Source organism: Dipteris shenzhenensis, chromosome 28 (genome assembly GCF_047967505.1).
Source record: "Dipteris shenzhenensis isolate YYH24624 ecotype China chromosome 28, Dip_SZ_1.0, whole genome shotgun sequence".
Taxonomy (NCBI): domain Eukaryota; kingdom Viridiplantae; phylum Streptophyta; class Polypodiopsida; order Gleicheniales; family Dipteridaceae; genus Dipteris; species Dipteris shenzhenensis.
Window position 1 is genome coordinate 29,503,611 of NC_141623.1, and position 72,089 is coordinate 29,575,699.

General features: G+C 38.9%; 1 protein-coding gene and 1 pseudogene across 2 annotated transcripts; one reads left to right on the forward strand and one right to left on the reverse strand.

Annotated features, from left to right (window-relative positions):
• Positions 1–6,057: 6,057 nt before the first annotated feature.
• On the forward strand, positions 6,058–6,700 carry LOC147883429 (uncharacterized). The gene is made up of 2 exons (XM_087399349.1): positions 6,058–6,479; positions 6,574–6,700. Exons 1-2 carry the CDS (start codon positions 6,058–6,060, stop codon positions 6,698–6,700), a joined length of 549 nt encoding a protein of 182 aa, XP_087255475.1.
• A 17,823-nt stretch (positions 6,701–24,523) lies between these two features.
• Positions 24,524–30,584, reverse strand: LOC147883430 (cell division cycle 5-like protein; annotated as a pseudogene). Its single transcript, XR_015543780.1, has 4 exons — positions 30,350–30,584; positions 28,730–30,262; positions 25,359–25,627; positions 24,524–24,583 (listed from the first exon to the last, which is right to left on the reverse strand). The product of XR_015543780.1 is annotated as a cell division cycle 5-like protein (transcript).
• Between the last annotated feature and the right edge of the window lie 41,505 nt (positions 30,585–72,089).

The window sequence follows — 72,089 nt, forward strand, 5'->3', positions numbered from 1 at the left end:
CGTCGGTCTGCAGGGGCCCTAATCTCCGATACTTCTGAGCCACAGGCTTTTCATCAGGCTTCAGCTCTATCTTGTGCTCTATGGCAGTCACATGGCGAAGGTGGTGGTAGCTAGTTGCAAAGAGGTCAGGGAAATCTTTGAACATTTCAAGAAACTCATCTTTCTCACCTGGAGTGAGGTCTGGAGAAAGCATTGATTCGAGCTGTTGAGGACTAGCTGTTATCTTTTCTACAGGTGGTAGGGTCGAAGACACTCCCATCATGTAAACTTCCTCCTCTGAGAATTCCTCCCCCCCGTCTGATTCTTCCATGGACTCAGACATGGACTCAGACACTGAGGATGAGAGAGTATCACTGTCATGCTCCTCTTCTTCTTCTGGTTCCATGGCACCAGGTTGCACCGGGATTTTCTCCTTGGAAGCACCAAAAGACATGTGCCCTATCTTCTAATAGCTAACTGCATCACTTTTTCTCAACCATGGTCTCCCGAGTATGGCTGGGTAACTTCTGCCTGTATCTTCAATGTCCACTACATAGAAATTGACAGTGGTGGTCAACCCGTTGACAGTGATGGGTAAATCCTCAATGACTCCCATGGTGGTGAGTCGTCGACCATCTCTGCTACCTTGATTCGAGTGGAGGAACGCCTTGTACATTTCAAATTCAATTTCTTCATGATGTGGGGCACCATGATATTACATGCAGCTCCCCCATCAACACACACATTTTTGACATGGCAATTATCTATGATGACATCTACTATGTGTGGGTGCCGATCAATTTCTTCAGAGATAGAAGATACCTCTCGTACCTTTCCCTTTTTCTTGCTCTTCCTTGTTGAGATACCTTGCTGTAGCTCACGTCTCACCTTAGGGCTTAATGCTATTAGTTGAGGGAGTGTGATGCTCAAAGACCGATGAGGAAGGTCTTGCATGACCGAATAGTCCTCTTGCCCTGAGCCGATGGGAAAATCCGAGGGTGACCACTTACTCCTGCGAGATCTTTTAGTCTTCTCTGTTGGTGGGTCAGCCATCAGAATCCTCAGTGCCCGACTCAATTAGAAGATTCACCCTTGGAATATTGGGGCATTCTGTGCGATAATGACCCTTCTGGTGGCACTCGTAGCATACAACATTAGCACAATCTCTTGGAGGGCGGTTGGCTTGATTTCTGATGCCCACCATCTCAAGCCGAAGATCATTCAGGGCCTTGGCTAGGTCATTGACTCCAGGTTCTGTTGCAGGGGGGGCCTCTTTAGTTGGAGGGGCCACGGGAGTAGAGAGGAGGGGGGCTCGTGGGCGAGGCTGGGGAAATCTTCGAGGCGCAGGATGAGGATATCCACCTTGTTGAGGGTAAGCATCTAAGGGAGGACCATACATTTGAGGTGGAGGCGGTGGATACATCCCTGATGAGGGGTGGGGGTATGCCCTTGAGTTAGACCCCCCAAGTTGTTGTTGCAGGAATGGAGGGGGATGCGAAGGGACAATCGTCTTCTTTAAAGCGGGGTCAGACTGAACTTTATCAAACTTTTGAGCAATCTCATGTGCTAGCACCATAGTTTTTGGATTCTCCCATTTAAACTTGAGGTGGAATTCATCACTCGCTCCTGCTACAAGGTAGCCCCAGCACATGCTGAGTCATTCCAGCTCGAAACCCGACATTGTCCTCCTGTGTGGCAATCAAACGGTCCAGGAGCACGGCCGCTCGATCCACATATCGACGCGCCGTCTCACCTTCTGACTGCTTCAAATTTGCCACCTGTAGGTACACATTCTCCGGCTCCTCTTCTTTGCCGAAATACTCAATCATTGCTGCTGTCAACCTTGGCCAGCTTTGGCGAACATCTTCGGCTTGCTTCTCATACCACACTTGATCCAAACCTTCTAGAAATGTGGGAAGAACCAATAGCCATCTGTCTTCAGTAAGAAAGTTGAGAGAAACACAACGGTGCTTGAAAGCCACAAGATACTCATTTGGATTTTCTTCTACCCCCGTCCACAAAACACGGGAATGTCAGCCATGCTTGGAGGATGGAAAAGAGGGGCTTATCTATGGACGAACAATAGTAAGAGGAAGTTTGAACTGAAAATCGGGTGAAGATACATCCAAAAAGCACACATAGGCAGGGTAGGGTGTGACTGGAGTAGTGTGAAATATTACACGAGAAGAATCTTCAGCATAGAATAGCACATAGACAATCTTAAAAGGACCAACCCTCATGATATCACATCGATCATTACAAGCGAGGGTTAGAGGCGCGGCGTTGCATGAGGTTGTTCATCAAGGCAAACAAGAATGCCATGACAAATGTCAACAGTTGGAGAGCTCGCACATCACTTCAGCTTCTTCCAGTTCTTGTAGTCGCCATTCTATTTCTTCAAGGGGTGTGCGGTCTGGCATCCTTCTTTTGAGCAATGTCCTTGAGAACCCTCCTGATGATCTGCCGAAGTCGGTGAACTTGTATCAAGTATGCCCAACACTTAGTTTCATGATGACCACAACCTTTGCATTCCTTACAAATGATTACCCTCCTTCGTGGCTTGCGGCTTTGTTGGGGTGGCACTTCCACTCGCGTCATGCGTGATTGAAGTACAAGCTTCATGTGCCAAGAAATCAGCAACAAGATTTCAAGCTCGAGGGATATGCTGAATTTTTACCTCTTCAAATTGGTTGCAAAGTTCCAAGGCTTGTTGATGTCGTGGAACCAAGCCTTTGCTCCGCACCTTCCACCTTCCACTAACTTGTTCACACACTAGTTGAGAATCTCCTTGCACCTCCAATTTCTTGGCATGATGTTCTTGTGCCTTTTGTAGCCCAAAAATGAGCGCCGAGTACTTAGCTTGATTGCAAGTACTTGCGGGTGAAGACTTGCTGTAACAATACTCCTCACCACCCGGTGAAGTGAGCTTCACACCCACGCCAGCCGCCTTGGTCGAAGGTTTGTAAGCTCCATCAAATTGAAGAATCCAAGATGTCATCACACCAGGACTAAAATTCAGACATCCCAAGTTTCTCGGTAGTCCAAGATAGGTAGGAGGAGAGGGTGGGGAGAATTCAACACTTGAGCCAAACGTTCAGCACCAAATAAACTTGCAATTCTTTGTTGATAGTTTATCTTAAGCCCAAAAAGAATTACAATTTGAAGCTCGAAATGAGGCACAAAAGGCTGATTAGGTACAAATGGATTCCTTGGTCGAAACATTACCAACCATAGCCGAGGCCTAGAAACCTTTGTAATGAGATTGTGAATAAACCATTCAGGACGAGCTTTTCCACAGGAATCAACAGGCAGATGCGCCAAATCTCTCCCCAAGCTTGGGGGACATCCCACCCTTCGATGAAGGACACCGTTTTAATTTTCCTCCCAGCGTATCAGTAGTTCTTCACCATGAATCATCCACGGTGTATCATTCCACCCGTCATCTCCATCAATAATGCACTGGCCGTTGAAGGTCGACATGAAGATCAAGGAAGACATCTCGTGCATTGGTAGCCGTAAGGTGCGGAGGAACAGGCACCAATTCCTTAAACGCGTCGAGAAGTGACATAAATGTCCACCCTTCTCGTGAGGCGTGCATCCGTGAAGTGAGCTTGGAGAAGTTCTAAATTGGCGATCTAGCAAGAGATGTGGATAGAGCACATAAAATGAAATATTTTTTCTTTTTACAGCAAGAGCAAACTCCTTACGGTTAGAGAGTTACAGCTCCCGCAATTTCAATATATGAACAAAAATCATTACATTTTTACCACTTCCAACTTATTGGCCCAATGATAAGACTTTCTTTTGTGAAGGGGGAGGTCTTGGGTTCCAATCCTACTCTTTAATAAAAAGAGAGGAGAGGAGAGGAGAAGGAGAAGAGAAAGAGAAGAAGAAGAAGAAGAATAGAAGAGAAGAGATAGGGGGGCCGCGAGATCTGCTGTTACTCTTTTGCAGGGGCTCAGAAAACAGTCCGCGACCAGAGGCCGCAGCAGTCCACAGAACTGTCACGCAGAAAACTGTCTGCAACCAGAAGTCGTAGCATTCCAGAGAACTGTCCGCAACCAGAAGTCGCATCAGTCCAGAGAACTGTCGCGCAGAGAACTGTCCGCAACCAGAAGTCGCAGCAGTCCAGAGAACTGTCGCACGGGAGACGCACGAATCGAATGCACGTGCAGTAGCTTAGAAAGAGCACGAATGGTATAGTTTTGTTGATGTAACCCGTATGAATAGAAGATTCACCACCAGCCGTGGAGATTCGGATCCAAGCAGCTACACCAGAACTTTTAGCTGGAAAAGTTATCGAGACCAGAGGCTAGAGGCTAAGTATGGCAACGCTCAAAGGCCATAGAGAAAAGGAGATCATGAGGGTGAAGGGGTGTCATAGGAGTGAAAAAGGAATTAGAAGTGGAGGGAAGGAAAAGGGAGACTATGACACAAGGGGAAAGGGAGAGGGGGAAGAGAAGCATGTACATGATAGGAGGAGGAATGTGGAGATGTAGACATCAAGGGAAGAGAACCATACTTTATTGGAAAGAAGGGATGAGAGGGAAATATCAGAATACTAGCTAGGTGGCTTTACAAGAATGAGCATGTCTCATCAAGGAATATCCCCTTCCTTTTATAGCCAAAAGAGGGGGTCTCTCCACATTAATGTATCCTCCCACATGCATGGTGTGTGTGGAAAAGTCTCCCATGTGGGCTAGGTGGTTACGCACTCTCAATTGTGTGCGACAACCCTTTGCCTCAATTTTCCACATAAATCAAGCCCCATATCTCAAGTCTATGATACTCCCTTGGTCTCTTTCCAATTTTATAATATGTTCAAACCTCTAGGAGGACAAGTGGAGGGTTGGCACAAGGAATCTTGCCACCTCATCCTACTTTCCCCATTATTTAACTAGCTCTCTTTGTCCTTCTATACCTCCCCCACATGGGCCTATCCCATATGAAGGGAATAACTCAATATAATATCTATCTCCACCTATTTTATATTGCTTCTCCCATGGACTTTGAGCCATATCTCACTTAATGTAGCCTAGGTGGAGGGGTGGCACATGGAGGAGCCATGCCACCTTGCATTTTATAATATTACTATCATGGATTATGTACAACACACCTTATGGGTCCTCTTACCTAGAAGGGTGGCACATGGTCATGCCCTGCCACCTCAACCTTGGGCCCTATGCACACCATATTTTATTATACTATTGCCACATATACAAACACACATACATATTAATGCCTTTTTCCTTAGACAAATTTTATCCATAACAGTACTAATAGTGGTAAGCTCTCTTGGTCTTTTTTCAAGCTGTTATTTGTTTGTGTAACATATGTTGTTATCACTTTATGTCTTTGCATATATGGTATGGATACAGATGTGCAGGTACTGCAGTCTACACCCATTTTGAAAGGATGTAAATGGAAAGATAGATCTATCTGCTTTTTGTACATTCCATTGACCTTTCTAACTTTGAATCGAAGTGGCACATGTGATGCTTCACATTGCAAGGTTTGGTGCTATGATTATGTCGAGTTTAGGAAGCAATTGTCTGTATCAAGCTTCACACAAGCCTATATAGACATGAAGGAATACTTTGTGGGTCTTTGAGGTGAAAGAAAAACAAGAAATGGTAAGAGTGTTGCTTGGGCTACAGATTTTGTCATTCTTGATCTGCCTACATAGCTAGAAGCTCTTGGAATAGAGGACTCCACATCTCCATCTTGGAATTTATTAACAAAGGCCATGTACGCTACTCCTTGCTAGTAGGGGCCACAATTGTTTTAGATTCTAGCTGGATCCTAGTTGTGTGCTCCTCATGTTCTTCATTTGGTTCAGCATTATGCTAGGATCAGTAGATTCGAGTTTGCATGTCGAATGCACATGCAATGCTTGGATGCATATTGTACAATCAAAGTTGGTGGTATTGATCATAAGGTGAGACAATTGTCTTACAATAACCTGTTGAAAGAATTTATGCTCTTATATAATGAAATGGCTTGTACTAAGCATAAGTTTAATTCTTTTCTTGTCTTTAGGTGGATGTTGTGGTTTTATGCCTTCTTCATCGGCCTGGTATGTCTTGTGTTTGTAATCGTGGAAATGCTTCTGTGGTTGGTACCAAATTGGGTATTGCTTTTGGAAGTAGTTTGTTTCATCATTATTTACCAACAAATGAGCAGACTATAAAACATGGAGAGAGTATTCCATGGAGAAGTGCATTGGAGAAGGCTCCATGCATGATGTTGTACTTCTTGGAGTTGTTGTGTCCAATTTCTGGACATGTGGTGGACTTAGGTGCTAGGACTGGTTCTATGCAAAAAGCATGCATGGATTCTAGGAGAGCATGCTTATTTATTGAGAATGATCCTGACATTTGCAATTCTATATTGCAAACATTTTTGGATGGACAGAAAGGAAAGGGAAATGTGTTAAGTAACTATGGGACTCTAAATGATTCCGAAGATGTGGAAATGGTTGTTAATCTTCCAGATGACTAGTAAGTATATTACTCTTGTCTTTTATCTTTTTAAACCTATTTGTTGGAGAATATTATTATCAATGAGGCATTGATATTGATTGATCTATTTTAGCTTTTTGCCTTCTTATGTAGGTTCTATGGCTGAGATGATGTGTAATGACATTGCATTCAATGCCCCCATCAAAGAGATAAGGCATCATCGCAATATCTATGTTGATGACATCAGTAAAGAAGATTGAGTCTAGTGATTTGACATGAGTTTTTACCTTCAAGCAATTCATTTTACTTGTGATGCCCTAGTATTGAACATGCATGACTTTTGTGGTGCCTTGCACCTAATGTAGTAATCATATTGAAGAACTATTAGTACATCATGTGAGTACCCATGAATATTAATCTCAATATCACATATGCAATTTTGAGCATGTTGATTTCATAAAACTTTTTCTATTTGCTAGAGTACAATCATGTCATATCTTAGTTAAGGTTTGTATGTCAAAACTATGAGTTCTGTACAAATGATCATCATGGTGAATTGAATCTTAAAGTATCTCCTTGATGCAACTAATAAATGTTTCGGCATATATGCATGCAAATTTGCACCCTAAATTCTTCACCATGTGACTTGCAATCATTTCATCAATAAATCACTATCTAGTATGAATGATGGATGGGTGTTGAAATGAAGTAGACATGAAAAGTAGTTTTGTGAATAAAGGGATCTTATAAGCCATAAATACTATTGGAAAGAAATGTAATTAAATGTATATAGCATCTTTATGGGGTAGTTTTATGACTAAAGGGTGTGTGATGTTAGCGGCATCTTTGTGGGGTAGAAATGTATATAGTATCTTCTTGGGGTAGTTTTATGACTAAATGGTGTATGGTGTTATGATAAAATTATCTACAAAATCACAATATAGGCCCCCCTCTAAACCTTGCCTTGCTCCTAGCATGTAGGCCTAGTGTGTGCACCTAGGGACTTCTAGGAAGTGTCGCTTCCGAAAAATGTGGTCAGACCAAGATGCTCAGAGAAAAGACGTACCCCCGATGCATTAACAAGGCCCATGTGTAGCCTTAGGCTTATCACACTATGGTTCCACTACGTAATGATGTTGAGGTCGATGCAAATGAGGTGAATGGATATGACACTATTATGTATGAAGGCCACTATGATGTTATAAGTAGCACTTTGTGTGTTGTTCACACTTTTGCAATAAATCCTGATGCAACAACCAATACTCAGGATGCAGATTTTTATCTTATCAAGTGCATTGTAGTAAAGCAGTAGAAAAGGGGTGCATTGATGCATGGAATAAGGTGACCAATAAAGGTTCCTATGTTGTGAAAGGGTGTACTACAGGCGATTGGATTCCTACTCCTTTAAAGTAGATAACAAGAAGTACATACTTTCAAATCTTGTACATTGCATCAAGATACCCATGAGGCAAATGTACACAATCACCCCAGAAAGTTACAAAGGAATCTATAATAGCATGCCCTTAGGGATTTTATATGAATCTTGCTACCTAATGATGCTGAGGTCAATGCAAATGAGGTCAATGGATATGACACTATTATGTATAAAAGCCACTATGATGTTATAAGTAGCACTTTGTGTGTTGTTGACACTTTTGCAGTAAATTTTGATGCAACAACCAATACTTAGGATGCATATTTTTATCTTATCAAGTGCACTGCAGTAAAGCACTGCAGTAAAGCACTAGAAAAGGGGTACATTAATGAATGGAAGAATGTGACCAATAAAGGTCCCTATGTTGTGAATGGGTGTACTACAAGCAATTGGATTCCTACTCCTTTAAAGTAGATAACAAGAAGTACATACTTTCAAATGTTGTACATTGCATAAAGATATCCATGAGGCAAATGTACACAATCACCCCAGAAAGTTACAAAGGAATCTATAATAGCATGCCCTTAAGGATTTTATATGAATCTTGCTACCTAATGATGCTGAGGTCGATGCAAATGAGGTGAATGGATATGACACTATTACGTATGAAGGCCACTATGATGTTATAAGTAGCACTTTGTGTGTTGTTGACACTTTTGCAGTAAATTTTGATGCAACAACCAATACTCAAGATGCAGATATTTATATTATCAGGTGCATTGCAGTAAAGCAATAGAAAAGGGGTACATTGATGAATGGAATAATGTGACCAATAAAGGTTCCTATGTTGTGAATGGGTGTACTATAGGCAATTGGATTCCTACTTTTTTAAAGTAGATAACAAGAAGTACATACTTTGAAATCTTGTACATTGCATCAAGATACCCATGAGGCAAATGTACACAATCACCCCAGAAAGTTACAAAGGAATCTATAATAGCATGCCCTTAGGAATTTTATATGAATCTTGCTACCTAATGATGCTGAGGTCAATGCAAATGAGGTCAATGGATATGACACTATTACGTATGAAGGCCACTATGATGTTATAAGTAGCACTTTATGTGTTGTTGACACTTTTGCAGTAAATTTGGATGCAACAACCAATACTCAGGATGTAGATTTTTATCTTATCAAGTGCACTACAGTAAAGCACTGCAGTAAAGCAGTAGAAAAGGGGTACATTGATGAATGGAAGAATGTGACCAATAAAGGCTCCTATGTTGTGAATGGGTGTACTATAAGCTAGTGGATTCCTACTCCTTTAAAGTAGATAACAAGAAGTAGATACTTTCAAATGTTGTACATTGCATCAAGATATCCATGAGGCAAATGTACGCAATCACCCCAGAAAGTTACAAAGGAATATATAATAGCATGCCCTTAAGGATTTTATATGAATCTTGCTACCTAATGATGCTGAGGTCGATGCAAATGAGGTGAATGGATATGACATTGTTACGTATGAAGGCCACTATGATGTTATAAGTAGCACTTTATGTGTTGTTGACACTTTTGCAATAAATTTTGATGCAACAACCAATACTCAGGATGCAAATATTTATCTTATTAGGTGCATTTTGCAATAAAGCTTTGCAATAAAGCAGTAGAAAAGGGGTACATTGATGAATGGAATAATGTGACCAATAAAGGTTCCTATGTTGTGAATGATTCCTACTCTTTTAAAGTAGATAACAAGAAGTACATACTTTGAAATCTTGTACATTGCATCAAGATACCCATGAGGCAAATGTACACAATCACCCTAGAAAGTTACAAAGGAATCTATAATAGCATGCCCTTAGGTATTTTATATGAATCTTGCTAGTGTTGAAACTGCTTTTGATGCCTTGTTTGCGAGTTATCTAGTTAGCAAGGTGCTAGTTAGCAAGGTGCTAGTTAGCAGTGGATCTTTTATGTTAATTTACTTTTTAACAATATGCTAGTGATCTGTATGACATTGTTAGAAGTTAACAGTGTATGGAAGTGTTAGAAGTATTCTAGTTAACAATGTATGACAATGTTTGATGTGTGTTAGTTTATAGTGTTATCAGACGTAAATTCTAGTGCATGATAGTCTTGGATGTGCGAGTTAGCAGGTGTGACAATGTTTGATGTATGGTAGTTCGCAGTGCTACATGGGTAGTTAACAGTGCTAACAGACTTAAATGAATCTTTTATGTTAATTTCTTTAACAATATGCTAGAGATCCATATGCTAACAATGTGCTAGTGAGTAGTTTTATGAAGGTTAGCAACATTTGTGACAGTTGAAGATCTTAGTAACTAGAAAGCAAATCGCCACAACTACATATCAGTATTACATGTTAACATAGTGCTAATTAATATAATATGGAAGTTGAAGTCTTGTGATAGATAAAGACTTGTCACAGTTTTTCAATATGGCCCTTGAGGGAGCAATGTGAGTATGTTGTCTAATGTGGCCTTTGCCCCTAAAGGGACCCCTTAAGGGCCATATTGACAAACATATTGAAAACATTTATCTCCAGAGAGAGCATAGCCTTTATCTCTATTCTGGTGACTTAGCTCTATATTTTTGAGCCTTGTGTAAAGTTGCATAGTTTTGTGGGAGTGAAATAATGGTGAAAACTACTTTTTAATAGAAAAGTAGGTGTGTGTGCTTGCAAATAAAACACTAGCATTTCTTTGACTGACCAAGGAATACTCTTCATGATAGTCACCCTATCGATGGTTATTCTTTGTAGGTGAAGGGATAAATACTGGTAAATACATGATCACTAATATTACTTGCACTCACAACAATACAAGGAAGCTATGGACATCAATTGCATATAAGCAAATGTCATTGTTTGGATGCAACAGTTTGCAAGAACTTTTCAAATAAAAATTCATTTCTTTCCCAAATGTCCCCCAGGGATGTCTTATCATACAAGAGCACATAGACCACAAACTGGTTTTGAATTACAAGCTATCCATTTTCAGAAAACATATTGATTTATAGGGCACTACATTGGTGCTATGGGTTTGACTAATAAGACCAATAAGAGCCAGCCAAAAATTGTCCATGTAAATAGTGTTTTAGCATATACTCCAAAACTTCGATGAGTATTTTGCATTTTCTACATTATCTTTGGGTGGGCAAACCACGAGCAAACCACAAAGGTATCTCCCACAACTACAAAATTAGCAAGCGCGGTGATTCATGGAACACATCAAAGATCTCTATCGTGTAGTAGCCAGATTTGTAGGCCTAATCACAGCCACCATTGGTATACATTTCTTGAGTTGCTGAGAACTAGTATGGCACAAGTTGTTGCATTGGTCCCAGTCCTCATCAATGCAAAATGGAAAAAACTATGAAAGGGATTTGAATAGAACCTATGCTAGTTATTTCTTGCAAAATCCATAACTAAGTGAAAGTTACATGCATCTTTTATGGGATTGTAGTACCAATCATTATTCTTGTTCAAATCACCAATATGAACCTCATTTTTGCATTAAAAGTGTCAAGTTGGGTACTAGCTAACCAGTCAATGACATTTTCTATAGTTTGCAGCTTTTCAGTCCCATCTTGCTTTAGTTGATCAACCATGAGTGCACACTTCACCTCTAACTATCTCTCCAAACAAGGGGGTAAACTTGGCTGAGTCAATATTTTGTATCCCTATACCATCCAGGGGTGGCAATAGCTTTTAGCTAATCAACTCTGTATTACAATCTAATACGATGAAGGATGCATTAGGGTTTTCTTCTATGTAATGTATATAACCCCTATGAGGAAAGCTTTCTTGTTGGGAGAGAAGGGGGGAAAGACATCAAACTACACCATGATGTCTAACATAACATTTTTTGGAAACAAGAAGGAGAGAAAGAGAGGATTGTCAAGGATACCCCAAATTCTAAGGATGCATAGCACATAGTATTCTAATAACCACATGAAATATGGCTTTGTAATGATACCCAAGATGGCCTTTTTCCAATAGCCAGCTTGATCAGTACCCTCTCATTTGGATTGGTGATCCTTAAAATGAAGTAAAGGGTTTATGGGGCCATGCATCCATGAATTTGGTAATGATGGTCATGTTCATCTAAATATTTCATCTATTCAAGGATATTGAATTTTGCCCCATGTGCACAATTAACTTGAGCTAAACAATTGGGGCCATTTCCAACATTAGCTTCAAGCACCTGAATAATACATCACACTACATAGACCAAATCGGTGGCACCTTATTGATATGTTCATTGAGCAAAGCCACCATAGTGGCCAAGCATCTAGCTATGCCACCATGCTTGACCTAGGGATTGGACTAACTATTTGCTATTGATTGAAGATTTCACCTTACAGATGGGTGCCACTTTAGTTGGATCCATGGAAATGCCTTCTTTTGAGATCATGTGCTAAAACATCATTTTGCTTTCCACAACATAGGCACATTTGCATGGATTAAAACTTAGTCAAGCTTCATTGCATTTTGTTAAGAATAATACTAGATTAAGCAAATTCAAGCATTGCTGACGAAATAGATTGAAATCATCCAAGAAGTTCCTCATAAACAAATTCAAGTATTTAGGAAAAACGCCTTGGATCATCGGTTGGCATGCAACCGGAGCGTTCTTCAAACCAAACATCATAACATTGAAAGTGAATACTTCCCATTTTATGATAAATGTAGTTTTTTCCCAATCCCCAAAGGTCATCTTGACTTGATTATACCCTTTGATTCTCTTAAGAAAGGATTGCATTTCATGCCTAAAAACTACATCCAATATTGAATTCATAACCGATTCCTTTCCCTTGCCTTTTGAATTCATAAAATGCAAGGGAAAAAGATTGGTTACTATTGTTGCACTAAGGATTGTGTAATCCACAAAGACTCAGAGCTTCTTGTTTTTCTTTGGAATAATAACTATTGGAGATATCCTTGTAGCTAGATCAATTGGGTAGATGAACATGACCCCGATCTTCTTTGACACTCTTGCCATAACTAAATGGTTCTTCTTATTAAAAGTGTTATCAACCATGAAAGAAGTGAATGTTTAAAAATAGTTCACCCGTATGTTGAAAAACCCGTGTCATTTATGACATTCAAAATTGTTCTTGCAACCATCCTGTAGTTCCTAGAGATTTTGCCCATACTTCCAACCCCTTCCCTTCAACCACTAAGAGGTATCTAATAGTTTTATAGAACACTTGAGATATCATCACCTCCTAATATAAAACCATTATTACTATTTGTAGAACACTTGAGATATCATCACCTGTTAATACAAGACCATTCTTACTATTTGTAGAACACTTGAGATATCATCACTCCTTCCCTTCAGCCACTAAGAGGTACCTAATACTTTTGTAGAACACTTGAACCATTCTTACTATTTGTAGAACACTTGAGATATCATCACCTTTTAATACAAAACCATTGTTACGATTTGTATAACACTTGAGATATCATCACCTCTTAATATAAGACCATTCTTAGTATTTGTAGATCACTTTAGATATCATCGCCTCTTAATACAAGACCATTCTTACTATTTGAGAGATTAATGGATTAAAGGTTTGAAGCTCATAGGAGATGAAGGAAGAGAAAGTCAGTTTCAACATGAGGACAATAAAAATAATTGGAATATTTTGACTTATGTATTATACCTTTTTGAAGACTATGACTTTAAGTCAGTTTCAACATTAGGATGATAAAACTAATTAGAATATTTTGACTTATGTATTATATATTTTTGAAGACTATGAATTTTAATGAGGAGAGGCACGCACACTACTTAGTAAATACACTAGTACTACTACTAGCCTATGAGTATTCAGCCTAGTAGCACCAGTGTGATTTTGAGCCTTGTACCAGCCTTTTGATAATTTTCTTTCATTATTAGTGCAATAGAAATTATTCCTTCTATCAGAAGAATCTTGCCAAATTTATTCAAAGTGATGATTTTGTAGTTTACAGCCACTATCCTTTGACTCTCAAAAATATATTAAATGTGAGCACCCATTTATCTTGTATGATCAACCCTAGACTATGCTACAATAGGACATTACTAGAACAAAAAAGTATGAATTGATATGGCGATTTTCGGTGTGAAATAACCAAATTAAGGATTTAATAAGAAAGAAAACAATCAGAATCAATAGGCTATTCAATGGCTCAAATCTGCACAGAAATTATAATGTGCCTCCCAACTCTTATGCATTCCAGCTCCTCATGTTTGATAAGAATGTAAACAATAATGAAATCACATCATCTTTAGTTTCAAAGTAAGCAAAGCACCAAAAATAAATGCAAACGTATTGGATGAGGAATAAATAGGTATAGATATAGGTAGACCTATATATATGCATTCATAGATATAATGATGATTAAAGTTGGACGGTCATAATAATATTATGTGTACTATCATTGGGATTAGGACTACTATTGGTAATATTGTATGTAGTAGTAGGAGAACTACCATTAAGGAACACTCTAATAAAATTACTAATGGTGGTGACAAAACTACCACTAGTAGTTTGGTAATTACCCCTAACATCTACAACAAATATTTGATGGGTAACTAGTATTAGGTCAAAAGGCCCCAATTGTGCCATAATAATGGACCAAAAAAGGGAGTGCTATAGCATCACCTAAGGGTCACTTTTTATCCATGAAAGAAACAAGTCAGTGCGACCTAGGTCATACAGATCTAGGTCATGTGGAGTGGTTCGTGTCTCTTTCCTTGACAAAAAAGTTAGACTACCTTTGATAGTAAGTACAAAGATTGCTGCCATAGTGCCGTAGAGTAGCCCCCCAGTAGCCCCTAGGTTGCACCGTCATCCTTTTTTGCTTTTGAGCCATTAAGTTTGATCCACTAATTTTATGTAGAATTATTCTACTATATGTTCACATGTCCTTAATAGGATCTTGATATAATCCCTTCCATTGTAAGTACTTTTACTATAAGTTTCACATATCCTTAACAAACCACAAGGCTTCAACACAGATTCATTCTTATGTTTCAAGCCTCAAACTCAAACACCCTTAATATAAAAGGGATAATGTATTAATGCTACATTCAATCCATCAAATCTTTTGAACGATAGTTCTATTGAAAATTCATGTATCATCAATAGGATTTCATCCATTATATGTTCATTTGTCTTTAAGAGTATGTCTAAAAATTCATGTATCTTCAATATTATTTCTCTCATGTGTTCCAATATCTTCAAAAGGATACCTTTATTTATGTCCAAACTTGAGCATTGATTTGTATTTATCAAACACAATGTCACTCCACCTATTCTTTAGAATGAAATTTTTTCACCAAAAGTGGGCCAAACGTAAGGTCTTTCCACATATTCTTAAGAATGAAAATTTTGGCCTTACGTTGGCAAGTCTATGGAATGAGGGTAAGGCCAAAGTCTCTCGTACGGTGCATTAGGTCTTGACTAATTCTTCTTTAGGCTTGAATATTTAATGCATTATCTTCACGACTATTATTTATGCTTGAACTTGTAATGTATTAATTTCATGACTTAGGATTTTATGAAGTTATATCTAACATGTCCCAAATTTAATGGAAATTAATATCCTACATAACATAACAAAGTATCATCATATCCCTTCCCAAAATCAATGCTACCTAGCAACTCTCCTAGCATTTTCACTGCCTTGCATTTGAGTTAGCTATGATGAAGAATGTTGCCTGCCTTTGGAACCTCTTAGAGTTACCGTTAGCATGATCTAATTTCATGTACCCCAAAACTTGAGACTTGGAGACTCCCATATAACACTAGCGGTAGCTGTCTTGTCCACTCTCAATGCTAGTAAGAGCTGGGCCCCGTAGACTGGTAAAAGAAGTCTTTTTGGAGGTTCAATTTTTTCCCTCCGTCTTCTGCAAGCCCCATGATGAAATAGGATATATTTATCACCCTACATTTAATGCAAGAATTGACACAACTTTTTTTGGACCTGACTATGCAGTTTACATCCCAAAATTGGTGTTAGAATTGCAGACTGGGAGATTCCCATATCACACCAATGGTAGCTGTCTTGTCCACTCTCAACACTAGTAAGAGCCCGTCCCCATAGATCGATAAAAGAAGTCTTTTTGGAGGTTCAATTTTTTGCCTCCGTCTTCTCCGGCCCCATGACGGAATAGGATATATTCACCACCCTACATTTAATGCAAGAATTGATAACTTTTTTTGGACATGACTATGCAGCTTACATCCCAAAATTAATGCTAAAATTGCATACCGAGCATCTCCATTTGCTGAGGGGTGTCCCTAGCGACCCCTTGGACTTGCTCTATTTGTCTAGTTGTGTCTCTTCACAAAAATCGGAGTGGGGCCTATTTTCCCCATCTAGTAAAACTATATGCATCAATATGTATGTATGTATGTATGTATGCATGCATGTATGCATCCATGTATGTATTTACACACACACACACATATGTATGTATGTATGTGTACTAAAACTACTAAAACTATATGCATTAAATAATGTTGTTGATCAATTTTTGGCATACCCCACCAAAATCAAGACCCCCATTGCAAAGAAAGGTAAGGAACACAAGTGCCTATTCTTATGCTCATGAGACAACAAAATGCATGACATAGGCAACCAATGGGGTCTTACTTTTTATGTTTGTATGTATGTATGTATGTATATATGTATGTACATACATACATACATACATATATATATATGTGTATATATATATATATATATACATATATATATATATATATATGTATGTATGTATGTATGTATGTATGTATGTATGTATGTATATATATATATGTATGTATGTATATATGTATGTATGTATGTATGTATGTATGTATATGTATATGTATATGTTGATGCATATATGTATATATTGATGCATACAATTTTGATATATGGAGAAAATGGACATGAAAACCATCTAAATTGGCTCTTGTCATTCGATTTGATATATGACATGATCCCATTTGGATTTGTAAGTCCAAAGATACGGGGTACTACTTTTAGGGCCTGAATGCCTAAAATAGGCAGCGCGTTAACGCGCTACCTATTTCATGCATTTAGGCCTCAAAAGTAGGACCCCATTGGCAACCCAATGGGGTCCTACTTTTGAGGCCTAAATGCATGAAATAGGTGTTGCCAATGGGGTTCTACTTTTGAGGCCTAAATGCATGAAATAGGTAGCGCGTTAATGCACTGCCTATTTTAAGCATTCAGGCCCTAAAAGTAGTACCCCGTATCTTTGGACTTGCATATCCAAATGGGGTCGTGTCATATATCAAATCGAACGGCAAGATCCAATTTAGATGGTTTTCATGTCCATTTTCTCCATCAACTAAAACTATATTCATCAAATAATGTTGTTGATCAATTTTCGGCATACCCTCCCAAAATCAAGACCCCCATTGCAAAGAAAGGTAAAGAACACAAATGCTTGTTCTTATGCTCATGAGACAACAAAATGCATGACATGGGAAACCAATGGGGTCTTACTTTTGATGTTTGTATGTATGTATGTATGTATATATATGCATGTACATACATACATACATACATATATATATATATATTATATATATATATATGTATGTATGTATGTATGTATGTATGTATGTATGTATGTATGTATATGTTGATGCATATATGTATATATTGATGCATACAATTTTGATATATGGAGAAAATGGACATGAAAATCATCTAAATTGTCTCTTGCCGTTTGATTTGTTATATGACATGACCCCAATTGGATTTGTAAGTCCAAAGATACGGGGTCCTACTTTTAGGGCCTGAATGCCTGAAATAGGCAGCGCGTTAACGCGCTGCCTATTTCAGGCATTCAGGCCCTAAAAGTAGGACCCCGTATTAACGCGCTGCCTATTTCAGGCGTTCAGGCCCTAAAAGTAGGACCCCGTATCTTTGGACTTACAAATCCAATTGGGGTCATGTCATATAACAAATTGTGTTGCCAATGGGGTCCTACTTTTGAGGCCTAAATGCATGAAATAGGGAGCGCGTTAACGTGCTCCCTATTTTAGGCATTCAGACCCTAAAAAAAGCACCCCGTATCTTTGGACTTGCATATCCGAATGGGGTCATGTCATATATCAAATCGAATGGCAAGATCCAATTTAGATGGTTTTCAGGTCCATTTTCTCCATCAACTAAAACTATATTCATCAAATAATGTTGTTTATCAATTTTTGGCATACCCCCCCCAAAAATCAAGACCCCCATTGCAAAGAAAGGTAAGGAACAAAAGTGCTTGTTCTTATGCTCATGAGACAACAAAATGCATGAAATAGGCAACCAATGGGGTCCTAATTTTGATGTATGTATGTAAGTATGTATATATGTATGTATATACATATATATATATCTATATGTGTATATATGTGTGTGTGTGTGTGTGTGTGTGTGTGTGTGTGTGTGTGTGTGTGTGTGTGTGTGTGTGTGTATGTATGTATGTATGTATGTATATATATATATATATATATGTACATGTTGATGCATATATGTATATATTGATGCATACAATTTTGATATATGGAGAAAATGGACATGAAAACCATCTAAATTGGCTCTTGTCGTTCGATTTGATATATGACATGATCCCATTTGGATTTGTAAGTCCAAAGATATGGGGTCCTACTTTTAGGGCCTGAATGCCTAAAATAGGCAGCGCATTAACACGCTGTCTATTTCATGCATTTAGGCCTCAAAACTAGGACCCCATTGGCAGCATAATGGGGTCCTAGTTTTGAGGCCTAAATGCATGAAATAGACAGTGCATTAACGCGCTGCCTATTTTAGGCATTCAGGCCCTAAAAGTAGTACCCCGTATCTTTGGGACTTGCATATCCAAATGGGGTCATGTCATATATCATATCGAACGGCAAGATCCAATTTAGATGGTTTTCTTGTCCATTTTCTCCATCAACTAAAACTATATTCATCAAATAATGTTGTTGATCAATTTTTGGCATACCCCCCCAAAATCAAGACCCCCATTGAAAAGAAGGGTAAAGAACACAAGTGCTTGTTCTTATGCTCATGAGACAACAAAATGCATAACATGGGAAACCAATGGGTCTTACTTTTGATGTTTATATGTATGTATGTATGTATATACATACATACATACATACATACATACATACATATATACATACATACATACATACATATATATATATATATATATATGCATGTATGTATATGTTGATGCATATATGTATATATTGATGCATACAATTTTGATATATGGAGAAAATGGACATGAAAATCATCTAAATTGGCTCTTGCTGTTTGATTTGATATATGACATGACCCCATTTGGATTTGTAAGTCCAAAGATAGAGGGTCCTACTTTTAGGGCCTGAATGCTTGAAATAGGCAGCGCGTTATTTCATGCATTTAGGCCTCAAAAGTAGGACCCCATTGTGTTGCCAATGGGGTCTTACTTTTGAGGCCTAAATGCATGAAATAGGCAGCGTGTTAACACGCTGCCTATTTTAGGCATTCAGACCCTAAAAGTAGCACCCCGTATCTTTGGACTTGCATATCGAATGGGATCATGTCATATATCAAATCGAATGGCAAGATCCAATTTAGATGGTTTTCATGTCCATTTTCTCCATCAACTAAAACTATATTCATCAAATAATGTTGTTTATCAATTTTTGGCATACCCCCCCAAAATCAAGATCCCCATTGCAAAGAAAGGTAAGGATAACAAGTGCTTGTTCTTATGCTCATGAGACAACAAAATGCATGAAATAAGCAACCAATGGGGTCCTAATTTTGTTGTATGTATGTAAGTATGTATATATGTATGTATATACATACATATATATCTATATGTGTGTGTATATATATATATGTATGTATATGTGTGTGTGTGTGTGTGTGTGTGTGTCACACACACACATATATGTATGTATGTATCTATTATATATATATATACACATACATACATACATACATACATATGTATATATTGATGCATATCTTGATGTATATATTCATGCATACAGTTTTGATTGATGGAGAAAATAGGCATGAAAACCATCTAAATTGGCTCTTGCCATTCGATTTGATATAGGACATGATCCCATTGGGATTTGTAAGTCCAAAGATACGGGGTCCTACTTTTAGGGCTTGAATTTTTGAAATAGGTAGCTTGTTAATGTGCTGCCTATTTCAGGCATTTAGGCCTCAAAAGTAGAACCTCATTTGGTCCTACATGGGGTCCTACTTTTGAGGCCTAAATGTATGAAATAGGCAGTGCATTAACGCACTGCCTATTTCAGGCATTCAAGCCCTAAAAGTAAGACCCCGTATCTTTGGAATTACAAATCCAAATGGAGTCATCTCATACATCAAATCAAATGGCAAGAGCCAATTTAGATGTTTTCATGCCTATTTTATCTATTTAATAAAACTATATGCATCAAATAATGTTGTTTATCAATTTTTGGCATACACCCCCAAAATCAAGACCCCCATTGGAAAGAAAGGTAAGGAACACAAGTGCTTGTTCTTATGTTCAGGAGACATTAAAAAAGAGGCCTGGTAGCCCAAAAATGGCAGCGCATCAATGCGCTATTATTTTTGGGTTGCCAGGTCTCTTTTTTGTTGTCTCACGAGCATACATATGGAGGTTATTATACAATATAACTAAGAAGTAGTATTGAAGTAGTTCTACAATTTGGATGTATTAAGAGCATTCATATAGCAAGGAAGAATATAATAATTGAATATGTTTTTTTCAATACATATGACTAGTGAGACTACCAAAAAGAGGCTCTACCCTTCATGATGTCTCTGGATACAGAATATGAGATTGCTTGATGTTTTGGCACCTTAAAATTTTGGGGCATTGAGTGGGAATGTCTCCAGTAGTAGCAAAAAATGGCATTTCTGTTGCATTGGCATTGAGTAGGAACGTGCTCTAAAACCACACCCACCCTCTTCTCTAATATTAAATGCATAATATTAAATGTATTATGGCCTATGACCCATGGGGTAGCTATGCCATATGTGGCCCTTTTATTGCCACTCACCCACAATAAATCATGGTCGATCATCATGTAGTTATTCCCTTTCTCACATTCTAACATGTGAAGATTTAATGTACATGCATTATGGGCACATAATATTGCAGTTTATGACTAACTTTTTTAATGAATGCATGATACTTGTATATGGTCAAAGAAGGTATATTATCATTTTTGAATGACAACATTACTCTATGCTCCATTTTATCCTATATTAGACTATGATCACTAGATATTACATAAATGTATTGATCCATTATATCCTATACTAGAAACTATTTTGGCCCAAATACATAATGCCAATTGAGGTTAGTACTTATGACAAGTGATGAAAACAATCTAATGGTATGAATGAGATCTTGTAAATTTTGGATATATAATATGGGTACTATGTTGATTGAGCTATTTTTCTAAGGGAATATTTTCAACTTAATTACTAAATACATACTTACAATGGTGACCTGATTCCCATCTATATGTATAATCAAGTTTTACTTTGTGTTAAAAAAAAAGCTTTTGCATAAGGTTAAAATTCGAATAGTATTTATATTTGTTTAAGACTACCCATTGAGCTGGCTCCTATCCTTATATTGAACATGATAATGTTCATAAAGATTTTATGAATACAAATAGATAGCATTGGCTCTCTTTTTAGTGTTTGGGAATGAACCCTAAAAGTACCCTAAAACGACTATGTATTCCCTTATTTGTAGCATGGAAGTGATCATGGTAGAATGGCATAATCCCTATTTTGCTTTTTTCATAGGTTCTTTTGCTACTCAATGGTTGGCGGATACACCACGGCATAGATCCGAATAGATATTTGGTTTTTTGCTTCAACTTGCTTGACTAGACTTTCCTTGATGATTGTTCGATTGTGCATGATGAGTAGTCGCTGGCTTAATTGATGCATTAAGTGCAATGTTTTCCTTAAAGTTTTTCATACTACAGGATACGAGTTTGCTTATAGGGGTGGAAATAGAAGCTTGTTAACACCTGGTGCATATTTTCCATTAGATGCAGCAGGATACTAGTTATAGAGTGTCTTTGCCAATTATTTCACTTGAATCATGCTCCTGAGTCCTCTTATGCTTGAGTTTGTGGTCACGTATTGAGTTTAACATAATAGTCTACAGGATACTGGGCACTCAACATAGTGGTTAGATGCATTCATTTCTAGTTCTGATGGAACTATCATTCAGACATTGGTCATAATAGAAGTATGGAGGGCTAAAATCCTTTTTTGGCTCCCTAAGTTTTTTAAAGCATGGTATTTTCCAGATTACATAGGTATTTTCACTAAGCAAAATTAATCCTTATGATGAAAATGTGTTTTTTTTCATTTGACATAGTTAGTTCTGTTTCCATGTTTTTGGATCGAATGTATGGATGATCTTCTGCAAGCATAAAAGACATGATATGTATATGTAGCACATGATCATGTTTACATATTTTCAGTCATATATTCTACCTTGTGATCTATCATTATCTTGCTGTGTGGATGTTCAATCTGAGTAGTGTTTACTTTTTTTATCGCAAATTTTATGTATTGTTGTGTCTCTACCTCTCCACAATGACTCAAATGTGATAGTATGGGGATGAAAGAGAAGTTAATTGTGAGTTTCAAGCATGCCTTCATTGTTGGAATATGTTTAATTTGCTTATGATCACATCAATTGTTCCAATGATATTGAGAGGAATAAGATGCTGGATGAGGTTCTCGCTCGCTTGAAACCTATTTAATCTTGCTCGCTTATTTGGGGCTGCTCGCTTTTCTCCGCTCACTTTTTGGTTATCCTCAACAATGTGTAGTCATTGAAAAAGCAAGGACAAGGGATTCAAAAGGGAAAAAACAATGGTACCCTTTGACAAGAGGATATCTTGCACGTTTGGTGTTTCAGGTATGCTCATTTTTATTGTATTCACATTTCTCATTGTATTCATTCTTTTCATTTAGCAAGATTAGCATTTTTAATTGTATCCATCCACTATTTCTCAAGGGTCTTAATTTCGTAGGTTGAATACACTAGAGACCTTACGCAAGCAATAGAACATGTGGAAAAGACAATTTCTAAAGAGAGGAGAGCAGAGACTGAGCGCAAAGAGCGTACAAGAATTCACAAAAAGTACTCGGATAAAATGGGAATGGTATGTGACCATCTTTTTCTTGAATGCTATTGATGGCTTTTAATGTGAAGTAACTTATCTTTTTGCTTATGCTGAATCATCCTAGGTGCTCAACATCCTTGATCCTAAACTTGGTGATGTGGAAGAAAAAGGTTTTTTCATTGCGCTTTGAAAGTCATGATTCTATTGTTACCTTATCCAAGCTAAAGTATCTTGCTAATGTGGAGTTGAGAAATGAGAAGAGACTCATGTTGCTATCACTTCTCCATGCCAACAAGAGGATGAGGGAGATGTATTTTATGCATATAGGAGATAATGAGTATAGAGGGTAAGTGTTTCATGCCTATCCTATATTTTCCCAAGATGGTATGTGCTTAGTTGGATTTCTTTCTTTGATGTGCTAGTTTGATTTCTTTCCAAGTAGGTGGTTAACAAAGGAGACATATCTATAATATACTAAGCACGCTAATTGGATAGGATCATTTAGAGAATGTGGGACCTTGGATTTAATGTGATGAATGTAGTCAATTGTCATATGCTAAGTCAATTGTCATATCTATAATATACTAAGCATGCTAATTGGATAGGATCATTTAGAGAATGTGGGACCTTGGATTTAATGTGATGAATGTAAACCGCTAGATCAATTCAATTAGAGTGGTATCAATTGATATCATGAGGTGCGCCTGATTCTTGCATTGGGTTGTGAATCCTCAAACTACCTACAAGCTTCGAGATCACGCGGATAGCATAGTTCGTGATCAATCTTTCTAGGTTTTTTCTTATCTTCAATTTGTTTCATGGAGTTCCATCACCATGCTTGAAGGGCAGAAGTCAACATCCAAATAATGTTCTATAATCCATCCTTTTTTCCTCTTGTATAAATTGGATAGAAAAATTTTGAAGGGTGAATGGCTGCAATTGTAAATACTATATGGCCACTACGAATGTAAAAATGATGCTCATATGGCCACTATGAATGTAAAAATGATGCTCGGTGGAACGAAATGGATATAGCCTATTTCAACTTTAAACCTTTGTTTCATAGAGGTACAATAAGATCGTTCATGCAAATTTTTTGGGTGGATTGTCTTCCTAAATAGTTTTAAGATGGAGGGGAATGTTGGGATCCCTCCATGGAACAAAGTCATAAAGGAACACTTGGGGTACAATATAGCCACATGGGGCTGGTGATGATGGGACTATCATTTTCCCATTTGCAAGAAGGCAAATGCTTGCTTTATTTTATTATTTTTTCCTTTTTGCATGACTTCACATACAACATCACTACTTATCTTAATGTCCTTCCAGTCAAAACATTTAGTGTTTAATTTGTTAATGGACCATGTATTTCTTAGATGGACCATGTTAAATGTGTTACTTCATAGGATAGGCATGCAACATCATGTTTTCAATTGCATGTTGGAATCATGACTTTAACTATGTGTACTCTCTTGGTTTTCGCTGCTCGCTTTTCTTACCTTGCTCGGTGTTTGTCGCTTGCTTTATCGACTACCTCCCAAAAAGACAAAGTGATCTGATAAAATAGTTCAACAAACGAGAAAAGATGACATCAAGTTTCATGGGCGGAAAGCTGCTAAAGGTTTATTGCAGAGCACCCTAGGGACCTTCCACGGGACACACAAATAAATAATATCATTTTTTTCTTTCTGAAATCCTTTCAAAAGCATGCTTCAACTCCAGATAACGCAGTTTTTAACCTCATGACTGACATTTGCAGGGATACAAACCATCAAATCTCCATTAATGCATGGCGAGACTAGCTATTAGACATCGTCCAAGACTTCAGCGGCATACAGCCATGGGTATCAGTCATTCTATGAACATAGCCTTTTTCACATATAGAAGATTCATTGAAGCTGTGAAGACAATAATATTTCATTGACAGGCTGACTGGCCAGGGAGTTGGTGTTTGTTGGATTGAAGTATGAACACTCAGTAGCAAAGAATTACCCTTCACTGATTACAAACAGGAATGAGCACAAAGGAAGAAGAGTCATAGAAAGTTAAATGAGTCACACATTAGCTTGTAAAGGTAAGTCGGCTGACTGTGTGAGTAATCGCATTCTCAACTAGTCTTTAAAGTGTCCGATGCTTGTTGTCATTACCCTTATAACTGATACATTTACTATAGAAAGTGAATAAAGTGCTTGCATGACAATCTTTTTGTTTAAGATGTTTTCTTGCGTCTGATTGATTGCGAGGCAGTAGGGCAGTGACTGCTGAAATGAGTTCAAAGAACGTTTCTTTATAGTCTGAAAAATAAGCATGGTCAAGGAAAAGAAGAATACCTGATAGCCCTGGGTAAGGACCTTCAACTTTTGATGCTTTATGTTTCCTCTTCCATTCCTTTTTCACAACTTCAAAATCACTTTGCAGGGTAGATAATCTATCATTGCTGCTTGCAACACTTGCAAGACCATAGCTATGAGGAGTAGGAAAGTACATCATGTCCTCTGCACAAACCATCCCTAGCTTCTGCATAACCATCAATGCTTCCACCATCATGACCCATTGCCAATCTCAAGAAACCCGACTTCTCTTGTATTGATTTGGAAGACTGAGCAGGGTCAAAAAGAAATTTAACCTCAATCAAAGAACACCAAACCACTTAAATTACAAAAGCAAGCAAGGCATCCTTATAATTTGGGAACAAAACCTATCGGATCAATATATGACTACTCAGTATGTGACTACTTACATCCTGCAATTCTCTCTCTCTCTCTCTCTCTCTCTCTCTCTCTCTCTCTCTCTCTCTCCATCAGCCCGTTAGCTCTCCGCTCGTTCGTCCATTCGTCAACTTCTCTGTCGTCCGTTCGTCAACTTCTCCGATCGTCCGTTCATCCTCCGCTCGTCCGTTCGTCGCTGCTTCCTACTTCTTGCTCGTCTTGCTCATCGTCCGTCGCTGCTTCTTGCCCATTGCCTCTGCACTAATCTCTCTCTCTCTCTCTCTCTCTCTGCACCTGCGTAGCCCTCTCACTGTGTAGCCTTCTCCGCTAGTAGCTAGTTCGTAGCTAGAGTCGCCACTTGTAGTCAGACCGTCAACTTCTCCATCAGAGACTCTCTCTCCGTCCCCTAACCCCGAGCTGGGTTGAACCCCCAGCCCAGTCCAGGGGTTAGTTTCAGCCAGGGGGTGACTTTTAGATATGGCTCAAATTGAATGGCCTGACCTATCTTTGAAATCTCCCTCTGCTGTAACCCTACGAGGAAACCTCTTTATTCCTCAATCGCCAGGACACCCTCTCCCTATGCAAAGACATACTATCCAGGTGGTCTTCACCGACCTATCCTTGGACAGTATGATCAGATTTATTTTCTACAACACCACGTGAGAGAGCAACAGTGACAAATAGATGCTCTCACAGCTCAAGCACAGGCTCTCCAAGGATCTGGTAAACAGAACGTGGCTGATGAGGCAATGCAGACATACAAGGATTCCCCTCCTAACCCTCAACTACTTTCTTACAGTGAAGGATCTTGTACAAGCTGAAGTACAAAATAGTAAAAAAGAAGTGATTGTAGAGGTAGACACAAAGGCAAGCAAGACTGATATCCAAGCAGAAATCAAGGAACAAGAAGCTAAACAAGAGAATGCATTGAAGATCAGGATTGGGGGGCTTCCGGAAGGTTGGTTCAAGGTTGAGGACTAATACAATGAGACTTTAGCAAACATCAAAGCAGCTACTCCTAGCATTGAATGGGCGGGAGATGATGACGAGGATTCCGTGACAAATATTCATAATTCCAATGGGCATGCTGTACTCACAGTTAGTTCAAGGGGTATACGACTAAAGCTTCTACGCCAATCATACAAGCTGAAAGGTACTAAGATTTGGATAGCCGAAGAACTCACACAAGCCCAACTAGCTCAAAAGGCAACGGAACTAGCCAAGGTCAGGGCTGCTAGGAAGGAAGGAAAATGGGCAGTATATCGTGAGGGTATAGCCCTCATCAAGGAGTTTAAATCAAAATCAAAAGGCTCTCCATTATTTCAGTCCACAATGTAGGTAATCTAAAATAACTTGGAGTTGCTCTTTGCACTCCTTGGGAGCTGCCTTGTGCCCTCCTAAATCAGTATAGACCTATGATCTCCCGTGGACATTAATAAAATCTCTCTCTCTCTCTCTCCATGAGTGCATGCATTTTTCGGGAGGGGGCTCAAAAGCGCACTAGGATGTCATGGACATGCTCCTAAGACATATTTTGCATTGCATTCAGGACGCGTAAGGTCCATTTTGAGATACCCATCTTCACCAAAAGCGAAAAGGGAGATTTAGGAAACGAAAAAAGAACACGCTCATGCACGTGCACACAATCAAAGAGAATGACAGAGAAGAAAAGGGCACGAAACACAACTAGGGAGGGGAAACCCAAGGTCAGCTGCCATCAGAGTTTCAAATAACCCCAACACGCACTAAAATATACAAAGGGGCATGTGCCAAAATACCTGCATTGGAAAAAACGAAATAGATGAGCAAAAGTATGAAGAAGAGATCAAGACAAAAAGCAAACCAAAAGTGATGGCATATATTGGCAATCAAACATTGCCAAGCTCCCATGGAACTAAAGTCCTTCGCTATGACCTTCACAAAACACAAATCTTTACGTTAATGGTGCTTTTTTGTGATCTCACGACAATATGCAATCTATCACCAAGAACCTGCTTTGGTACCAATGACCACACAAGAAGTTCTTGATAAATTGATCCTAGAAGAACGTTTCTAAAAGTAATATCTACAAAAGAAGACAAAAACTGTTTTAAAAACATAGAAGCTAGAAGAACGTAAAGAAAAGAAGCAACGGCAACATGCAAAAGAGGAAGAAGAAAAGAGGTCTAGTGAGAAAAGAGAGAGAGAGAGAGAGAGAGAGAGGGGGGGGGGGGGGGGGGGGGCGGAGGCTGTCACCAAAAATACAGCTAAAAGAAAGGAAGAAGGGGGGAAAAGTGTGGGTGGGTGGGTGGGGGGGGGAAATCGAATCAGACTCATATGCAATATACTAGCAAAGATTTTTTAAAAGCAAAAGTGGCATGGAAAATCAGACAACCCAATTCAAGGTCCTTGCTAAAGGACTACCCTCTCAAGGTTATACACCTTCAGCCTTTCAGCATGAAATAAAAGAGAAAAGTGCTGAATACACAAATAAAGAAAGCTCAAACAAAAAAGTACAACAAAGTTATGACTAATTTGAATCAACAAAACCCCACAAAACTATAAACCTCTAGTCTATGCCAAAGCTCAAGATTTCCAAAATGTTATCAGATTTTATATGTAAAACTCAAATACTCCTAGAAATGGGGATATTGTCCATCCTTGGATCTCACTAGTCAAAACTCTTTTAATGAAAGGACAAGCGAGCTTTTTCCTAAAAACTACTCTGTTCCCATCATTTCATCAGCTTCTGCTGGGAGAATTGAAAACCTTATGACTAAGTATCAAAATAGAACATGCAGTGATACAACTCCGCTTACAAAGGTGCTTTTTTGTGCAGAATACAGATACTGCAAAGGTCTACCGCAAAGCCATTCTAAGGATTCGAAAATTAAGAATTCAAAAATAAAGACGACACATACGAAGACAAGTGAAGATTTATCTTGGATCATAAGACACACGACACTTTATGATGCTTTGAATCAGATACCAAGACAAAGGGAGAAGGCTGCAACCTCTTTTATCCGTTCTTCCTCTATGTCTTCACTTTCCCATTAGGAATAATCTTGCTACCCTTCTTCTCTTTTCAAGACCGCACTTCCATCGGGTATTTTGCATTGTCATGCTCTAGAAGGACGACCAACTTGTTTCTCAGTAATTCATCCGCTTGTTCTATCACGGTAGTGGGCCTTTGCCATCTTCACCATAGACTAAAGAGCTCCTCAACCATTCCAAAGAGGCTTGTGGAACTCTTGGAATGTCTCTTTGGAGGACTTTGGACCAAGAGCAGCTTGTTTTGCTGCTTCCTCTGCTCGTTCCCTTCCAAGTTTGTCTAGCATGTCTTCTTCCATTTCTTCCATAGCATCTAGTTCCTCTGGAAGCAAATCAGGAACCACAATCTGATACTCATTCTTTGGAGCAGGAAGATCACCCAACCCTGCCCTTAGATCTCTCCTAATCTCCGCTTGCCTTGCCTTATTTGCTTTTATACTATCGAATGGCGTTTCCATTTCTTCGTCGATATTGCGTTCATCACGTATGGGTGTGCCTGAACAATCAGACGGATGCAGTTCTGGATCCGCACCTCCTAGAAGAGGGGTTTGCGTTTCCCTCAACAGGGCAATTTGCTCAGCTTCCGTCATAATGGCATCCCCCTTCCCTCCAGGCCTCTTCTGAGGAGTTCGATGCGGGGTCATACCGAACCTAGGAGTTTGGCCATAGTTTGCGATCAATGCACGATTAGTCCCACTACCCTTCCCACCATCTTCCCCCAGGAGTAAGTCGCTTGCATAACCCATCTTCGCTATCTCTTCTAGCTCGCGATCTAAAATCTCAGGAGGAGGAAGCATTAGTTTAGCTTTTTTGCGAACAGCTTCAGGATCGTTCAACTTGTTGACTTGCATGACATCCCGACGTTGAGCGATTTTGTTCCGTGCAAGATCCTGTTTTCTTAACTGTGCCTCTATGTCCACTCGCCTTTTCCCCTCCAACTCTTCAATTGTTGTCCGAAACTGAGGTTCCTCGATAGGCCAGCTTTCCTCGTGTGAAACCTCAAAAAAGCCTGGAGGCGGCTTTCTCTCGAAAGGAATTTCAGCATTGTAGTCAATCCCTTTCTGTTTTCTCCTCCTATGCCTGACCTCAATGCCAGCAGTTTTGAGCTCCCGCCGTTTGTGCAGAGATGCAAGCCTCCTTGCTTCTTCCAGCTGCTTTTCCCGGGCTTTCCTATGTGCTTTCTTCCCACGTGTATTTGCCAACCTTGCCCTGGCTTCTGATAGCATTTCTTTCTCATCTTCATCCATATCAACAGGATCCGGGCAGGCGGGCTTGGATTCTGGGTTTGGATCGATTTCTCCAGGTCGAAGCTTCCTAGGATCATCTGAGGGTTCATAGTTCTCGTCCTTGGCACAGGCCGCATCGAGTAACGTCTCATAACGCTCTAGACATTGCGCAGCTGTGCGGCCGACGATGGGAGCGATAGTTCTCCACTGTGCGGGCATCAACGTTGCAAGATGCAATCGCTTCTGGTCCTCCGCGGGAGTCCATTCCGTCTGCAGATAGACGCGAATACGTAAAGCGAAAAACGCAACGGATTCAATGTTATAGCTACGCAAGATGCGGGAAAAAAGGCGTCGTACCTTTGAGATGGAAGGATGCAACCATTGATACCAACGAGCCTTGCACTGCGAAGCTGCGCGGCGGGTGAGAAGGGAAGAAATCCGAGGCCACTGATTGGTGCCATACTTGGTCGCAGAGACCTTGAGAATCTGATCGTGTGTGTTGTTCCAGACGCCTCCCTGGCTCATGATTCTGATGTTGCAGGATGAGGAAAAGCATGCAGAGATGGAACAAATTTCTGCACTCAACAGAGGCTCAACAAAGAAGAAGAAGAAGAAGAAATACAAGAAGAACTTAAGAAGCTCAAATTACAAGTCAGAATGAGATTGCTGTTTATAGTTTGCTTTTTGGCCTGCCCCCAAGGTTAGAAGCTCATTGCCTCATGTAGCTTAGGGCTTAGTGAACATTTGTCTTTGAAAGAGAAAAATGGTCAATTTTCAAGAAATTTTTATTGTCGGATTCATGCAAGGCCACTGTTTATGGATGTTGTGGCGGTCTCTCTCTGACTTGTAGGTGCGCCCTCCGCAAAGGTTTTGCTATTTATTCATCATCATCATATCGTTTGCCTTTGTTCTTGCTTGCCTCTCAAGAACTTTGCTTAGCTCTCCCATTGCTCCTCATTACATGAGCTCTATCGCTGCTCCAACTACATCTCCCCCCTCGTTGTGCAATGGGTTACATTCGGGTAGCATAGCTAAATACAGCTAGTTACAGGAATCGTTAGCAGAAATCATTTCGATTCCCTTTTTCTGAAAGCATCGCATCAAACCTCACAATCGGGATAGCCCAAAGCGAATCCTACCAAGAATTAAGTTTGCCATGATTTCATGAGAGATCGCAGAAGGATGAAGCGTCAGTATTACGAGTTCAAGGTATGAATCAACGGGCTGCTGGAGTCTATTCAGTGAAGGTCGGATGCATGTAATGCGTAGGAGCAAATTCGAACAAAGAGGACACAGATGGAGAGGGGAGGCGAAATGGCCGAGGCAATAAAGATCGTCAAGGGGACGTGGATGGCAAATGGGAAACATACTGTACGAGGGTGTGGGCTACGTAAGTGGTGGATCATGCATGAGGCGACCATGCAACGATCATTAGGTGATCTTTAGCAGTAGAGTAGAAATTTCCTTCAAAATACGAGGTTTGATACATGATTTGTAGTGATTGTTCTACTTCCTGCGACTCTGGGTTGGTTCTTCTTTGCCATTGCGTAGTTGCTTCTAGGAAAACTTTGTTCTCATTTAAGGTGACATGCATATTTCATAGCTATTTTGCTGATTGAAATGGTTTGCTTCATCAGTTCAAATTCTTTTGGTTTCTGTGGTCGTCGCTTGAGTGTTGTTGATAGAGCCGTGATTATTGATTTGTGGTGGCGATTGCTCTCCTTCCGACGAATATAATTAGATTAACAGGGTTCTTCTTTGCCATTGCATGGTTAATTCTCAAGCAAATTTGTTCTTGTTTAAAGCACAACAGATTTCACAGCCATTAGGGGTAGGGAGGGGATGCAATAGGAGGGTAGGGGAGCGTTGCATGCAACACTGAATGCGTTAGGGAGGGGTGAGGGTGGCAATAGGGAGGGAGCTACAAGGTGAAAGGGAAGTCGCCAACTCATTCGCTAAGGGGGTTGTTCTCGCAAGTGAGGTGGAAAGGTCAGGCAAATAGGAATCTGCAATAGGGAGGGAGCTATAAGGCGAAAGGGGAGTCACCAACTTGTCACCAAGGGGGTTGTTCTCACAGGTGAGATGGAAAGCCGCAAGGCGAATAGGAATCTGCAAGCAAGGGGAGGGTAAGGGGCACACGGAGACTGCGGGAGGTGCAAGTAGGTGCAAGGGGGAAGAGTTGATTGCCAAGGGAAAGAACATCGTCACACAAGGGGAGATAGCTACTAGCTATTTGGACCTGCTAAGAACATGTAGGGGCCTTGGCCTTGTTTTGAAACTCAATCCGATTGTTCTACATTACATCCAAACCAGGCCAAATGCATTACGTGAGCTTGAGAGGCTATGGACGCGGGCACTAATGGATTACCTCTGCGAGCTTACATTTGCTACGGATGCGTAAATAAGAGTTAACAAAGGAAGATTTACATAGCCACATTGCAAATAGTAAATGCTTTTAAAATCTCGCGCTTTAAACAATCTCACCTTGCTACTTGTACTCAATGCTTGCAAAACACACACCTAATTCTTCAATCATTGAACACAAGATCTTTACCTTCACACTACAAAGACATCAGTTATTACGATCCCAACTTACAAGCATCAGATATGCTTTGCCTAAATGAAACAAGAACCTATGATGCATCACTCTACATTGATCAATCATGTTATGACACAATATCATAAACAACTGCATGGGCACTACCATTTTGTGTGATAAAACATTGACAATCCACACCACCGAAATAAATACAACCAATGAAAATGAATTCATTACAATACACATCAATCCTTGCACAATAAATTCTATATTATGTATTGCTCCTCAAGAAAAAACATTGAAACGTATCTACATGAACTACAAGTTTTGATACTCTCATCAACATGCCCAACCATCATACTTGGTGACTTCAACATAGACACGCTAAACTCCAACCCACAACAGTCACAATTACAAGTACTCATGGACAACTTCAATTTGAAAAACACATTCAAACAATCTACAACTCACAACTACATCATACATGGACAAATGCTTCTTTACAAGATAGTGTATCAGGAATCATAGCAGCATATTGGACCAATCATGTTCCAATATACCTTGTCTATTCACATGCCAACACATATTCCATAATTTGTCTCTTCATGAGTTCCAATGTACAGATTCAAGCACTCAAAACAATAACAAACATGAAATACAAATCTCCCTCAGGATACAAAAACTGTACAAGTACAAAGCAAGTAGCTACTAAAGCTACAATTCAGTCTTTATTAACGAGTTCTGATGAAGCTTCTAATCCAACAGTAAAGCTTACTTATTTCTACTAGTAATTTGTTTAATGAATGATCAGAGCCAACTCAACTTTCTTTGACTTTTCTTTTAAAGGAGAAACCATGACTTTACAAAAACGTTCTCCAACATTGTGCCTCTCAATTTACCATACAAAATAAGTATTAAAGCCTATAGTGAAAGTTACAATGAATTTTCATCATGAAACTGCAGCAAAAGTCCAAGGAATAAATAATGGTTCGAGCAAGTGTAAGAGCTCTTCATCCAAAACCCTATACAAACACTATTGCAATTTCTTTTTTACTTTCCTGCCTTATACGCTTTTGCATTCACATAACAATGCTTTATCTATTCACAATACTCAGTCATGTTTACCATTACATCTAATTTCTTAAGAAAAATGTCTTATGCGGATATTTAGAAACAAGCTACAGCTTCTCCAAAAGTCTCTACACCTATAAAAAGAAGGTAACTGTTGTGCACAGGCTACGTATTCAACATGCTATGAATGATGCTTTTGGATGGTTGTTGTAATTTTGCTTCTCTTAGAGGCACAACTCTTTTGCTACTATGAATATTGGAAAGACAAATAGATTCAACTGGCTACTTGTATACATTTTTGAGTGATTGCATAGTTTCACAACACATTCTTGCTGAAATATAAAATCTCAACGAGCATTTCTTCGTAATATTTTACAATAATATGAGCTCTTTGCTCTTTCTCGTTCCATTTTATGCTATTGTTGGCACAAGTTATTTGCACGTTACATGTGAACTTGTCTCGAGCTTCTTTTATTTGTAACTTATATCTTTTAAAAGTATCATGCCACGTTTTATTTTGTTTTTTTATATTGTATTCCTTTTTACGAAAAGGTATGTACAGAAGTATTTGTTCCCTGTAGTTATTTGTTGGATCACCTAGTTTGTTATAATGCACATATAGAATGATCTGTGGCTTCTTTCTTTTTTTAAAATGTTTGTTCATGTTGTAACATGATGTTACTTTCAAATAGAGACAAGTTCTCAATGAAGGCTAGCCGACAAATGTATCTATCAATTATAGATGGACAAATGATATCAGTGGAATCATTTGGTAAGGTTTGTAGCACCGTAGGTGGTCCATTAGGAAAAAAGGGAGCTCATTTTGGGGCCCTAAGAGAAATCCACAATTTCTTCTTTATTCGTGAGTTCGAAATATGGGAAGTAATAAAATACTCCTTAAAATATTCATAAGTAATGTAAACATGTCAGAGGATGACAAAGGATGAAAGAATAAAGATATTCTTCTATATTCACCACTCCCGTATCTCATGAACATTATTATTCAATGCTCCTACAAGCCACGTCTTTCTCTCAATCATTAGCTAGCTCCATGATCGTTAACTTCTCTGTCACAGAACACCATAACTAATCTTGCCATATGCTTGTTTTCCAAAGTTTACCGCCTTCAAGAGTCTTTGCCTTATGAAAGAGTAATGAAATCGTGAAGCAATGGAAAAACACTGCACTCAAAATGGCAACACCAAACTCTAACTCTATAGAACAAGCCAATCAGAAATGGCAACACCATCTTCATATTGATTTAGCTCAAGAATATGCACCTCTTCCAAAATGACAACACGTTGGTGCCATGCAAAAAGAAAACATGAGGAGAGAAGGTTTACAGCATATCAACTTATGGTGTGATGGGAAGATTTATCCAAAATGTCTTGTCCTAAGTTCTACACCACCATTCTCAAATCCGATAACTTTGCTGAAATTTGTGGGCGACGGAACAAATGGTACGCATGGATACATCACAGCTTAGTATCAAGTTGCGCACATGTATAAGTCTTTACATGAGCAAGAGGTGAACACAAAAATACAGTAGATAGCTGAAAGCTCCAGATTGAAAGAGCAGTTACATAATGAAATTGAAGAACATACAAAGACGAGGGAGAAGTTACGTAAAGCAAGATTGAAAGTGACCCCTTTGGGAGATAGGCTTACAAGTAGGAAACGAGTAGGAAACCTTGCAACCTTGCAAAATTAAAAGCAAGAAGTGGTATTGTTGCAGTTCTCGAATAGCTAGATTCTATGCTTTTCTTGTTGATAGTCTTACCATTTCCATATGCACTTTTGCATTTACTTTTAGATTTTTAGGTGATAGTATGCAAGGCTATCTAATGTTAGATTTTGCGAGCAATGTATTGTTCTAGTAGTTGCAAGTTGTGTTTGGAATTGTGTTCTTGTTATTGTGTGATGTTTGTTTTGGCCGACTTGGATGTCTTTTGTTATTGCCCAAATTGGTGTCCATTCTTCTTGTATGTTGTCTATGTACATGTGCTTGTGTTTTGAACATGTGATAGTACCGACTTTTTTGTTATAGAATTGGATCCAAATAATAGGAGTTTTCGTATATGTGTTTGTTCCTTTGCAAAGTCCATTTACAAGTTTATCATTGATATCATAGTTACCAACACATAGCTCTATTATTGTCCCTATTTTAAATTGGAGCGTCTTATGGACTCTAGGTGTTTTTTGAGTGTTATTAGCAGGCAAGTGGAATTGTTTAGGGTGCGTGTTGTTGTGTATATCAATTGCATGAAATATGAAATGGTCTCCTATTGATTGTGTTGAGAATAATGTTGTTGTGATGTTTAATTGATCTTGTGAAGTAAAATAAATGAGGAATTATTGACCCGGGTAGAGGAGGCTTGCAATACTTAGTGTTTATGTTGTCGATTTCATTATCTATTTGTGTTCTTGTCCTAAATCTATTTAACATGTTTACGAAATCTAGATCTTCTTGGCGCATTGGCTCTATTTTGCTCTGTTACCTCATAGTGATGTATGTAATATTGCCAAATTTGTGCGGGTTGGAAAGACGATCTTTCTTGAAATATCCATTTGTCTCTAATCAGACAGATTTGGTAAAAGGTCACCGACTAGAATGACATCAAGGCCATTCAATGGTAAATGTTGAATGTGCAGAATCTCACATAGTCTTTGGTTAATGAATCTAAACATTCTACTACCCACAAGAGAAATTTTATCAATTACTATTACTTTGAGCTCACTATAAGCTTTTGTCAACATGTTAAGTCTGTTGCTGTTAGTTGAAGGTTCTTACTCAGGTTGTTTTGCAAGTGTAAACGGTTGAGGTTTTTACAGCTACTAGCAGGGATGTGTAAAGCTGAATGAATTGTGATCCCATCTATATTGTTACATGTAGCTTTGCCAGTGTATGTAGTTTTTAATACTTTTTATTTTGAAGGATTTGCACCTATTTCTTTGTTGTAGGTTCTGAAGGACAAATTGATCTAATCGGATCTAGAGTCCTAAGGTCTAAGGTTGTGAGTGTGTGAACACATGGTGTGCCTGGATAGGTGTTAGTAGGTGTGATTGAGTGAATCTAGGTGTGTGGTGTTTGATTGAGAGAATCATGGAACTAATTGAAAGATTTGTGGATCTAGATGCTCTATTGAGCTCACATATGATGTCACTACTAGATGTAATTGGAGCCTATATATTGGGCCTATCTCTCTTGAATAAATTCTCTCTTTTGCTTCACTTGCTCAATCCTTCTTGCAATTCCAACATGTGGTAACATAGCATTGGTTCCTTGAGACCTCCTTGAGTGCCCTGTCATCATCTTCTTCACCATGAAGTTTTTGAAGCTTTTCTTCCCCTTCTTCCCACGAAATTTCCAAGTACTTGTTCTCCTTCATCTCTGAACCATTGCTCTAGCCCTTTCATATGTACATTCCCATAGTTAGGGGGATTCTATTTGGTGAATTTTTCCTAGCGAGTTTGTGAGTTTTTTTGCTCCTAATAACATAAAGAATCCAATTCAAAAATATTTTATAGTCCTAGGATAGGAAGGGGGATTAGTCTTTTTTGCTCGCTAGGAAAAAAACTCGCCAAATAGAATCCCACTAAGTGCGTATAAAATATAATCCCCCTTAAATGGTAAACATCAACAACCAATAAAGAACTTGCAAACATAAACAAAAAAAACCCGCTTAAATGGAAAACATAAACAACTAACAGAGAACTCACAAACTCGCAATAAAAAACTCTCCAAATAGAAACGGTAAATTTAATCTAAGTATCCCTTTCAGATGTATTTAATGACATGCATGGAACAAATATTCCTTGTGATGCATGCTGAATGAAGTCATTGCAAGTACATGATGGTTCACTACAAACACGCACTGTATATGTCTTTCCCATAGGATCAGATTCAAAGCTTTCAACCATGAACTCTTCATCTTCATCCACTTTGTGCATCATTCCTGGGGTCACATTAGCTACAACATGCAAAGAGCATTCAATGCAGTCTGTAGCTGCCTTTGAAATGCTTGTCCGACGCTTCATCTTGCAATGGCTAGAGTTAGGAGTCACTTTCTCTGAGAGGTTTGGTATTTTATTCCCACTAGGTGTGTTATTTGCATCAGAGTTTCCTAAAATCTCAGAAACATCCAGAAGAAACCCAGATCTTTGTAGCTTCCTTACTTCTACACTTGTCAAACATACTCCTACTTGCACTGGCCACTTGAGCTATTGGAGCACCAATAATCTTGTTGCTTGGAATCCATGAATGTGTCACATCATCCCCACAAAACCAAAAAAATTGCACTCGTTGACCATGGGCATGGTTCATTCTTCCCTTGAAACTAGGTGTTGGATTTTCTTGCAAGCTATTCTCATTAATCAATTTTTTGCATTTGCGCGACCGACACTTGAAAGCTGACAAAACATGTGTGCCTCAGGAACTATGGAGCACTCTAAGGTGGATGGAACCTATGTGGAGACATGATGAAGAGAGTGCTCATGACATGTAGCTCAAGTCAATTAGGTTCCAAGATAGATTAGCTTGGACTCATAAAGAGAATCTTGAGATAGTGCAAAGTGCTAGATTGATATTACTTCAAATGAACCTCCCTTTTATAGGTGAGGGTACTTACATCCATTTGCTTGCTCACATGTGGGATATCTCCTCCATGCCATGTGGCAGCTTATCCTTTGCTCATACCTTTGCTCTACAAATGCTCATGGCACCACAACTCTCAACACCTCCCCTTGGTGCCATAATCCTTTGGCTACTGCAAGGTGGTCAGATGTGAGTTACAAATCCATCACCTCCCCTTAGTGCATGCATGCTACTTAAGGTGGTCAAGTGTGGCTTCTACATGTCAATACCTCCCCTGGGTGCTTTCATAGCTACTCTCAGGTGGTCAGGCTTGATTTACAAACATATAGGCAAGGTTGGCAAGGTTTTGGTTTCTCAATACATTCAATTTATGTCATCTTTTGCCTCATGGCTTGATGACGACTCGTTTGCTTCTTGGCTTGGTGTAGCTACCTGCATGATGCTTTGTTCTACCATATGCCTTGATGCTTTATGTGTGGATGCCATGCTTTCTGCTATGGTCATCTCATGCACTTGTGCTTTCGGCTTGCTTTTTACATCGATGTTTGCATTCATGCTTTGCTTTTCAATTTGTTGCAAAGGTCTTACCAATTGATTTCTTTCAATATTGGCAGTGTCTAATTGCATACAATGATTCTGAACTGACAGGCGCGTAGAGCTCGGAGAGACGATCACTTTTCCCTTTTGGAGCATGTCCAAATTCTTCCTGGATTGCAAGTTATGGCTTGTCAAAGATTCTATGAAGAAGAGGGCCTTTGATGATGTGGCACAGGGATTCACATGCTGAATTCCATACTGTGCTTGGCAGGGGCTGTGTGCTTAGAAGGCACTGCTGACTGAATGCTGATGTGGCTTAACTAACCCTCACTCTAACTTAACCATGGCAATTTTTAAAAAAAAACTTAACCCAAGGTAGCAAATTTAACCATGGTATACATAGATCTAACCATAGAGCTAACCCAAGGTCAATCTTGACCTAGCTTATCTGCCACGTGTCACTTGTAGAAACCTTAGGAAAAATGAGAGAGAAACTTTGAATCTGCTACGACGCTCGACGCGGTGGAGATTCGGAGAAGGCGACGCTGTTTCGTTGAGGGAGATGCAGTACAGGCTGTTTGTTCGTGTTGACCATCATGTTGGCGGGGAGTCACCTATGCTTGCTTTGCTATAAGTTGTCGTCGTCCGTGTTCTTGTAGGTCATAGTTGGATGCCCATCGTTCGGAGTTGTGGCTGTCGTGGATAGAGGAGCCGTGCGTGGGCTGATTGTAGCTGTGTAGCATGCGGGCTCTATTTGATGTTGCTGGAGCTTGGAGGCCGTAGGCTGATGGAGAGGTTTTTGTAGTCAGCCGTGAGTGCCGTGTGAAGGCTGAGGCAAAGATTGGACCGTGGCTGTAGGAAGCGGTCGTAGAAGATGCTGTTGGCTTGCTTCAGAGTCGTTGGAGATGAGCCGCTGGGTCTTGTTGAGCTATAGGTTATTCGTGAAGTTCGTAGAGGTAGGCTACTGTAGTCCGGGCAATGCTGAGTCGTTTGGAAGTAGCTTAGGAGCTCGCTCGTGTCAGACGGCATTGGCGATGGAAGTCACGTGGGCATTGGAGATCGCCTCAAGTCATTTGTGGACTGGCTATTTGTGGAGGCGCCTTGAGATCTAGCCGTCGTTTGGTGAGGCTGCTTGCTGGAGACTGCATTGGCTTTTGACATTGGATGGCTTGCTTGAGGCTAGATGCAGGCTCTAACATCTCAAGACTTGCAGATGGTCCTTTCTCTTTTTCTCTCAATGAACTCTCCCTCTATCCGAGCTTTGCAAGCTCTCTCACTCTTCTCTCAATAATGAAAACAATAAAAAACTGTCTCTCTCACATGGATGGAAATCTCACAAGGCGGAACCTTTATCTCAAAGTCTCTCAAGGACAGAATTCCCTCAATGCAATGGAAGGAATCAATGGACGGAATTTTCTCAATCTAAAACTAAACTAACAACATGTGCTCCTATGGCAAGCCTACAACTAATCTAGGAATGGGAGCAATCCTAGTGAACTACTAATGAGCTAAACTAGGAGAGCTAAACCTATGCTCTGATACCATGACAAAACATGTGTGCCTCAGGAACTATGGAGCACTCTAAGGTGGATGGAACCTATGTGGAGACATGATGAAGAGAGTGCTCATGACATGTAGCTCAAGTCAATTAGGTTCCAAGATAGATTAGCTTGGACGCATAAAGAGAATCTTGAGATAGTGCAAAGTGCTTGATTGATATTACTTCAAATGAACCTCCGTTTTATAGGTGAGGGTACTTACATCCATTTGCTTGCTCACATGTGGGATATCTCCTCCATGCCATGTGGCAGCTTATCCTTTGCTCATACCTTTGCTCTACAAATGCTCATGGCACCACAACTCTCAACAAAAGCCATGCTTGACAATGCACCTTGCTTCCTTGCTCTTCCCTACAAATGGTCCAGCAAACATCATGAACATCATCTTCATGCACCTACATGTGCAGATCATTAGCTTGATTTGTACTCTCAAAATTGGGTGTTGGTGGTGGCATGCCCAACTTGTCTTCAAATTCAAAATCTCTTCTAGTGGATGCCTGGAAGGTTCTCCGTGCATGCACCACGTACTCAAAGCCATGGCAATGAGAGGCATCAATGCCCGAGGGCTCGCCCAACCTTTTCTTTCGTCTCACAGTCTCCACATCTCCCACAAGGTGTGGATCATCTGCTTCTATCCTAGCAGCATTCACTGCAGAATTTGCAACTCTCATTGCCTGCTAAGGGCTAATGTAACTTGATATTCTATTGCCTATTCGTTGAAGCAAGTTCTTGTATTTCCCTTACTTCACTTACACCAACACCAGTTTGAGAACATAGTTTAGATAGAGTCTTTCAAAATGAAGGCCTGTGTGAATACCATACTATAAATTTAAAGTACATGTTATGATTCTTACCATTAACAATAAGATCCCTTTGTTGTTTTACTTGTACTAATATATTACCCTTTGTGCAAAAAATCCATACGCAAACATTTTAACAATCTTTCCAAATTTTCTTGCATGTCTACAAGAGGTCTATAGAAAAACCAAAACATTTCAAAGAAAGAACGTAAGCAAGCATAGTATACAATACCATATACATGATAGATTTTGCTACTATTAACCATTTTTTGTTGCTTTTCATTCAAAAAAACACTCAATGTACATGTACACTCCATACATATATACAAGCATACATAGAAAAAAATAAAAATAGCACACACACACACATCATACATTCGTACACATGTATATGTACATGTAAAGTGAAACTAGTTCCATAATTTTCATGTTGCTTTTGTAGGTATGTGTAGCTTCGAAAAATGGAAAAGGAATTACCATCACTGAACAAGCTGAAGAGAGCAGTGATGACAGTCCTTCGCCTACTACTAAAAAAAGTACTACTATGAAGAACAACGTAGCCAACATAGAGAAGCACCCCATTGTCTATGTCACTGCTCTACTGAAAAAATGAATTCGAAGCTTGAAGTTGTACACATAAAAGCTTTTGAGATCTCATATGAATATACGAGATGTTGAATTTGAGGGTTTGATTTTGAATAGATATGGTACATATGATAGGAAGAGAGACACCAAGTATCCAAATGTTCCCGCAGATTTGACATACTGACTCGGACTAGTAACAATCACATTGCTATTGGAAGGTCAATCATTTTTCATGAGAAATTAATTAAACATGATACATGTGTTTGAATTGAAAATCTTCAAGTTGCTAAAAATAAAAGGAAACGCGTACAAAAGGGTGATTCAGATTTTATCATCAAAGTAACTAGTATCACACATGTAATATCAATTCCAAAGTTTGAAGTTTAATTGCAAATGTTTTCAACAGTAGACAGCGCAAGCTTCTACAAAGAGAAAGAGAGAATGGCATCACGAGCCATTCAATTCACCCTAGTTGTAGACATAGGCTATGTTGAAGGACAATATGCTAAACAACATTATCTAAAAGTTGCTCATGGGATAACTTTTGAGGATGTTATGATGGTAATAAATATATTTTACATTTTACTATCACAAAACTAGCAAGGGGTCTTTGGGACTCTTTTCTCCATATGGGCCATGTGGAAAAAAGAGGCCCAAAGACCCCTCTCTTTGAAGAAAGGGGTTTTTGGGTTGCTCTTTTTCACATGAAAGCCCCTTTTGTTGAAGAAAAGGTGAGAAAAGCAGCCCAAAAGCCCCTTTTGTTGAAAAAAGGGGTCTTTGGGCACATGTAGAAAAAAGAGGCCCCTATTTTGAATTTCTTGGAAATTATCATGTCTATAGGATATCTTTTAGATGGTCAAAGTCATCATACCCGATGTGTGTTTTCTAAGCGTGCACATACCTAATGGGGATGATACTTTGTACATGCATTAATCCCACCTATGTTGAGGCTCGTGCCAATTATCAAGTGTTTTTCACCAAGTGTTATGCACATGCCTCAAAAAATACACTTTGATATGTGTTTTCCAAGTGCACACATACCCGATGGGGTGTTATTTTGTACATGCATTAATCCCACCTATGTTGAGGTTTGTGCCAATTATCATGATCCTTAGATATGCTTTGGATAGTCGAAGTCACCACAAATCCCGTTTTTCACCAAGTGTTATGCACAGCTGTCAAAAAACATGCTCTGAGATGTGTTATTCTAACATGCACCTACCCTATGGGAAGGATACTTTGTACACACATCAATCCAACATATTTATATGTGTGTGCCAAATATTGTGCACATCGGATATGCTTTGGATGGTTGAAGATGTCACAACACCCCCTTTTCACCAAGTGTTATGAACACTCACAAAATAACACGCTTTGAGGTGGGTTATCGAATGTGCACATACTTGATGGGAACGATACTTTGTACATGAATCAATCTAGCATAATTTGAAGCATGTGCCAATTATTGTTGGGATCAGATATGCTTTGGATGGTCGAAGTCACCATAAACTCTACTTTTCACCAAGTGTTATGCACACCTGTCAAAAAACACACTCTTGAGGTGTGTTATTCGAATGTGCAAATACGCAATGGGTATGATAATTTTCCAGTGAATTAATATTACCTATTTTGAGACACATGAAAAGTATCATGCCCATCAGATATGCTTTGGATGGTTGAAGTCACCACCATAAACCCAGTTTTTCACCAAGTGTTATGCACAACAGTAAAAAAACATTCTCTAAGGTGTGTGATTCGAATGTGCACATAGACGATGGACACTATCATTTTCACACACATTAATCCACCTATTTTGAATTACTTTAAAAGTATCGTGTCCATTGGATATGCTTTGGAGGGTTGAAGATTCCATAAACCCTATTTTGCACTGTCTTATGCACACCCCTCAAAAAACATGCTCTGAGGTATATTATTCGAACACTCACATACCCGATGGGAATTATAATTTGCACATGCATGAAAACCAAATACTTTAAGGTGGGTGAAAAGTATCATGCCCATCAGATATGCTTTGGATGGTTGAAGTAGCCACAAGCCCCCTTTTTCACAGTCTTATTCACAACCATTAAAAAACACGCTTTGAGGCGTGTTATTAGAATGCATACATACCCGATGGTAATGATAATTTGCATGTGCATGAATACAACAAGGTGCATGACATATATTGTTCCCATCAGCAGATGTGCTTTGGATGGTTGAAGTCACCACACAAACCCCATGTGTTTTGCACACCCATCAAAAAATAGTATTTGAGGTATATTATTCAAACATGCACATACCCAATGGGTATGATGCACATGAAAAACACCTATGTTGAGTCACATGCAAAGAATCATGTACATCGAATATGATTTGGATGGTCGAACTGTCCATAAACCCTGTTTTTCACCAAGTCTTATGCACAATCATCAAAGAACACACTCTGAGGTGTGTTATTCTAATGTGTTCATATCCGATGGGAATTAAACTTTGTACGTGCATGAATACCAAATTTGTTAAGGTTCATACAAATTATTTTGCCCATTGGTGGATGGTTGAAGTCACCGTAAATCCCAGTGTTCACAAAATGTTATGCACACCCATAAAAAAACACGCTTTGAGGTGTGTCATTTGAACTCGCACATACTTGATGGGAAATATAATTTGCATGCACATTAATACAACCTATTTTGAGACACATATCAAGTATCATGCCCATTGGATATTTGTTGGATGGTCAAAGTCACCATAAACCCCATTTTTCAACAAGTGTTATGCACTACCATCAAAATAAATGCTCTAAGGTGTGTTATTCAAATGTGCACATACTTTATGGGCATGATACTTTGTATGTGCATCAATCCCACATATATCAAGGTTATTGCAACTTATCGTGTCCATCGAATATGCTTTGGATGATCGAAGTTGCCATAAATACCATTTTTCACCAAGTGTTATGAACATCCCTCAGAAAACATGCTCTGAGGTGTGTTATTCGAACGTGCACATACCCTATGGGAAGGATACTCAGACGTGCATGAATCCCACCTATTTTTATCCATGCAACAAAAGTATCATGCCCATCAGATATGCTTCGTGCTATTGAACTCGCCAACCCTCCTTTTCACTAAGTCTTATGCACAACCATCAAAAAACACGGTATGAGGTGTATTATTCAAACATGCAAATACACGATGGGAATAGTACTTTGTACATGCATCAATACCACCTATATTGAGGTGCACTCCAGATACCTTGACCATTGGATATGTTTTGGATGGTCAAAGTCACTACAGATCCCATTTTTCACCATGTTATGCACAACCGTCAAACAACATGCTCTGAGGTGTGTTATTCGTATGTGCACATACCCTATGTGAACGATACTTTGCATGGGCATTAAGCCCACCTAAATTAAGATGCACATGCCAATTATCTTACTCATCGGATATGCTTTGGATGGCTGAAGTTGCCACAAATCTCATTTTTCATAGTATTATGCACACCCGTTAAAAAACATGCTTTGAGGTGTGTTATTCATATGTGCACATACCTGATGAGAACCATATTGTGCATGCACATCAATACCACTTACATTGCAGTGAGGGAAATGTATCATGCCCATCAGATATGCACAATCATAAAAAAATAGTGTTTGAGGTGTGTTATTCGACCATGGAAACCATATCCAATGGACACGATACTTTTCATGAGACTTAAAGCAGTTGGGATTCATGCATGTGGAAAGTGTCATTCACATCGGATATGTACATGTTCGAATAATACACCTAAGAGCGTGCTTTTTGAGGGGTGTGCATAACACGATGATGTGACTTTAAGATCTAATACAATTTGATGAAACACTTTTAGTGCATTGTCTAAGAAAACAACTTTTCTTTTAAATACACAATTGATCAAATGGTTGAATTTTAATATATTTTGATATTAAGATGGGTAGGTACATATGGAGTCCATGACCATAGAAGAGGTTTATTCAAAGCAAGTACGTCTCTAGATTTAGATAAAAGCCCAACGACTCAAATGGTAAAATTGTAAACGGTCTTGATTAGTATAATTTATCAATTACTGTGTTTCAGTCTATTGGTTCAATTTAGAGCTCTAGCCTTTGAAAAAAAATAGCTTTTAGTTTAAAAAGGCTAGATTTGGAAGCATGACTATGCTAGCAATTGTCTTTTTGAACAATTCATGAAGTTTTGGATTCTAGAATCCACTATGTTGACAAACGTGAACATAATGATTTTTTTATCTGAAAAAAAGTAAAGTTTTGTCAATAGAATAAAAATTTGATATGAAAAAAGATGAATTTCTATTTATTAATGAACAAAAATATCGTTCAAAAAACTTCATCACGTAAAACTTTCATCAACAGAAAATTTTCGTTGGCGGATTTTTTTTTCCGTCGATAGAAATTTCAATATGTCGATGGAAAAAACAAAATTTCCATCGATGAAATTTGGGATTCTAGAATCCCACTAGATTCTGGAATCCCAAAATTCATCAACAAAAAAAAAATTCCATCGATGGAAAATTTTCGTTGATGAAAGTTTTACGTGATGAGATGTTTTTCCTTATACTAGAATGACATTTGCATTTACTCATGTTAGAAATTTTCCTTTTTTTGGATAAAAAATTGTTTCATTGTGGAAAGTTTTGTTTGTTCAACTTTATCACAACAAAGAACAATAGCTTTTATCTTCATGATTCATATTTAGATCAAAAAAAAGTAAACCACTAAATTGTACTACTCACAATCGTCTAAAATTTGACCGTGCAGATATTTGATTTTCTTTCTACATCTATCAAAATATTTTCTTCAGCAAGCCTCTTATTTGTCTATGGATGACATATACCTACTTATCTTAACACCACGTTGGATGGACAAAAGTAGTAGAGCCTAATCTGCCTTCATAGCCAACCTCATCCACATTTAAAACAACTGAATAGCACAATCTCAAGGTAAAAAGCATTCATTCGACATCTTTGTCTCTTTACATTCAATTCATACACTAGCCACATTTCTTCTAGAAGCCTAACAACCTCAGAAAGACCCAGTGGAATACATAGCCCAACACAAGCTTCTACTGACTGATGAGCTCAAGCTCACAAAGCATTCACATTCGTAATGCATCCAATCTCACAACTCACCGGACAACCACCCACAAAGTGACCACGGTCAGAAATCTTATTATATCTTTCCAAAGATCATCAACAAGCACTAGTAATGATGCAGCCCATCATTCTTTGCCCATCTCTGCTTCAAGCTATAATAGCTACCTCATAGCAATTCTCTTGTTCACTCTATATCCAATTTATATAGTAGTGACACCCATGACCAAGTTCTGAACCTCCCAACAAGAGCAACAACCCTTCATGCACGTGACCATTGTCCACACTTGGCACTTCTCTGGCTCATAAAGAACCCGCTCAATCAAAAGCCTCTCCTTCTCCTCGTATAATCTCGGCCTCTCCCTAGAACCATGTAGCCCGTACTCGCATCGCCACTCTAGAAGCTCTCTCCCCCTGTAGTCCTCCAACTTCTATGACTCTCCACACCCGTCCACGTGATCAGTCTCCCTTCCCTAGAGAGCTCACGAAGCTCCCCTTTTCCTCCGCACAGTGATCGTAGCTCCACAGCTTCCCTGCTCATGGAGTATAAGCCTTCTCCCAAGGCTCTCCTCTCTTCCTCTCTTAGCAACCCCAAGCTCCTATCAGAATCCTTAACGTTTGAGGTGAGTTAGGCTCCCACACTACAGCTTGACATCCCTGGAGTTCCATTAGCTAAGGTCTCTATAGTACATCTAAGCACCCACTTGGCCAAAGGCCTCTCTACCTTCATCTCTCTCTATGAGCCTCCCACAGTCAGTCGGTGATGGCCTCCTGTCATCATCAACTGCTTTCAAAAGCTCCTTCACATGCTCTAGTCCCTCGACTCATTCCTTCTTAGAAATTCCTTGGTCTCTCTTTTCTTCTATGCCATACTTCCCCCCATGCACTCGCCACCATCAGCCCACAACAAACCTTCCCCACTCCTTCTACTGATGGTGGCCCTCCTAGCTACCCCCCTAGCTCTTGAAAGATCCCCCGGTCCCCCTTTCTCTGCGCAATCCTGGCCACCTCTTCCAGCTTCTTCCACCCATGAGCTCACGCCCTTCCTGCTGCACAATCACTTCCATCACTGTAGCCTCCCCCCTCTTTTCTACTTTGCCTTCCTTTTTTGAGAGCTTTTTCTCTGCATCCTCCTTTCACTCTGATCTTCCAGCTCCACATGAAGTCCAGATCCTTCCTACTAGCCGCCATCTCCACGTTCATGCCAGCTCTCACAACCTAGAACCTCCAAGATTCCAATCACGTAGCCATTTGCATGCATGGCTTATCTTCTTCTTAAAAACACATCGTCTCATGCTTTTTTGCCCCTCTCAAAGGTCTTCTTAAACCTTAGGTCCATTAATCCAAAACTTAGGCTTTAAGCACATCCTTACTCACATCCTTCAAGCAAGACCTTGGGTGCTTGATTGCCGCATATGACCACACATTCATGAAGCCCACAACCCATGATATAATTGCTCACAAGATTTACAAATTAGGAACCACTCATGACAAGATAAACATAACTCAGGACAACAATGAAAGTACGTCATCCCACACCAATTGCTCTGGAGTGTCTGATGCACCCACACTGCTTTCCATCATCTCCCAAAAGTCCCTGTAGAAGTATCTACCATTTATACATCAGTGAAGAGTCCCTTATGAGGGTGTCCATAACTCATAGTCACCACCAACTAGCTATGTATAAAGCTATGCACCTACCCCCATCAGCATGCAACAAGTGAAAAACATTTTTTGATTTTTATCCACACATCTCTAGCAAGCCCACTCTTCTGCTGTGACATTCATGTCCAGCAACTAAAAGAAAAAAATCAACAACCAGCCTGGATAAAAATGATAGTTTGTATGCTCTCAAGGGATTTTCACTTAAAGGTCTCATCCTAGACCATAGAGTCTTCCATGCCCAATGGACAATAAAACATTGTTGGCTCTAGCTTTCTTGTAACCTTCGCTTGAGAAATTCCTCCCACTTTTTTGATAGGCGGGCCTCTCTATTGTTGCCAATTTACTCGACCAAAAAGCTACTATTTCATTGTGGGAATCACATTCTACAAATTAAGTACATGATATCCAACCATGTTGTAAAATGTTCATGTGATTTGATAATCATATCAACATCTATTGGATTGTACTTTGGTCCAAAAGTTAGATGCACTTTCTTAAGGAATTCTTGCACAAAAAAGGCTTTGAACAAGAATAATACTTGGGAATTATGTGACCTTCCACCAAGAAATAAAGCCATAGAAAACAAATGGGATTACAAAGTCGAGTATAATCTAGATGGAAGCATTGAAAGATACAAAGACAAACCAGTTGCAAAAGGATTTGCACAACAATATGGTTAAGACTATGATGAGACTTATGCTCTAGTAGCAAAGATGGATTCCATATGGTCCTTGATATCACTAGAGACACTAGCCAATGGAATATGTCCTAGCTCAATGTCAAGAATGGTTTTCTTAATGGTTACCTAGATGAGGAAGTCTACATACAACCAGCAGGTTATGTTGAACTAGGGAAAAACATTCAGGTTTTCCATCTCAAGAAAAGTCTCTATAGCTTAAAGAAAGCACTCAGAAGTTGGTACAATAGAATCAACACCTATTTTGCTAATCTGGGATATGTGAAATTCAATGCAGATCATACTCTACTACAAAGTTCAAGGGGAAGACATTACTATTGCACTTTTATATGTAGATGATCTTATTGTGACCGGAAGTAAGGATATCTTCATCAAGAAATTGAAACAAGACTTATCTGCAGAGTTTGACATGCACTACAAGACACAGGCTACTCTATGAGATCGATACCGATGCTAAATACAAAGATTTTTTTTTTAAAACAAGTGGAAAGTGTCAAAAAGTTTGTTGGTGTGGACGTTGCAAAGAAACCTTTGATGCAATGTTGGTATAGGCATCTGTATATATCAACATTTTTACAAAAGCTTTAAAAAAAATTTGTGGGGTTGTTTCAATCCCATCCTGCCCCACAGAAATTTCTTCCCCATTAAAATCACGGTTAAATGTTACAGACAAGGAGGTGTACCTTACAATTTTGCAAAGAAGGTCTACAAAGTAATGGCGAATGTGTCGAAGCAATGTGCTACAAAATGGAAAATCTACCGAAGTAATGCCATGTGCCAGGGGAATAGGGTCAGGATCAAGATACCGCTGTGAGTCCGTGCCCCACTCCATGTAGCCTGTAGTCCTAACTCGCTAGAAGGCAACCTACAAATTGGCAAAAGTGTCAAACTCCAAAATGGCAAATCCACTGAGGTAATCCACTACAAAAGGGCAGAAGTGCCAAAATAGTGAATGACTCAATGTCCTATCCTACTATTGCTCCTCCTCGTCCTCCTTGCCCTCGGTCTCTCTGTGTGCATCATCCTCGTCCTCCTCACCCTCCTTGCCCTCCATGTCTCTAGGTGTGCCAGATCCCTCACCCTCCTCTTTTGCTAGCCTAACCGCTTCTTTTTCAAATCCCATCTCTCCGTCTGAATCTTTGGATGCATTGAAAATGTCTCCCTAAGAATGAAACAAGCTAAAAAAACTAAGAGCGTTGATTGTAAGACAATGGTCATAGTCAAACAATAACAAAGAGGGATAGGGTATACTCGCATGACGTATCACCATCCTTTCCCAATCGAAGTGGACTACTTCTCTCTCCTCCTTAAACCATGCTAGACTCCAATCTTGAATGCCCTTATATACTCCTCATTGTCTAGAGGCCTTCCAATAATAGATTCTTATGGGGCCCAATTCAATTAGTTAGATATGAATGACAAGACATTTGAATGATTGAGCATATTAGAAATTTAGTAGAGATACCACCCATGCCTTATGGCCGATTCAGCCACTGCTCTCGAGGTGGGAAGGACCTATGGTCTCTAAGCATATCCTCACGGCCCTCCGTTGAGGCTCAAATGCATCTAGATTCTCCTTGTAATCCTTCTTCTCTCTCTTCCAATCCTTCGGGTCTGCTTACCGTAGCTTGTGCTTACCATCCTTAACCGCATCCCTTAATTCATATCTATCCTGTAGGGATGTGAGTGTGCTGACTTGTCTAGAGGGGATGGTTGGACAGTGGGTCGAGCCGTCAGTGTAGGAGAGGGATTTGCTGAGGTCCTCTGGGATAGCAAAGAGAAGAATCTCCCTACCTCCGCATCGGTCATCTGTGTGACAAACTCATTGGGACTCCCGATGACAAAGGAATGGGTTGCTAGCAAAGGAGTTCCCCGAGGGGTAGTCATAGTGCTACGTCTGAGAGGAGTTGGGCCAGGGGTAGTCGGAGGGGTAGGCCCCTGAGGCGTCGCCTGAGTGGAATCAAAGTCCTCTGGAGAATAGAGATCATGATGTCTCCTCCTACGAGGATTTCCATTTGAAGAGAGTGGGAGAGAGGTAAGGAGTCTCACTTGCAGCTTTCTCACATACACAATGGGGGAATACACACAAAGGTGGAGGCTGAAAACAGTTTTTCTCACTTAAGAAGCTCTCCCATCCATGTAAGCATGGCATTTTGATCAAACTCATACCCTTTAGGATTTGGAAAATGTCTCCCGAGGGCATCTATGCAAACATCTTTGGCTCTCTTGTCCTGTTGTTTCTAAGGTTTGCATATATCATTGGGTAAGTGGGTGCTCACCAACCTTCTCATGTATCTTGTGACCGACTTCCCACCCTCATCCTGTATTTAACCTCCCCAACACTGTTCAATATGTAGGATAGGCCCTCGGGTAAAACAAAGTCTGAAGGACTTACGGTGGATGGAGTAGAAGAGCTAGAGCGAGGGGTGGAGTGAGGGGTAGAGCGAGTGCTTCAAGAGCAAGGAGATAAGGGAGTGAGTGGTCTCTAGGGTGTTGCGGCCTAAGGAAAGGGACCTTACTATGGTACTTCATCTCATGAGGAAGGGGAAACCTGTAGGGATGTGAGTGTGCAGACTTGTCTACGTCCCTCGTGCCACCACATCAGCCTCGACCCTTACTACTCTTTTTGGACCAATGATGAGTATGCCTAGGTGATGACCCCTCGAAAGGGGCTATAGGGGACAATGAATAAGTAGGTAAAGCCATCGATGTCCCTGATCCACCCAACGAGAGGTGTAGGAGAGGTAATAGATGAAGTCCTATGGGACAAGAGGAGAAGAATCTCGCTCCCTATGTGTCGCTCATAGATGCGATAAACTCGTCGAGATTCACAATGAGGCCATGGGCTACTAGCAAAGGAATTTCCCAAGGGGTAGTTGCAGGGGTAGGCCCTTGAGGAGTGGGTCCATGGGGAGTCCACCCACGGGTAGTCGCAAGGGTAGGACCTTGAGGAGTCAGCTGAGTGGAATCAAAGTAAAACTTTATCCATTCTACATCATTCATAATTTTTTCTCCTACTTGTGATAGCAAAGTATTGATGTCTCGAATGATAGCAACATGGGAAACCGGATTGCGGTTTACAAAAGACTATCATGGAGGAGGGCATTCCATTTTTAATATATTCCAAAAAAACAACCAAATATGAGTATATAAAAGAGAGGAAAGAGAGGAAATAAGAGAAAAAATAAGAGGGAAGGGAAAAGAGTGAGGCAAAGGAAGAGAAAGGAAAAAGGAGAGGAGTGAAACAGAAAGAGAAAGAGAAAGAGAAGAGAAGATGGAAGAGGAAAAGAGAGGGGAAAAAGAAGAGAGGAGAAAAGAGAGGAAATAAGAGAGAAAGAGAGGAAAATAGGAGAAGATAGGAAAAAAGAGAAGAGAGGAGAAGAAAGGGGAGAAGAGAGGAAATAAGAGAAGAGAAAAGAGAGGAGAAAAAAGAGGAGAAGAGAGAGGAGGAAAGAGGAAAATAGAGGGGAGAGAGAGAAAAGAGAGCGGAAAAGAGGGAGGGAAAAGACATGAGAAGAGAGGGGAGAAGAGAGGAAATAAGAGATGAGGGGAAAAGAGAGGGGAAAAGAGAGGAAAAAGTGGGAAAAGAGAGGAAATAAGATGAAGGGAAAAGAGAGGAGAAAAGAGAGGAGAAGAGAGAGGAGAAAAGAGGAAAAGAGTGTGAAGAGAGTGGAAAAGAAGTAAGGAGTCTCACTTGCATCTTTCACACATACACAATGGGGAAATATACACAAAGGTGGAGGTTGAAAACAATTTTCCTCTTCTTAGTTGTGAAAGCCAAAAGAACTCTCTAAGTACAAAAGGAATAGGTGAGCCCTATATGTGCATCTCAAACCAAACTCAACTAACCTAGGTGGCATACTAACTGAGCCACTAACTAGAGTACATAAAGATAGCTGTCATCTAGCTATTATTCATGGGCAATGTACCAACCACATCTGCACTTAACAAGTCGGTGACATAAATGCACAATGGTCACCCTGGCATATCACGAGTGGAGCTCGATATCTCAACACTCCCCCTCGAGCTCAATTCAATTCCTGCACACCAAGTAGGTCTCTGAACTTGCGCAGCTTCTTTGCACCCAATGCCTTCGTGAATATGTCAGCTACATGATCCTCTGTGCTGACATAAACTAGATCAATAAAACCTACTAGAACCTTCTCCCACACATAGTGATAATGCACCTCAATGTGCTTTGTTCTAGCATGATAGACTAGGTTATTTGCCAAGTGTAACTTATAGCCTGTCTCGGGGGGGTCACTATGTATAACCCTCTATATCACGTGCATTCAAGGCCTATATTTAAAGTCCCTTATCTGTAAAAATTTTTATTAATAAAATGTGCCCCTTTTCTATACAAATCTGTAAATTTTTTCCAAAACTATTTTAAATAGTCCCTTATGTATATTTATTTCTGTAAATTTTAGAAATTAAAAAAATCCTTCTGTTGAACTCACGTGATAGGGTTACATATGATGAGTGACCCCCCCGAGTAGCCTGTCATCCCATATTTAGACAGCATGTCCAATCCATACTGCCTCTGCAAGAGCCATATCCCACTTGTGGATCTAATCACCTCAATGCCCAAGAAGTAACGCAACTCTCCCAAATCCTTCATCTCAAAGTTCTGCTTCAATAGCATTTTCACATGAAAGATATCTTCATCACTATCACCTATGATGATCAAATCATCAACATAAATGACAAGCAGCATAATACCTTTCTCTGTTTTTCTCACATAAAGTAAGAAATCTACCTTGGAAATCTGAAAGCCAATAGTGACAAGATACTGTCCTATCTTGTCAGACCATGCTCTGGGTGCTTGCTTCAAGCCATACAAGGCTTTCTTCAACCTACAAACAAACTCAGGATGAATAGCATGAACATAGCATGAACATAACCTGGTGGCTGCTCCATATAGAACTCTTCTTGCAAATCACCATGCAAGAAGGCATTCTTTACATCCATCTAATGTAAAGACCATCCCTTTGATGCAGCCATAGCAATGACTTAATGTTTCTTCATAATCAATGCCATATGTCTGTGCATACACCTTGACAACTAATCTTGCCTTGTATCTATTCACAGAACCATCTGCATTATGCTTTACCTTATAAACCCACTTGTAGCCAATTGCATTCTTGTCTTTAGGCAAAGGCACCAATTTCCATGTAGCATTTGTTTCCAAGGCATTGATTTCTTCATCCATGGCTTTCTCCCATGTTTCTTTTCCCATGGCTTGCTCAAAAGAAGTGGGTTTTGGTTCTCATATCACTTTAACCATATAGGCATACTGAATGGCTATAAATCCATCATATTTCAGCCTATCCATAGGATACCTAGCTTTGGTAGACTTGCACAAAATAAGCTCACTACCAGTGCTCGCAAAACATCCCTTGTCTTCCTTACTCTAGGTGTAACAATAGAAGGAATAGCCAACTCATCATCAAGGCTTTGTTCTGAGCCACTGGATTCACCAGTGACCTGCATTCACATCAACCATGGGCTGATCTACTTTCTCTTTTCCTTTTTGTGATACTTGCATACCACTATCTGCATTGCTTTGAGGAGATCCTCCTGATCTCAATCTACCTATCCATGGCAAAGTATGTGAACCACTGCTAGAGGACACTACAGGTCCACTTGTGATTGCTGTTGTGAATTCTGTGCATCTACATCATCAATCACATTTACTGGTTTATACCAGCTGCTCATCTCATCAAAAACAGCATCTCTGCTCACTGTAAACTTACGAGTAGAAGGGTTATAGCATCTATACCCTTTCTGCTGCAGAGAATAACCAATAAAGATGCACTTCTTAGCTTTTGTATCCAACTTGGATCTCAGCTCATCTGGCACATGAACATAGGCAATGCAACCAAAAACTTTCAAATGAGAAATATTTGGTTTCGTACCAGTATACCTCTCCTCTAGCATCATGCCATGTATTGCTGCAGTGGGAGTCCTGTTCATTATGTAGACTGCTGTAGCAACTACTTCAGGCTAATAATAATTTGGCAGGTCTTTTTCATTGAGCATGGCATGAGATACCTCTCCAATATGCCTGTTTTTCCTTTCTGCAAGTCCATTTTTCTGTGGGGTATGACTACATGAATATTGCTGCTTTATGCCATGTTCGTGCAGGAACCTTGCAAACTCATTTGAGAGGTACTCTCCCCCTCCATCTGACCTTAGGCATTTTATTTGTAGGTCGGTTTCTTTTTCAACCATAGGTTTAAAAGCTTTGAAATGCCCAAACACCACTTTTCTTTTTCATAAAATACACCTAAACTTTTATGCTGTAGTCATCAATAAACGTGACAAAATAATGACAGCCTCCAATAGAGCAGCTTTAGTAGTCCACACATCAGAGTGGATTAATTCCAATGGCCTCTTACTCTCTTGAACATGTCTAGGAAATTGTTTCCTTGCCTGTTTTCCAAATTGACAGGCTTCACATACCTTATGGATTTCTGCAACCTTGAACTTAGGCAATCTTGCAACAATATTTTGGGCCTGCATTAATTTAAGTCGTTGTACATTAACATGACCTATCAATATCTGCAACTACACCCGTCCCATGTGCAACATTGCTACACTCAATTCAGGCATGTCTGCATCCAATATAGACATCCTTCCCTTCTTCTTCCCTTTTGCTATCAAGCGACCTTTATTTTTCATATCCTCAACAAAGCATCCATGAGGATTAAATCTGACCTACAAGCCCTGCTCAACCATTTGACCAATAGAAACCAGGTTCTTGGTGATATTCGGGACATGAAATACATCACACAGGTATTTCTTTTTCCCATCCTACATAGACAAAGGAATTTTACCAATCTGCACAATAGATGTGCAGTATCATCACCGGTCTCCACAAATCCTAGTATTTCCATTTTCCTTGCATCTTGCATCCGTTCTGCATGACCTGTCATGTGGTTTGATGCACCTGAGTCAACATAGCACACATCATTGCTTTCTTCTGCACTTGTCATAGAATTGGTCATGTGCTGCACCATAAACAAATGCTCATTTATGTCATCACCCTGTCTACTAGAGGATGCATAATTGCCTTGTTGCAATTTTCCAGTCATGATGTCATTCTGCTTTTTATAGCAGTCTTTAACCATATGACCCATTTTACCATAGTAGTAGCATTCAATATTGTTGTTTGCACTTTGGCTCCCCCTGCCTCTAAAGTTACCATGTCCTCCTCCATAGGACTGATTTTCTTGAATTTGCTGCATATTCTCATTTCTGCCAGGGTTGGCCTGCTCTACCTCTACCTCTACCTCTTCCCGCATTTGAGTAGAAGATAGTTTCTTTTGAAGTTCCTCCTAAAGAAGATGCACCACCATTTCTCTGCTCTTCATAAATTAGAAGAGCAATCAACTCCCCAAAATCAAGAAAATTCTCACGGACGGCAATGGATGTCTGAAACTATGCATAATCCTTTCCTAGACCATTCAAGGTCACAGAAACTAAATCATCATCTTCCACTGGCAACCCAATAGAAGCAAATGCATCTGCAATCTTCTTCACTTTCATGTGGTAGTCATTGATGCTCATATTTTCTCTTCTCTCCTATTGTACTCCTTCTCTTGGCCACTTCCGTGATCTCTGGAATAGTCTCTACACTAATCAACTTGATTGCCTTTCCTCTTCCCTTATTTCACCTTTGAGTCCACTACAAGAGGGCTAGTTTCTTTCACTTCCACATTGTTGATGCAAAATCGTCACTAGGAAGTGACTGTGTGGTGAAATACCACTCTCGTCGGTTTTGCAGATCTGCCCGTGTGAGGCAAAAGCTGTGTTTTTTGCAGTGACAGAATATTTTGCAGTGTTCTGTAATGGCATCTGATTCTCTTTCACAGATTGTCACTGAAAAGCTTGACAAGAACAACTTCCAGGCATGGAAGTTTAGAATGACGAATTTCTTGATGGGAAAAGGCTATTGGGAATTCATTATAGGAAATGAAGAAGAACCTGTTCTTCCTAATGTTCCCAGTCAACAGGAAATGCAGGCATTCAAAGGATGGCATGAGAGAGCCAGGAAAGTTATGTACTGGCTGTCTATCAGTATTTCGGACTCCATGATTGTGCATATTCAGGATGCAAATACGCCAAAGGAGGCATGGGATACTTTGGCAAAAATGTATAGCACAAATATGCAAGCCAGGAAAATGCAACTCAAACAGGAGTTGCACAATGTGCAGAGAGAAAATTTGAGCATAAATGACTACCACATGAAAGTGAAGAAAATTGCAGATGCACTTGCTTCCATTGGGTCGCCAGTGGATGATGATGATTTGGTTTCTGTGACCTTGAATGGTCTAGGAAAGGATTATGCACAGTTCCGGACATCCATTGCCGTCCGTGAAAACTTTCCTGATTTTGAGGAGTTGATTGCTCTTCTAATTTCTGAAGAGCAGAGAAATGGGGGTGCATCTTCTTCAGCAGGAACTTCAAAAGAAACTGTCTTCTACTCAAATGCTGGCAGAGGTAGAGGCAGAGGTAGAGGAGGCCGATCTGCAGGCCGTGGTAGAAATCAGAATATGCAGCAAACGCAAGAAAACCAGTCCTATGCAGGAGGACGTGGTAACTCTAGAGGCAGGGGGAGCCAAAGAGGCCGTGGTGGATGGCAGAGAAGCCAAAATGCAAACAACAATGTTGAATGCTACTATTGTGGCAAAATGGGTCATATGGCTAAAGACTGCTACAAAAAGCAGAATGACATTATGAGTGGAAAATTGCAGCAAGGCAATTATGCATCCTCTAGTAGACAGGGCGATGACAGAAATGAGCATTTGTTTATGGTGCAGCATATGACAAATTCTGTAACAAGTGCAGAAGAAAGCAATGATGTGTGGTATGTTGACTCGAGTGCGTCAAACCACATGACAGGTTACGCTGAATAGATGCAGGATGCAAGAAAAATGGAAAAACCAGGATTTGTGGAGACTGGTGATGATACTGCACATCCTATTGTGCAGATTGGCAAAATTCCTTTGTCTATGCAGGATGGGAAAAAGAAATACTTGTCTGATGTATTTCATGTCCCGAACATCACCAAGAACCTGGTTTCTGTTGGTCAAATGGTTGAGCAGGGCTTGCAGGTTAGATTTAATCCTCATGGATGCTTTGTTGAGGATATGAAAAATAACGGTCGCTTGATAGCAAAAGGAAAGAAGAAGGGCAGGATGTTTACATTGGATGCAGACATGCCTGAATTAAGTGTAGCAATGTTTGCACATGGGACCGGTGTAGTTGCAGATATTGATATCTGGCATAAACGCATTGGTCATGTTAATATACAGTGACTAAAATCAATGCAAGCACAAAATATTGTTGCAGGATTGCCTAAATTCAAGGTTGCAGAAATGCACAAGGTTTGTGAAGCCTGTCAATTTGGGAAACAGGCAAGGAAACCTTTTCCTAGGCATGATCAAGAGAGTAAAAAGCCATTGGAATTAATCCACTCTGATGTGTGGACTACAAAAGCTACATCTATTGGAGGCTGTCACTATTTTGTCACATTTATTGATGACTTCAGCAGAAAACTGTGGGTGTATTTTATGAAAAAGAAAAGTGAAGTGTTTGGGCACTTCAAAGCTTTCAAAGCTATGGTTGAAAAAGAAACAGGCCTACAAATAAAATGCCTAAGGTCAGATGGAGGGGGAGAGTACCTCTCAAATGAGTTTGCAAGGTTCTTGCAGGAGCATGGTATAAAGCAGCAATATTCATGCAGTCATACCCCACAGCAAAATGGAATTGTAGAATGAAAAAACAGGCATATTGGAGAGGTATCTCGGGCTATGCTAAATGAAAAAGATCTACCAGATTATTATTGGGCTGAAGCAATTGCTACAGCAGTCTATATAATGAACAGGACTCCCACTGCAGCAATACATGGCATGACGCCAGAGGAGATGTATACTGGTAGGAAACCAGATATTTCTCATTTGAAGATTTTTGGTTGCATTGCCTATGTCCATGTGCCAGATGAGTTGAGGTCCAAGTTGGATCCAAAAGCTGAGAAGTGAGTCTTTATTGGTTATTCTCTACAGCAGAAAGGGTATAGATGCTATAACCCTTCTACACGTAAGTTCACAGTGAGTAGAGATGTTGTTTTTGATGAGATGAGCAGCTGGTATAAACAAGTAAATGTGATGATTGATGTAGATGCACAAAATGGTATTGCTACACAGAATTCACAGCAGCAATCACAAAATATCAGTGGACCTATAGTGTCCTCTAGCAGTGGTTCACATACTTCACCATGGACAGGTAGATTGAGATCAGGAGAATCTCCTCAAAGCAATGCAGATAGTGGTACGCAGGTATCACGAAAAGGAAAAGAGAAGGTAGATCAGCCCATGTTTGATGTGAATGCAGGTCACTCTTATGTGGATGGTGAATCCAGTGGCTCAGAACAGAGCATTGATGATGAGGTGGGTATTCCTTCTGTTGTTACACCTGGAGTAAGGAAGACCAGGGATGTTTTGAGAGCACCTGGAAGTGAGCCTATTTTGCGCAGGTCTACCAGGGTTAGGAGGATTACCAAAAAGTGCGCGAAGAAAAGCGAGCAGCCCCAAATAAGCGAGCAAGATTAAATAGGTTTCAAGCGAGCGAGAACCTCATCCAGCATCTTATTCCTCTCAATATCATTGGAACAATTGATGTGATCATAAGCAAATTAAACATATTCCAACAATGAAGGCATGCCTGAAACTCACAATTAACTTCTCTTTCATCCCCATACTATCAATTTGAGTCGTTGTGGAGAGGTAGAGACACAACAATACATAAAATTTGCGATAAAAAAAGCAAACACTACTCAGATTGAACATCCACACAGCAAGATAATGATAGATCACAATGTAGAATATATGACTGAAAATATGTAAACATGATCATGTGCTACATATACATATCATGTCTTTTATGCTTGCAGAAGATCATCCATACATTCGATCCAAAAACATGGAAACAGGACTAACTATGTCAAAAGAAAAAAAATACATTTTCATCATAAGGATTAATTTTGCTTAGTGAAAATACCTATGTAATCTGGACAATACCATGCTTTAAAAAACTTAGGGAGCCAAAAAAGGATTTTAGCCCTCCATATTTCTATTATGACCAATGTCTGAATGATAGTTCTATCGGAACTAGAAATGAATGCATCTAACCACTATGTTGAGTGCTCATCCAGTATCCTATAGACTATTATGTTAAAGTCAATACGTGACCACAAACTCAAGCATAAGAGGAGCATGATTCAAGTGAAATAATTGGCAAAGACACTCGGTAACTAGTATCCTACTGCATCTAACGAAAAATATGCACCAGGCATGAACAAGCTTTTATTTCCACCCGTATAAGCAAACTCGTATCTTGTAGTATGAAAAACTTTAAGGAAAACATTTCACTTAATGCATCAGTTAAGCCAGTGACTACTCATCATGCACAATCAAACAATCATCAAGGAAAGTCTAGTCAAGCAAGTTGAAGCAAAAAACCAAATATCTATTCGGATCTATGCCGTGGTGTATCCGCCAACCATGAGTAGCAAAAGAACCTATGAAAAAAGAAAAATAGGGATTATGCCACTCTACCATGATCAATTCCATGCTACAAATAAGGGAATACATAGTCATTTTAGGGTACTTTTAGGGTTCATTCCCAACCACTAAAAAGAGAGCCAATGCTATCTATTTGTATTCATAAAATCTTTATGAACATTATCATGTTCAATATAAGGATAGGAGCCAGCTCAATGGGTAGTCTTAAACAAATATAAATACTATTCAAATTTTAACCTTATGCAAAAGCTTTTTTTTTAACACAAAGTAAAACTTGATTATACATATAGATGGGAATCAGGTCACCATTGTAAGTATGTATTTAGTAATTAAGTTGAAAATATTCCCTTAGAAAAATAGCTCAATCAACATAGTACCCATATTATATATCCAAAATTTACAAGATCTCATTCATACCATTAGATTGTTTTCATCACTTGTCATCAGTACTAACCTCAATTGGCATTATGTATTTGGGTCAAAATAGTTTTTAGTATAGGATATAATGGAGCAATACATTTATGTAATATCTAGTGATCATAGTTTCTAATATAGGATAAAATGGAGCATAGAGTAATGTTGTCATTCAAAAATGATAATATACCTTCCTTGACCATATACAAGTATCATGCATTCATAAAAAAAGTTAGTCATAAACTGCAATATAATGTGCCCATAATGCATGTACATTAAATCTTCACATGTTAGAATGTGAGAAAGGGAATAATTTAACTATGAAATCAGGGATCAATGTAGGAAATGGTCTTCTATGCACACATATATGCTAAGGGTCCATCTAATACAATATTGGAAATTGATGTGAGTATAAGTGTATGCATCCATCGGTGATGTATATGAGTGTATGCATCCATTTGTGATGTATATTGTTGTACTAATCCATGGTGCTTTACGGCTTGAGTTGTTTGTAGCGCAATTAATCAGAACAATTTTGTATTTTTTAAAAGAAAAATGCCATAAACATTTCATGCTGCAAAATACACACAAAAAAATGGCATTTGTAGCATTAATCCAAGCATTTCCTACAAGCAATCTCCATCCCTCTCTTTCTTGCTTACTCTTTCGGCCACCTCCACCCTCTTGTTGCCCTTCAAGACTGCCTCTTGCCTCCTCGCCTCATTGCTTCCTCACCTCCTCACCTCCTTGCTTCTTTGCCTTCTCACCTCCTTGCATCATGCTTGTTGCTGGCAATTCCAAGGCTATCCCTCCCCTCATTGGCCAGCTCCTCTACTCCTCACATCATCCTTCTCCTCATTTTGGTGTCTCTAATGAATAGCTTGGGGGTCTTGTTTTTGGAGGGGGGAAGCATAAGAATGGCAACACCTTAATGCGCTGTCATTTTTCGTGCTTTTGCCACCCAAAAATAAGACCTGCAAAGCCCTTGCTTAAGCTTGAATGAGCCTCTTGATTTTGGGCGTGTTAAGCCATTTTTGACCATTATACCCCCAAAATCAAGAGGCTCATTCAAGGTTAAGCAAGGGCTTTGCAATCAGATTAGGAATTGGCAAACTCAATTTGGGAATGGTCAGAAATACTTTGTCTTTGAATAATGCCTTGGATCATGGGATGGGGTCCCATGAACCTGTTGCCTATGACGACGAATGGTTCTGCCCTCGACTAAAGGTGACGTGTGTAGTAGTAAAAGGATAGCACTCATGGCATCTCTAAGGGGTCTTGATTTTGGCCATGATTTGCACATTCTAGCACTTGAGCCATATATCAATTTCCAACACTTGAGGCATACTTGAGGCATATAGTGGCTTTGCCCACGCAATGTTTGCAGCTGCAATCCAAGCCTCAAGCAATCTCATATTCTGTATCCAGAGACATCATGAGGGGTAGAGCCTCTTTTTGGTAGTCTCACTAGCAATATGTATTGAAAAAAAAATGTATTCAATTATTATATTCTTCCTTGCTATATGAATGCTCTTAATGCATCCAAATTGTAGAACTACTTCAATACTACTTCTTAGTTATATTGTATAATAACCTCCATATGTATGCTCGTGAGACAACAAAAAAGAGACCTGGCAACCCAAAAATGATAGTGCATTGATGCGCTACCATTTTTGGGCTACTAGGCCTCTTTTTTAATGTTTCCTGAACATAAGAACAAGCACTTGTGTTCCTTACCTTTCTTTCCAATGGGGGTTTTGATTTTGGGGGTGTATGCCAAAAATTGATAAACAACATTATTTGATGCATATAGTTTTATTAAATCGATAAAATGGGCATGAAAACATCTAAATTGGCTCTTGCCATTTGATTTGATGTATGACATGACCCCATTTGGATTTGTAATTCCAAAGATATGGGGTCTTACTTTTAGGGCTTGAATGCCTAAAATAGGCAGCGCGCCAATGCACTGCCTATTTCATACATTTAGGCCTCAAAAGTAGGACCCCATGTAGGACCAAATGAGGTCCTACTTTTGAGGCCTAAATGCATGAAATAGGCAGCACATTGACAAGCTACCTATTTCAGGAATTTAGGTCCTAAAAGTAGGACCCCGTATATTTGGACTTACAAATCCCAATGGGATCATGTCCTATATCAAATCGAATGGCAAGAGTCAATTTAGATGGTTTTCATGCCTGATTTCTCCATCAATCAAAACTGTATGCATAAATATATACATCAAGATATGCATCAATATATGCATCAATATATACATATGTATGTATGTATATATATATATATATATATATAGATACATACATACATACATACATACATACACAGATATATATGTATGTATATACATACATATATACATACTTACATACATACAACAAAATGGGGGTCTTGATTTTGGGGGGGGTATGCCAAAAATTAAGGCCTTAAAAGTAGGACCCCATATCTTTGGACTTATAAATCCAAATGGCGTCATGTCATATATCAAATCAAATGGCAAGAGCCAATTTAGATGATTTTCATGTCCATTTTCTCCATATATCAAAATTGTATGCATCAATATATACAAATATGCATCAACATATACATACATACATACATATATATATATATATATGTATGTATGTATGTATGTATGTATGTATGTACATGCATATATATACACACATACATACATACAAACATCAAAAGTAAGACCCCATTGGTTTCCCATGTCATGCATTTTGTTGTCTCTTGAGCATAACAACAAGCACTTGTGTTCTTTACCTTTCTTTGCAATGGGGGTCTTGATTTTGGGGGGGTATGCCAAAAATTGATCAACAACATTATTTGATGAATATAGTTTTAGTTGATGGAGAAAATGGACATGAAAACCATCTAAATTGGATCTTGCCGTTTGATTTGATATATGACATGACCCCATTTGGATATGCAAGTCCAAAGATACGGGGTCCTACTTTTAGGGCCTGGATGCCTAAAATAGGCAGCGCGTTAACGCGCTGCCTATTTTAGGCATCCAGGCTCTAAAAGTAGGACCCCATATCTTTGGACTTACAAACCAAATGGGATCATGTCATATATCAAATCGAACGACAAGAACCAATTTAGATGGTTTTCATGTCCATTTTCTCCATATATCAAAATTGTACACATCAATATATACATGTATGCATCAACATATACATATACATACATATATATATACATACATATATATATATATATATATATATATATACACATACATACATACACACACACACACACACACACACACACACACACACACACATATATACACATATAGATATATATGTATGTATATACATACTTACATACATACAGAAAAATTAGGACCCCGTTGGTTACCTATTTCATGCATTTTGTTGTCTCATGAGCATAAGAATAAGCACTTGTGTTCCTTACCTTTCTTTGCAATGGGGGTCTTGATTTTGGGGGGGGTATGCCAAAAATTGATAAACAACATTATTTGATGAATATAGTTTTAGTTGATGGAGAAAATGGACATGAAAACCATCTAAATTGGATCTTGCCATTTGATTTGATATATGACATGACCCCATTCGGATATGCAAGTCCAAAGATACGGGGTCCTACTTTTAGGGCCTGAATGCCTAATGGGGTCCTACTTTTGAGGCCTAAATACATGAAATAGGCAGCGCGTTGACGCGCTCCCTATTTTAGGCATTCAGGCCCTAAAAGTAGGACCCCATATCTTTGGACTTACAAATCCAAATGGGGTCATGTCGTATATCAAATCAAACGGCAAGAGCCAATTTAGATGATTTTCATGTCCATTTTCTCCATATATCAAAATTGTATGCATCAACATATACATCAATATATACATATATGCATCAACATATACATACATACATATATATATATATATATGTATGTATGTATGTATGTATGTATGTATGTATGTACATGCATATATATACATACATACATACATGCAAACATTAAAAGTAAGACCCCATTGGTTTCCCATGTCATGCATTTTGTTGTCTCTTGAGCATAAGAACAAGCACTTGTGTTCTTTACCTTTCTTTGCAATGGGGGTCTTGATTTTGGGGGGGTATGCCAAAAATTGATCAACAACATTATTTGATGAATATAGTTTTAGTTGATGGAGAAAATGGACATGAAAACCATCTAAATTGGATCTTGCCGTTCGATTTGATATATGACATGACCCCATTTGGATATGCAAGTCCAAAGATACGGGGTCCTACTTTTAGCGCCTGGATGCCTAAAATAGGCAGCGCGTTAACGCGCTGCCTATTTTAGGCATCCAGGCCCTAAAAGTAGGACCTCGTATCTTTGGACTTACAAACCAAATGGGATCATGTCATATATCAAATCGAACGACAAGAACCAATTTAGATGGTTTTCATGTCCATTTTCTCCATATATCAAAATTGTATGCATCAATATATACATGTATGCATCAACATATACATATACATACATATATATATACATACATATATATATATATATATATATATACATACATACATACATACACACACACACACACACACACACACACACACACACACACATATATACACATATAGATATATATGTATGTATATACATACATATATACATACTTACATACATACAGCAAAATTAGGACCCCGTTGGTTACCTATTTCATGCATTTTGTTGTCTCATGAGCATAAGAACAAGCACTTGTGTTCCTTACCTTTCTTTGCAATGGGGGTCTTGATTTTGGGGGGGGTATGCCAAAAATTGATAAACAACACTATTTGATGAATATAGTTTTAGTTGATGGAGAAAATGGACATGAAAACCATCTAAATTGGATCTTGCCATTCGATTTGATATATGACATGACCCCATTCGGATATGCAAGTCCAAAGATACGGGGTGCTACTTTTAGGGCCTGAATGCCTAAAATAGGGAGCGCGTCAACGCGCTGCCTATTTCATGCATTTAGGCCTCAAAAGTAGGACCCCATTGGCACCCAATGGGGTCCTACTTTTGAGGCCTAAATGCATGAAATAGGCAGCGCGTTGACGCGCTCCCTATTTTAGGCATTCAGGCCCTAAAAGTAGGACCCCGTATCTTTGGACTTACAAATCCAAATGGGGTCATGTCATATATCAAATCAAACGGCAAGAGCCAATTTAGATGATTTTCATGTCCATTTTCTCCATATATCAAAATTGTATGCATCAACATATACATCAATATATACATATATGCATCAACATATACATACATACATACATATATATATATATATATGTATGTATGTATGTATGTATGTATGTATGTATGTACATGCATATATATACATACATACATACATGCAAACATTAAAAGTAAGACCCCATTGGTTTCCCATGTCATGCATTTTGTTGTCTCTTGAGCATAAGAACAAGCACTTGTGTTCTTTACCTTTCTTTGCAATGGGGGTCTTGATTTTGGGGGGGTATGCCAAAAATTGATCAACAACATTATTTGATGAATATAGTTTTAGTTGATGGAGAAAATGCACATGAAAACCATCTAAATTGGATCTTGCCATTCGATTTGATAAATGACATGACCCCATTCGGATATGCAAGTCCAAAGATACGGGATGCTACTTTTAGCCAATGGGGTCCTACTTTTGAGGCCTAAATGCATGAAATAGGCAGCGCGTTGACGCGCTCCCTATTTTAGGCATTCAGGCCCTAAAAGTAGGACCCCGTATCTTTGGACTTACAAATCCAAATGGGGTCATGTCATATATCAAATCAAACGGCAAGAGCCAATTTAGATGATTTTCATGTCCATTTTCTCCATATATCAAAATTGTATGCATCAACATATACATCAATATATACATATATGCATCAACATATACATACATACATATATATATATATATATATGTATGTATGTATGTATGTATGTATGTATGTATGTATGTACATGCATATATATACATACATACATACATGCAAACATTAAAAGTAAAACCCCATTGGTTTCCCATGTCATGCATTTTGTTGTCTCATGAGCATAAGAACAAGCACTTGTGTTCTTTACCTTTCTTTGCAATGGGGGTCTTGATTTTGGGGGGGTATGCCAAAAATTGATCAACAACATTATTTGATGAATATAGTTTTAGTTGATGGAGAAAATGGAGATGAAAACCATCTAAATTGGATCTTGGCGTTCGATTTGATTTATGACATGACCCCATTTGGATATGCAAGTCCAAAGATACGGGGTGCTACTTTTAGGGTCTGAATGCCTAAAATAGGCAGCGCGTTAACACGCTGCCTATTTCATGCATTTAGGCCTCAAAAGTAGGACCCCATTGTGTTGCCAATGGGGTCCTACTTTTGAGGCCTAAATGCATGAAATAGGCAGCGCGTTAACGCGCTGCCTATTTCAGGCATTTAGGCCCTAAAAGTAGGACCCCGTATCTTTGGACTTACAAATCCAAATGGGGTCATGTCATATATCAAATCAAACGGCACAAGCCAATTCAAATGATTTTCATGTCCATTTTTTCCATATATCAAAATTGTATGCATCAATATATACATCAATATATACATATATGCATCAACATATACATAAATACATATATATATATATATATATGTATATGTATGTATGTATGTATGTACATGCATATATATACATACATACATACATACAAACATCAAAAGTAAGACCCCATTGGTTTCCCATGTCATGCATTTTGTTGTCTCATGAGCATAAGAACAAGCACTTGTGTTCTTTACCTTTCTTTGCAATGGGGGTCTTGATTTTGGGGGGGTATGCCAAAAATTGATCAACAACATTATTTGATGTATATAGTTTTAGTTGATGGAGAAAATGGACATGAAAACCATCTAAAGTGGATCTTGCCGTTCGATTTGATTTATGACATGACCCCATTTGGATATGCAAGTCCAAAGATACAGGGTACTACTTTTAGGGCCTGAATGGCTAAAATAGGCAGCGTGTTAACACGCTGTCTATTTCATGCATTTAGGCCTTAAAACTAGGACCCCATTGTGTTGCCAATGGGGTCCTACTTTTGAGGCCTAAATGCATGAAATAGGTAGCGCGTTAATGCGCTACCTATTTTAGGCATTCAGGCCCTAAAAGTAGGACCCCATATCTTTGGACTTACAAATCCAAATAGGATCATGTCATATATCAAATCGAACGACAAGAACCAATTTAGATGGTTTTCATGTCCATTTTCTCCATATATCAAAATTGTATGCATCAATATATACATCAATATATACATATATGCATCAACATATACATATACATATATATATATATATATACAGACATACATACATACATACATACATACATATACACACACACACACATACATACATACATACATACATTTATACATACATACATACATACATACATACAAACATCAAAAGTAAGACCCCATTGGTTGCCTATGTCATGCATTTTGTTGTCTCATGAGCATAAGAACAAGCACTTGTGTTCCTTACCTTTCTTTGCAATGGGGGTCTTGATTTTGGTGGGGTATGCCAAAAATTGATCAACAACATTATTTGATGCATATAGTTTTAGTAGTTTTAGTACACATACATCCATACATACATACATATGTGTGTGTGTACATACATACATGGATGCATGCATGCATGCATACATACATACATACATACATACATACATATTGATGCATATAGTTTTACTAGATGGGGAAAATAGGCCCTACTCCGATTTTTGTGGAGAGACACAACTAGACAAATAGAGCAAGTCCAAGGGGTCGCTGGGGACACCTCCCGGCAAATAGAGATGCTTGGTATGCAATTTTAGCACCAATTTTGGGATGTAAGCTGCATAGTCATGTCCAAAAAAAGTTGTCAATTCTTGCATTAAATGTAGGGTGGTGAATATATGCTATTCCGTCATGGGGCCGGAGAAGACGGAGGCAAAAAATTGAACCTCCAAAAAGACTTCTTTTACCAGTCTATGGGGACCGCGGCTCTTACTAGTGTTGAGAGTGGACAAGACAGCTACCGTTGGTGTGATATGGGAATCTCCCAATCTGCAATTTTAGCACCAATTTTGGGATGTAAACTACATAGTCAGGTCCAAAAAAGTTGTCAATTATTGCATTAAATGTAGGGTGATGAATATATCCTATTTCATCAGGGGGCCTGCAGAAGACGGAGGGAAAAAATTGAACCTCCAAAAAGACTTCTTTTACCGGTCTATGGGGCCTAGCTCTTACTAGCATTGAGAGTGGACAAGATAGCTACCACTGGTGTGATATGGGAATCTCCAAGTCTCAAGTTTTGGGGTACATGAAATTAGATCATGCTAACGGTAACTCTAAGAGGTTCCAAAGGCAGGCAACATTCTTCATCATAGCTAACTCAAATGCAAGGCAGTGAAAATGCCAGGAGAGTTGCTAGGTAGCATTGATTTTGGGAAGGGATATGATGATACTTTGTTGTGTTATGTAGGATATTAATTTCCATTAAATTTGGGATATGTTAGATATAACTTCATAAAATCCTAAGTCATGAAATTAATACATTACAAGTTCAAGCATAAATAATAGTTGTGAAGTTAATGCATTAAATATTCAAGCCTAAAGAAGAATTAATCAAGACCTAATGCACCGTACCAGAGACTTTGGCCTTACCCTCATTCCATAGACTTGCCAACGTAAGGCCAAAATTTTCATTCTTAAGAATATGTGGAAAGACCTTACATTTGGCCCACTTTTGGCGAAAAAATTTCATTCTAAAGAATAGGTGGAGTGAAATTGTGTTTGATAAATACAAATCAATGCTCAAGTTTGGACATTATTAAATAAAGGTATCCTTTTGAAGATATTGGAACACATGAGAGAAATAATATTGAAGATACATGAATTTTTAGACATACTATTAAAGACAAATGAACATATAATGGATGAAATCCTATTGATGATACATGAATTTTCAATAGAACTGTTATTCAAAAGATTTGATGGATTGAATGTAGCTTTAATACATTATCCCTTTTACAAGGGTGTTTGAGTTTAAGGCTTGAAACATAAGAATGAATTTGTGTTGAAGCCTAATGGTTTGTTAAGGATATGTGAAACTTGAAGTAAAAGTACTTACAATGGAAGGGATTATATCAAGATCCTATTAAGGACATGTGAACATATAGTAGAATAATTCTACATAAAATCAGTGGATCAAACTTAATGGCTCAAAAGCAAAAAGGGATGATGGTGCAACCTAGGGGCTACTCTACGGCACTATGGCAGCAATCTTTGTAGTTACTATCAAAGGTAGTGTAACTTTTTTGTCAAGGAAAGAGACACGAACCACTCCACATGACCCAGATCTGTATGACCTAGGTTGCACCGACTTGTTTCTTTCATGGATAAAAAGTGACCCTTAGGTGATGCTATAGCACTCCCTTTTTTGGTCCATTATTATAGCACAATTGGGGCCTTTTGACCTAATACTAGCTACCCATCAAATATTTGTTGTAGATGTTAGGGGTAATTACCAAACTACTAGTGGTAGTTTTATCACCACCATTAGTAATTTTATTTGAGTGTTCCTTAATGGTAGTTCTCCTACTACTACATACAATATTACCAATAGTAGTCCTAATCCCAATGATAGTACACATAATATTATTATACCGTCCAACTTTAATCATCATTATATCTATGAATGCATATATATAGGTCTATCTATATCTATACCTATTTATTCGTCATCCAATACGTTTGCATTTATTTTTGGTGCTTTGCTTACTTTGAAAATAAAGATAATGTGATTTCATTATTGTTTGCATTATTGTCAAACATGAGGAGCTGGAATGCATAAGAGTTGGGAGGCACATTATAATTTCTGTGCAGATTTGAGCCATTGAATAGCCTATTGATTCTGATTGTTTTCTTTCTTATTAAATCCTTAATTTGGTTATTTCACACCGAACATCGCCATATCAATTCTTTTTTTTTTTGTTCTAGTAATGTCCTATCGCAGCATAGTCTAGGGTTGATCAAACAAGATAAATGGGTGCTCACATTTAATATATTTTTGAGAGTCAGAGGATAGTGGCTGTAGACTACAAAATCATCACTTTGAATAAATTTGGCAAGATTCTTCTGATAGAAGGAATAATTTCTATTGCACTAAAGATGAAAGAAAATTATCAAAAGGCTGATACAAGGCTCAAAATCACACTGGTGCTACTAGGCTTAATAGTCGTAGGCTAGTAGTAGTACTAGTGTATTTACTAAGTAGTGTGCATGCCTCTCTTCATTAAAATTCATAGTCTTCAAAAATATATAATACATAAGTCAAAATATTCTAATTAGTTTTATCATCCTAATGTTGAAACTGACTTAAATTCATAGTCTTCAAAAAGGTATAATACATAAGTCAAAATATTCCAATTAGTTTTATTGTCCTCATGTCAAAACTGACTTTCTCTTCCTTCGTCTCCTATGAGCTTCAAACCTTTAATCCATTAATCTCTCAAATAGTAAGAATGGTCTTGTATTAAGAGATGATGATATCTAAAGTGATCTACAAATACTAAGAATGGTCTTATATTAAGAGGTGATGATATCTCAAGTGTTATACAAACCGTAAGAATGGTTTTGTATTAAAAGGTGATGATATCTCAAGTGTTCTACAAATAGTAAGAATGGTTCAAGTGTTCTACAAAAGTATTAGGTACCTCTTAGTGGCTGAAGGGAAGGAGTGATGATATCTCAAGTGTTCTACAAATAGTAAGAATGGTCTTGTATTAAGAGGTGATGATATCTCAAGTGTTCTACAAATAGTAATAATGGTTTTGTATTAGGAGGTGATGA

Excerpts from the sequence above, each read along its gene's own strand:
- LOC147883429 (XM_087399349.1), top strand. The coding sequence starts at position 6,058 with ATGTCTTGTGTTTGTAATCGTGGAAATGCTTCTGTGGTTGGTACCAAA. Across the intron at positions 6,480-6,573 it reads GTTAATCTTCCAGATGACTA|CTTTTTGCCTTCTTATGTAG; the intron begins GTAAGTATATTA and ends GATCTATTTTAG.